Source organism: Canis aureus, chromosome 5, assembly GCF_053574225.1.
Source record: "Canis aureus isolate CA01 chromosome 5, VMU_Caureus_v.1.0, whole genome shotgun sequence".
In the NCBI taxonomy this organism is placed as follows: Eukaryota; Metazoa; Chordata; class Mammalia; order Carnivora; family Canidae; genus Canis; species Canis aureus.
The window spans coordinates 67022216-67094304 of NC_135615.1; the positions used below are offsets into that span (position 1 = coordinate 67022216).

The following is a 72089-nucleotide window of genomic DNA, read 5'->3' on the forward strand; positions in this document are numbered from 1 at the left end:
ACATAAATGGGACAGCAGAAATACCAGCTCATATGTCCAAAAAAATCTTGTCCTGGACCCTTGGAGATCAAAGAGGTTTTATCCCTGGGAATTGGTTGTCTTTCCTGCTCATTCAACAAGCATTTATTGGGCCCTTATGAAGGGTGCTGGGAAATTTTTTGTCTCCAAAGTACTAAGTGTAATTGATGCACTGGTTGTCAGGGGTAATCAGGGAGAGGTATTTGAGGATGTGAGTGTAAGTGAGACCTGAGGAAGTGGGAAAATATACAGTGATCCAGCAGAACAAGAACATGTTGAAAGGCTTGGGTTCTGGTTTCTGGCTCTAGCACTCACAAGCTGCATCTTCTCAGGCAAGCACCTTGAACTCTCTGGTCTTCAATTCTTCTACTTTTACAATGGGCTATTAATATCTGTACCTCTGATGCCACCTGGTTGTTGCCAAAACAAACAAGCAAAGCAAAGCAAACACACACACACACACACACACACACACACACACATAAATGAAAAAAATAATTTTATAAGTTGATATGAGGCCCTTTAGCTTCTGGTCAAGATAGAGGCACAGAAACCAAAATTATCCTCCCTCCCTTAAACAACTAAAACACCAGACAAAATATATGGTAAAATAGTTTCTAGACATGTATTAGAAATGATGCAGGATTCCTGGAAAAAAAGGGGGAACAAATAGAGTGAGCCCTTCAATTCTGTGTGCTTACTGTCTGAATTGATTTTTCAGACTGCAGTACACGAAGGGGCATCCCAGGCAGAGCCTGGTGGTCTCTCTGAGTTGAAGAGATATAATTGGAAGTTTGAAGAGGCCAAAGGAACTAAGTGATGCATAGTATCACATCACTGGAATGGCTCACATTCCTGAAATCCAGAATAGAGAAATCTTGTAATATACAGGTGATCAGATGGAGTACCCAGAAAGGTATTGCTTCAGTAGTGAGGTCAAAGTAGCTCTATACTAAACACTGCTGTGATCCAGTCTAACAAAGCTTAACTCAAGCCTTAACAAGATCAAAATGTTTCCAAATAACTTAAATGAGTCTCAGAATGAAGTTCAAAAACAGTTAAAGGAATACAAAAAATACAGCACAAAAGATAAAATTCACAAAGTCTGATATTCAGCAAAAAATGATCATTCAAGTAAGGAAAATACAACTAATAATAAAAAAGAAAAATCAACCAACAAAAACAGACCAAGAAATGATACAGGTAATAAAAATGGTAGACAAACACATTAAAATATCTGTTATATACATACTCCATATATTCAAGAAGATGGAATAAAGTCCAAACATATTAAGGACAGCTATGAAAAATAGAAAAAGACCCAAACTGAACTTCTAGAGATGAAATATACAATGTTTAAGATGGAAAAAATATATACTAGAGGGAATTAAATTGACATGAAGGTGATGAGGAGTATCCCAATTTTGGTTACTTTTGCAAAAGTGGAATGAAAGCAAACTGGGCAAAGGAAGGTGGAATTATAGATTCAGAGCAGCTGCCAAAACATACTGGGTCTTTGTGAAAATTATATAAAAATACCTTAACTGGAAGGACTATCATTAAAAGGATTATTTTTAAAGATATTCCTTTATTAGGGCTGACACAGCTTTGAGCTAGGGATACACAGTGTGGTGAGCAGAGCATCAGCTACGTTCAGTCCCATGTGCCCATCAACCAAGCATATTGTTCCAGGTCATGATCTGTACAGCCACTCTACACGCAGTAGCCCTGTCTAAATCAGTGCAAATAAAGGAAAAAGAATGCCACAGGCATAATAGACCCGTGCTTCCTTAAAGACCCATAAACTGAACCACAATTCCAGCTTGCTTGAGAGCTCTTAAACCTGCTTCTAAGAACCTGCAGAAACCCTACCAGCTTCCTGCTCCTTCCCCTCTCTCTGCCTTTCTCCATACTATGTTCATTCCCCTCTGCCCACCGCACCCCCCCCCCCAAAAAAAAACTATCCTCTAGGAGTAGATTTCACATTGGCTAATAATTGTATGCATCAACCCTCTGACACACAGATGAGATTAATGAAGGGGGTTTCTCAGTGTCCTGGTTAATCAATAGATGGGATCCCATTCAGAGGCCACTACTAAAATTTAAATGCTGCACATGTCTAGAAAATGTCTTCATGCATATCCCACTTTGACAAGACTTTGTAGTTAAAAAAAGTGTAAGTAGAAAGTTCTTTGCCCTGCTACAGGACCACTCAGCAACAGCAGGAAGGGGTTGCTCAGATCTTCCCTGAGAATTTACTCCATATTTGCCAAGAAGATGCCTTCGTTCTGATTCTATGCAGCCTGAGAACCCCAGGGAATATTCAGAACCCTGGAGACAGAAACAATATAAAGACAGTCATTTCTGTCTGAAACAATTTGTATTTTCATATCTTTGATACACAGTCTAATACTCAAATCAATAGGCCAATGGAGATTCACCCAGTGCAAGTTTAATAAGGAAAATAGTTTTTTAAAAAAATATTTGGAAAGCAAGAGAGATATTACCTGCAGGTGTGTTAGATTGTGGAGGTAGGGTTAGATCAGTTCTTTCTTTTTTTCCCTAGTGTAATGAAACAGAGAAGCTAAACCTCTGAGTTGATTATGATCAGATAGAAATGGGAGCTTCTGGCTGTTTTCTGCTTCCTACCACCCTGCCTACCCTTGCCCCAATCAATACAACAAGTTTTATCTTCTCTGATGAAAACTCAACTTTCTGATTGTTTTTTGCAATTTAGGCTTCCTCATGCTTGGCTTCGGTTTGCAGGTCAGGCATATGAGTTTCCAAATCCAAGTCATGAGTTTTGGAAGCCCCAAGTGAAGGCCTGTTCCAGAAGGTGGGTAGGCAAAATTGATAAGAAATAAAGTCCATAAAATAGGGTTGAGAAGTCTCAGAGAGGCTGGGCAGCAAGTAGAATCTTGCTTTTGCAGACCCCTTTCCTTATCCCATGACTCTGTTCTCCTTGATAAGTTATGATTTCCTGGTTGCTAAGGTCAAGCTCAATTCACAAACAGAATGGCTCCTGGATCCTTTAGGAATAAAAAGTCTGGCCATGAAGCCTTTATATCAGTGTTTTGATTGGAGCCATTATCTTGCAGGCTATCCCTGTTCAGTAAATATTCATTGAATGCCTACTGTGTACCAAGCACTATTCTAGGCCCTGGGGGTATAACAGTAAACAATGTAGACTAGCTCATGGAGTTTATATTCTATTATTTATATAAACACATAAATAAACAAGTACATAAGATAATATCAGATAGTGAACATGCTATAAGGAAAATCTATAAAGGGCTACTAGAAATTGGAAAAGTGTTTTTTAAAAAAGGTAGAGGAAGGGATTTGAGCTGGGATTAGAATGAAATGAAGGAGCCAGTCATGTGACGATCTGGGTGAAGTCTTTTAGACAGAGAAAACTGCAGTGCAAAGGCCCTGAGGTAGAAAGAAGCTTGGTTGGAAGAATAAAGAATTTCTGTATAGCCAGAGTATAGTGAGTACAGGAAAAGTTGTAGAGATAGTTTAAAAAAATTAGTCCAGATGAAGATCATGCAGAAATTTGTGGACTTTTATAATAAGAAGCTTGATGGGAAACAATTGTTCTGATTTATGTTTTGGAAATATCTTTCTGGCTTCCACATGGATAATGGGCTGTTGAAGGATGTGGTGGTGTGGAAGAATAAAAACAGAGAAAACAAAGATTAATGCTGTAGTCTAAGCAAGGGATGATGAACAGTTGGGCCAAGGTAGTAGCAGAGAGAGAGTGAGAAGTAGATGGATGAAAGTGGGGTATATTCTGGAAGTAGAGTTGATGGGACTGAATAATGCACTCCAATGTAGGGAGAAATATAAAGATGACTCAGGTTTTGACTTGAGCAGCTGGTTGATTGGATGTCTGCCCTTACTGAGTTAGGAAGACAGGAAACAATCTGAGTCCTGCCTTAGATGTCCAAGGTTTGGGATCCTTATTTGGCATCCAAGTGGAGAGGTCAGAAAGGCATTTGGGTATAAGAGTCAACAGCTCAGTTGTGTGTTAAATTCTCTGGACCAGCCTTTCTAACCATCAAGCTCTGAATTTCACTCTTCCAATCAGCTCACTGTTCACGTATTCAATAAGCACTCATTGAGTGTCTGCTGTGCTCAAGGATCTCTGCTCAGTGAGTTACAATGAAAAGAATAAGACTTAAGGCATGACCCTGTTTCAAGGATAGGACAGTCAACCCTGGATCCTTGAAATATAATGGGACTCTCTAGATTTTACTTTCCTTGCTGAATGGATCATCTCAGTAAGTATTGGTGCTTTATTAATTTATTCCAGGAATTTCCCAATTTGGTAGCTCATTTCAGAAGGAATCTCAAAGAGTTATTGCTCAAATGTCCCCCAAATGTTTGCCTGCACCAGACTTGAGTACCTCCAGTGATGTCCCATTCACTATCTGTGCTCCTTGAAAAGTTCTGGCAAGTCTTTGAAATTGGGCTTTTTGGGGAGCAACAGAAAGCATGGAATCTGACTACTAAAATTCATAGCTAAATGATAAATCCTTGGACTGTGAGTAGCCAGAGGGCCTCTAGGGGTGCTGTGGAAGGTCTGTAGATGGGTTCTAGGCTTTTCCCAGGAACTTAACATGTTTTCACATCTGACCTGCCTACACTTAGAAACTACTGGGTTATGGTTCCAGCTTCAGTGTTTCTGGAAAATAGCACAGCAGAATGCATGACTTTATATTGGAGATAATTTAGCTCATGTTCCCAGGTATCTGCAGAGATGAGTCTCGGCTAAGATTTATTACCCCCTGAGGCTGACAGAGCCACACACAACACCCACGAGCTTTATTTATGGACTTTCCTCCATGGCCAGAGAGAAAACAGTAAAATCTTGCTCCTCCCAAATAAATAAGGAAAGTCAATCCTTGGGACCTCCATCTTTTGCTCCTTGGAGGCCTGCCACTAACATCTGTGTCCATCCTCCCACCTGCTCCACCCCCACCTGCTGTCACGTCCCAGCTTCCTGAGTCACTTGAGCTTTAATTTGGGTTAATCTCCACTCCTGACTCAGGTAGGTGTGGTGGTGATAAATCAAAATGAGACCGCAAGCTGTCAGTAATAAAACAGGAGAGACTTGTCATTCTAATCAACTTTATTAGCAACGAGTCACAGGAAAGTCTCCGGCAGCTTTTTCTTCTCTTTTCCTTGCTTTCCTTTAGCTTCCATGAAGTTGCCAGCAAAGCAGATGCAACCAAGTTAGAGCTGAATTAGAGAAAAAGGAGGTGGGGAGAAGGGGAGGCTCTTTGTGTTTCCCCAGTGGATGGCCACAAATACTGCTGTGACCAGGGCAGACAGGCGGTGTCCCGACTTTCTCAGGATATTCTGAGGGTCTTCTACCCCTGTGAATGGGGAAAATGGATAGTCTGGTGGTGGGATGGCATGAAAAGTCTCCATACAAATCAACTTTTTGCTTTGGGAATGATCTTTAACAGGCTTTCCCCCGACAAGAGGGAGAGAGCATGTGATAAAGAAAAGTGGTCTTAATACCCGGTGGCTTTGCAGCCCTGGTTCTAGACTTTGCTGAGGTCATGTTTCTTGCCTTGGGGGCTCAGACCTGTGTCCTTAGGATACATCTTCCCTTTTTTGCTCTAGTAGCTCGAACAGGTTTCTGTTTTTTACATCCATGGCAGTCCTAATTAAGAGAATATATTAAAGCACAGCATTTTGAAACATGCATATACCAAACAAGTCTGCAATCTGTGTTTTACCTGAGTTGTACATCCAACTACGTGATGGACTCACCACATGGGGTCATACAGGCCCCTCAACTCAACAGAGGCCCTACTGTAAACATTGGAGGTAGAGCTAAAGTTCCCTGAATGACATTCCCATTCCCCATGATTTCCTTAGAGGTCAAAGCCATTATTGCTTGATTTGTAGTCCATCAGACCTTTTTTGATGCATTTACACATGTACACACAGAAATTTAGATAGACACAGATATATGTGTATTTGTTTTTATTTTCTTAAATTATATTATATTCTACATGTCATTTGACAACCCACTTTTTTTCCTACTCAAGATATCTTGCCTATGTTTCCACATCAGAACATTTGCCTTTTAAATTGCTGTGTAGTATTCCACAGGCTGGCTACACTGTAACTAATTTAGCCGTTCCTTATTGCAGAACATTTAGGATGTATCCCCCTTTTAATTTTTCGATTACACACAACACTTCATAGAAATTCCCTGTGAAGGCTCTTTGGGACACATGCAAGGGTTCCTCTGGGACAGGTGCTGAGGGCTGAGTTTGCCAGCCTCCAGAGAATGGAGGCGCTTCTATCTTCCCTACCTGTCATGGAGCCAAAGGAACTGTAATAAGCTTGCCTTCCCACTGGCACTGGCCAAGGTCCTCCTTTGCAAACTCACCTCCTCTGTCAGTCTTCCTGGCTTTGTCTCCCTCAGATCCACTCCCCTCCTGCCTAGACCATCAGGACCACCTCCTCATTATCCACCTCCTAAGCTCTGACTTAGCCCCTCCTGATCCACCTCTAACCTCTGCTAAAGAGACCCACTGGGAATGGAAACCTGATGGGGTTGTCCGCTGCCTACTCATAGGCTGCCCAATCCCCTAAGGATAAGTGTAAGGCCTTTGTGGTCCTAGCCTGGCTCCCCAGTCCAGGTCATTTCTCTGTCACTTCTGCTTTAACTCTCTCAACACAGAGAACTGGCTGTAGTTCTTCACTCACCTCGAAGTCACTATATTTTGAATCCTTGCTTTGGTTCATGTTGTGCCTTATGTTTGGAACACCCTTGCCCTGTCTCAGATTAACCCCTACTCCTTCTTTAAGATGAGAGCACCACCTCAGGTGCCCTCCTATCTCTCTGGAAATACACACAGCCCCTCTGGTGCTCTCCTTCCCACCTGTGTTCTATTTACACGTGTTCCAGTTCTCCCACGAGATTGTGAGCTTTGTGAGAGGGACACTTGGTTTCAGCCACCTCTGTGCCTGCAGAGCATAGAGACAGCTCTATCCCACTCTTAACCCATCCTTGGAGGGGTCAGGGCCCACTTCCTGTCTCTAAGAGGTTGCCATGGGACCCAGGCTAAAGTCAGTCATTGGAAATGGGAATCAGTCCCAGGACTTTTGTTCAAAATATAGGGGAAGAAAGGCTCTCTTTTCAGCTCTTGGCATTGTAACAATATAAAGCTAGTGAATCTGCAGCCATTTGGCTACCCTTAGGAGTTTACCCATGTAAGAATGGAAGCTAAGAGAAGGAAAGAGGGTCTGCATAGCTTCATTTGAGGTCCTAGATGTTGCTTGAACCCTCTTTTTTCCTCACAACCTACATCCAGTCCAAGTGTTAATCCTGTTAGTTTTGCCTTCAAACTATCTCCTGCATTCCACCATCTCTCTCCATGTCCACCTCCATCACCCCAGCCTACCCACCAAAATCCCTCAGCTTGACCAACATGATGGTCTCCCAACTGATCTCTTGGCTTCACTGCTTTACCTATATAAAGCAGTCTTCTCACAGACCAGAATTATCTAATTAAAATTCATAGCAGATCCTACCATGTGCCTGATTGTTCCAGTGGCTTCTCAGCCCAATTTGAATAAAATCCCTACTCCCTACCTCAGTTCAAAATTGTGCATGTTCCCTTACCAAACCATCTCCTTTTGTCCTCTGCCATCTGCTGTGCCTTCCATTTGCCCCTCACACCAGTCAGGATGGCTGCAGATCAGGGCCCTCTGCCTGGACTACTCCTCTTCACATGGCTGTCCCTCCTCATTGCTCAGGTCTCCAGGAAGTCTTTGCTCTCCTGCTTCAGCAACCTCACCTTCCTTTACCAGTAGTCTCTGCTTAGTATCTTCACCACTTACATTTACCTGCAACAATATTATTTTGTTTTCAAGTATCTTCCTTGTCTCCCCCACAACAAAAATAAGCTCCATGAGGGCAGGGCCTTGTTTCATTATTCATGGCTAAAGTCCTACTTTCCTCGATGAGTGTCTGGCTTATGGTGGGTGTTCAATAAATGTTGTCACCCAAGCAGCTGACTCATGTTCCACGGGACAGACTTAGGGCAATACTGAGCCAAATCATTTGAAAGGTCAGTAGCAGTTTCCAAATGATGCTTACACTTGCTCAAACTGACTTTGCTCTTCCCTTTGCCAAATACTTACCCCATGAAAGGGAGAAAACTTTCCTTGTCTTTGCAACTGGAACTTTCCCATCATAAAGGCAAGGTGGCCATGGCTTAGCTAGGTCTGGTGACTTCCTGAAAGCCATACAACCAGTATGGGTCAGGGCTGGGAATTGAATTCACTCTTCCAAACCTGAGAAGTCTTGAGATAAAGGAGAGGCAGAACAAAAGGACTGGAAGAGTTGGATTTTTAACAGAAGTGGAATCATCAGAAAGCTAATGGAATTCCAGGGTCCTCACAAGCAACAGCTCTCTTCAAAGCCCTAGGAGGGGCACTAACACTGGGTTCACGTGTCCAGATGTTTTTGTAAAGGTCACAAGAGTAAGACTTTTGAACCACATCAGTTAAGACTGCTGTTTCTTTCCCCTGCAATGTGCCCCCCCCCATCAGTCAGTGTTGGTGAGCTGTGGGTATTTGGGGATCTGGCTAAGAAGTTGGGTTAGTGGGGAACCCTCTTGCACTGTTGGTGGGAATGTGAACTGGTGCAGCCACTCTGGGAAACTGTGTGGAGGTTCCTCAAAGAGTTAAAAATAGATCTGCCCTACGACCCAGCAATTGCACTGCTGGGGATTTACCCCAAAGATACAGATGCAGTGAAACGCCGGGACACTTGCACCCCGATGTTTATAGCAGCAATGTGCACAATAGCCGAACTGTGGAAGGAGCCTTGGTGTCCCTCGAAAGATGAATGGATAAAGAAGATGTGGTCTATGTATACAATGGAATATTACTCAGCCATTAGAAATGACAAATACCCACCATTTGCTTCGACATGGGTGGAACTGGCGGGTATCATGAGGAGTGAAATAAGTCAATCGGAGAAAGACAAACATTATATGGTCTCATTCATTTGGGGAATATAAAAAATAGTGAAAGGGAATAAAGGGGAAAGGAGAGACAATGAGTGGGAAATATCAGAAAGGGAGACAGAACATGAGAGACTCCTAACTCTGGGAAACGAACTAGGGGTGGTGGAAGGGGAGGTGGGCGGGGGCTGAGGGTGACTGGGTGATGGGCACTGAGGGGGGCACTTGATGGGATGAGCACTGGTGTTATGCTATATGTTGACAAATTGAACTCCAATAAAAAAAAGTAAACAAACAAAAAAAGAAGTTGGGTTAGTATGACATTTACCATGAGGGTACTAGGCTATAGGTATAGGGCTTTCAATTAATTCTACGTAGAGTAAAGCTATTGCCAGCTGTTCTGGTATGGGAATGGGTTCCAGGGATATTCCAATTCTCACTCTTATTGACTCACCTGGCATCACAACATGAAGATATAAGGCCAGGGGTCATGACATGTTCAGTCATGCTCAACACCAGAAGAAAGTGAGAGAATGGACAGAGCTAGAAGCTAGTGCATAGGACATTGTTCTAAACTTCAGACATGTACCATGGGAAGTGAAGGCATTCATCCTCATTTACACCTCACCAAAATGAAAGTTTCCTTCTGCACAAAGAATATTTCTATTCTCTCTATAGAAAAATCATATTACCTAATCATTGTATATAAAGAAGCGAGCAGAGTATGAAGCCAAAACATGTAGAAAATAAAAAAAATATTCTAGAGGTGCACTCGCAGTTAATTAATACATTGCTATTTTTCTGATATTGGTGGATCTTGTCGGTTTTTAAAATCGTTCTTATTCATTATTAATTCCTTTCTTCATTCTAAATCAATATTCATTTTCACACCTAAATTTGTGCTTTTTTTTTTTTCCCCTTATAGAGGATCCCTACATGGTACAAGCTTCCCTACAGAGCTCATAGCCACATTGATTACCAGCTTGGATCTGGCCTTGAGTGGCTGCAGCTTGGGAGGGACCCAGGCTGTGAGTCCAGGGCATAGGCAGGGAGGTTTGCTCTAGCTGAGAAGAGCTGAGTCCCGGTTTGCACTGACAGGAACAGTGGCTGTCCCCTCCTCCAACACTGAAATCCTCATCCCTCCAGCCCTCGTTTTGGGCTGAAGGCCAAATGATTTCCTGTGTTTTCTCTGTTCATCAGCTCTCTATTATCATGATGGTGAGAGCCACCCACTCAATAAAACAAAGCAAACAAACTCCCACAAACCCACAAACAGCTCTGAGCGCACAGGCCCCGATTTTATTTCCTAATTAACCAGTCATTCTCAGCCAATCCGATGATTTGCTTGTCATCCCATTCGGATTTGTGGGCAAACAAATCATCCCAGGGTCTCAGGCAATAGCTTCTGGGGTGGGGAGGGGGGAGGCCTTGGGAGGGGCCTCATTACTCCTCACTGTGGCTTCCTAAGTCCCTCCTCCCTGCCCCTCTTCTGCCTGTCTGCACTGAGTTAACAGGCTTGCTAAGCTGCCTGTTTTCAGAAGGCCAGGGCCAAGACCATGGACTAGGCATCCAGGAAACCCCTTTCCTCTGAAGTTCCACACTTCTGTACTTTCCTCTTGCTGCACTTGTCAGTGCCCAGGCTCTAATCAGGGAGGTGGACCCACAATGAGTGCTCTTCATGCAAAGAGCATGAGGGCAGCCTCTTCATGGCAAGCAGATCAGGGGCTGTGGCCTGCCCTTTCCAGAGCTTCTTTCCAGCAGGCTGGATAAGGAAGCACAGGGACCCCAGGGAGAGAGGGAAAGGTGTCCTGCCTTCCCAGAAGGCGGAAGGCACAGGGATGCTCCTAAGCACTGCCTTGCCTCTCTCCTCACCACAACCCTCTGCTTATCACCAGCTCTGCCTCCTTTGGCAAGCCACTCCCCATCCCTAGCCTTTCTCTCCTCATCTATGAAAGGAAGAGGTAGTATTTTAAAGTCTCAAAATGGTGGGTCTCACAGATGTGTTTTGAGGGCTCCAAATACTGCTTTGTCCTATTTTTGTATTTGAATTAGTTGCCAAATTTTATAAATACAAGGTCATCATTTTTACAATGTAGATTTCAGGCTCTGCTCAAAATACTCTGAAGATCTGGATTTATTGGGCCCACATTCTCTCCTGGCAACAATTAGCTGAAAATGAGAAACTGCCTCTCAGAGATATGACATGTCCCCTGCAGTTAGCACAATCCCCATGCTTTACTATTGGATTCCACCCAACACACTTCACTCATGAACATTATTTGTATGACCCTTAAAGGCATACAAGTTTGTGACGATGGACCTTCTTTGTTTCATATTCTGTAGTTTTCATTCTGCACATTCTGAACATTCCTTTTTTTTTTTTTTTTTTCATTCTGAACATTCCTAATGCATTTTTACAGGTGTGTATTGACCCTCTCTCGTGTTTCTGGTCCAATGCTAAGCACTGAGAAATGCAGAGTAAAATGTGGCCTCTGCCTGGGAGAGAACCTAAAGTTTAGTTCCAGGAGTGTGGGGACTGGCTAAATAAGAATTCATGCTGATGAAAGAAGCCATCCTCCCTGCTATAGGGATACACGAGACCAGTTTAAACTTTCTCTGATTATCTTTGTATAGACATACAGCTAACATTTATGTGGCACATGTGAGTTTTCTGGGTACTTCCTATTAGATCTTTGAGACTTTACCACAACCTAGAGAGGTAGATATTACCTCCAGGTGCTCACAGGTGCTGCTGTGGTCTGAATATTTGTGTCCTCTCCAAATCCAGACACTGAAAACTTAAGACTCCAGATGATGGTATTAGAAGGTGGGGCCTTTGGGAGGTGATTAGGTCGGGAGAGCAGAGCCCTCATAGATGGAATTACGGCCCTTATAAAAGAGGTTACAACAAGTAACAAGTCTGCAACCCAGAAGACAGCTTTCACCAGAACTCAACCAAGCTTGGGATCCTGATCTTGAACTTTCAGCCTCCAAACTGTGAGAAATAAATTTCTGGTGTTTATAAACTACTCCCTCTCTGGTATTTTGTTATAGCTGCCTCAACAGACTACGATAGATGCCAAGTGACTTGCTATAATCCTCCACAGTTTATGTTTTTCATACTCAGCACAGACTACCACAGACAAAATTTTAAGCCATTCTAAGGACTTGGAGTATTGTGCCCACCACACTCAGTGTCCTGGTCGTTGGTATTTGTGCTCTAGGAAACAGCCCTTGTTCATAGCCTAAAAGGAGATTGGAGAGGTGTCTCAGCCAAAGGCAGAACCAAGACTCCTCTAGTTTTTTTAGGCATGTTCTTGGCCTCTTACTTCCCCATTTTCTCCCAAATCTGCTTATATCACCAACCAGCACTACAAAGGGCAGCAGCCAACCCCGGACTACCCGACTTCCTGTGGCCCAGCAAGCATCCAACCTGACCAGTCCTCCCTGATTGTATACATGTGGAGGGGCAGTTGTATTCCATTCATACTTTAGACTGACCAGAGAATAAATATCTAAGGTCATTTTGAATGACAATCTTCTAGTTCTAGAGAAACCATCAAAGTGATCCCAACAAACTCTAAAAGATGTGGGGATTGGGGTCTATAGATCTAAATGTCCCTCTCCCTTGGAGGACATGATTCTAAATTCTCTTTCTGGGCTTCACGCCAAGGGTCAGAAGCCTGCTCCATGCTTGGCCAGGAACTGCCACAAAGGTGGGCATGAGTGGTAGTGGTGATGGATGACCTCTTGACAAGCTGCCAAGGACACTGTGAGCTAGGCTCCCATCTTTGCGAGCATGTATGATGCTCCTCTTATAACAAGCTTCTCCCTGGTTGAAAGTAATACATCTCCTGCGATTTAAGTGACAGCCTTTGGAATTGTTTCCTTTGGCTTTGGCATAAAGAGGAAATGTGAATTCAACATGATCCGGAGTGGAAGGAACACATTATATCTGAAGACTGGGTTTTTTCATCTGGGCAGGACTTAGGAGACAGACCCCATTAGGGACCTGAGGTTATCCAGCTGGTAGACAATATGGTTAAAATACAGAGGTAAGTCCTCAGACTCCAAATCAGGAGTCATTTTTCTCTGTCTTAATCTTTACTTCTGTCTGCATGTTCCCCTAACTCCACTTAAGTGCCCCGGACCCCATGTTATTAGTACATTTCCCTCACCCAACTAAGCTGCCTTCATTAGTGTCCCAGATAGCACACCTTTTCTTTCCTATCCCCTCATGCAAAAGGATTTGCTCAATCTAAAGGACACATACTGACTTACTCTCTGGTGCTAATAGCTAAAGGTTACCAAAAACCTTTTACTTATCCAGAGAGTCACATTTTCCCAAAATATTTTCTCCTTCTTCCCACAATGAATATACCTAGAATTGGCCAGATTTGGACATCATTCTAAGAGATAAACTGCACTAAGGCAGGAGGTTTCACTGAGCCAAGGAATGGAGGGGACTACAGAGAATGCTAAGATCAGTGGGGGCACAGAGAGGGAGAGATCCTAGGTAGTGTACGACCCCTAGTAGGTATTCAGTGCACTCTTGTTGGATAAGTAAACAAATGGATGACTGAGTAGAGACCTGAGATGAGAACATCAGGAGGAATGTTGGGAAGTGTCAAATCCATGAATGGTACAGCAGAGCAGGGAGGATAGAACAAAGACAGTTACAGAAAATCAGAATCTGTGGTTGAGAGATAATGCTGTGACTGCCTAGCCCCACGTTCCCTTCCTCTGATGACAGACCTTGGTTTTCCCCTTTCTTCACTGTAATGGCATTCTGAGTAGGACTGCCAATCAAGAGGATCCTGGCAATGCCTGGCACATCACCCCAACCAGGCCAATTAGTCCTTCTACCTGATGAGAATTTGAGCCTTGAGCAGAGTGACACAGGGACAGAAAATGCAGGTTGCTGATTCATCCTACCAGTGATGACTTGAACAGACTGCCCATCATATTCTGTTGCCTTGTCCACCAGAACATCATATTCTGTTGCCTTGTCCACCAGAACTTGTCCTGGTTCTGTCTCCTCAAAGCTTTGTAGTCAAGCTCTTCCTATAAGCCACCTCCTATCCTTGTAATGAATTTTTTAAAAATTTAGATTAGCCAGAGTGATTTCTGTCACTGGCAACCAGATAATCCTAAATGATATAAGATCAAAGGTCAAGATAGTTGGAAGTGATAAGGCCTTAGTTTCTGAGATATCTCCCTAGAAATTATGGTTTGCTGTGTGGTCATTGGTGGTCTCATGTGCAAGAGAATCTGCATGGTTTTTGAGACCAGGAAAAATGACACCAGTATGTTCCTCCCTGAGAATTGCTAATAAATAGTGAGTCAGTGGGGTTGGGGCAGTCATTGAGAGCTCTTTCCTGGACATTTGTGTCTCTAGTCTCAAAGCCTCAAGCCCACCTCAGACCCACTGGGCTGGGAAATTACTAAAATGGAGCCTGGGATACTCAGAAACAGAACTGATGGGACATATATCCTTTCAGTGCAATGAGCACAATGAGAGATTTTCCTTCTGCTTCCACCAGAGACTGACAGGCAAGCCAGCGGGATGTGCAGGTTGGTATAAGAAGCTACTTGACAGATTTCTTCAGGAAATTCTCTCTATGGCTCTCTCTTTATCAAGTAAAATCCTCCCACACCTTTGTCAGACAGTGTTTTTAAAGAGCATGGCTGTTTCATTGTCCTACTCCAAGTAGCTCTGAAGTCTCATTTAAGAGAAAGATCAAGAAGAGAAAGAGGGAAGGAGACAGGAAGGGAAAACCAGGAGGGGCAAGGGACAGGGGAAAGAGTGAGACTCTGAGCATCACACATCAGGTCTCCACTGAAAATGGACTGGACAGGAAGGGGACTGGAGAAGTGATTCAGTTGGACAAGGAAGAGCAGCCAGTTCATCTAATGAGCTGAAGTCATTAGCAGGGCACAAGAATCACAAGGTGCATTCACTTGGTTTTCTGGCTCCTAGGGTCAGAGTCATGTTCCAGCCCCTCACACAGGTTACATAGTATTAATGTTAGGATACAGGGGAAACTAGTGGAAAATGGAAACCTAATGGCTCCACTCTAGGACCCAGGATAGACATGGGGAGAAAAGGGCAATACCTGGACTTTGTGTTATTCCCCCACCAGGACCACCCCCATCCTTTACTTACTGGCCCCCACTCCCATCGTGCTGGCTCATCTCTTCTCATCTCTGTCCCCACCATTCCCACCACCACTACTCATTTTCCCTTTGTCTTCTGTCCTCTCATGCCTTTCACTTTTTTCTTTCTGTGGTTCTTTGTCTTGGACCCCACTTTCTACCAACTTCTCAGTTTCTACAGCTCAAGTTCAAAGTCCTCAAAAGGGAGGATATAATAGATTTAGTCAAAGGTCACAAGTCTAGGAAGCTCTGACTGCCAGAACTTGCACACTAAACTTTTCTATGGTTTGCTAGCTTGCCTGGGGACTTACTCCCTGGCTATAAGCCAGGGTAGCAGGGTCATGTGGTATAGGGCAGGTCAGCTCACTGGAAATAACCCTCAGAAGGAGGTGCGGTGGGACCACCCAGGGCTGTGTCAGTGTGCTCCACCTGTCAGGCACTGTCACAGAGGCTCCCACCCGGTGAACATCTCTCAGTGACATTGGGAACCAGAAGGGCCATGTTGTCGGAACAGCAACCACTGAGCAATTAACAAAAGAAGTCTGAACATAAAAAGAGAGCTGATTATCTGAGATGTCAGAAAGGACCAGTAAAAGACCACAAGGACTAGTCATTCAAAATCTCTCCTCTTGATCAAGGGGATATTTGAATCTGCAGACTAGGTAAGAGGGACAGTCAAGGCTGGAGCTTCTCCTCTAAGCAGGCAGATGAAGAGAAACTGCCCATTCCGGTCTCTGGGTCCTTGTCTCTATAATGGGACAATAGCAGTGCCGACCACCTGGGCTTGCAGGAAGAGGAGGTAAGATCATACACAGGTGGCCTGCTCAGTGTCTGTCTGGTCTACACCAAAGGCTCCATGTGATTAGGCTTTTTAAAGTGATTTTCATCCATATTAAAATAATTTTTATTTAAAATTTAAGATTTTACTAAAATGGTGATTAATACTATTAGCCAGACCCATCTCCCAGAAGAACAGACCTGAGCAGAGTGGGAGGCAACTCAGAAAGAGACTGCTGAGAACACAAACCTCAGTTTGCCACTCCATCCTTTCCATTGCTCATACCAACAAATCCCCCCTGTTGGGGCAGATGAAGATGGTTATAAGGGTCACATTGAGAATTATCAGTCCTCTGTTTTCAGCTGTTGCAATGTAACATTCTTCCTACCCAGTTGCCTGAAGCCAAGTTGGCTGACCTCTGGGGCAGGACTTTTCCACTGCAGTGACAATGGCATTCTCCTGGAAAAAGGAGCAGCCTCAAGCTACAGGGATGGGACCAGGGGTCCCTCCCACTGGGCTACATTGCATTTGCATCCTGATCAGATGACAGACACCAACAGGTGCCGGGAGGTAGGAATGGGGTGGGCAGCAGGAATACTGGCTGCAAAACTAGCGGCTCCTGGTAGTGGACCGACCGGTCTCCACTTCTCGACAGCACCAGAGGCTGTTAGAATAGGGGATCTCAGATCCTTTACTGTTAGTCCTAACCCTCTACAAAGAAGATTATCTTCCTCAGGGTGGTCTCACTATGAAGCCTTGTCCCTCTCTTTTCTCTATCTTCTTTCCTTCAATTAGTCTCTCCCCCTCTTTCTGGGGGATACCAGAAGGTATATGAAGATACCTTCATATCTTCTGATTTTCCACTGAGTTGACTGGTCTGTCATCCCAACAGAAGCATAGGATCCAAGAGAAGAACCTCTTCATGCATAAGGGAAGTCTGAGGTCCAGAGAGAGGAAGCAACTTGCCAAGTTTACACAGTAAGTAGTGACAAAGCTGGGGAAAATGGAGGTCTCCAGGTAAGGCCCTAATCACAAGTTCTTCCCTAGCAGGAAAGTACCTTAGGTGAGTTCTACTTAACACTGTTTCTGTCCAGTGCTAATAGGGATAAAGTCCAAGTGAAGAGGTCTGTGGTCAGTTAAGGGTAGTTCTGGGGTTGAACAAGGATTCAAGAACACGGTTGCTTGATGCAGGACTTCTCAGAGTCTTTGATATGTTATGGTACAAAGGACGTTAGGTTGGTGGGAGGGGGGAAGTATGCTGGGATATACATTATTTCCCAAATTTATTTGACCTTTCCTTTTTCCAAGGACCATCTGACAGACCAATATCCAGCAGAACAACACATTGGAAAATAGCATGCGAAATGATGCTACTTCATGATCTAAGCCCCAAGAATGGACACCCCTTTCTAAGCATCTACCCAGGGAAGAAGGAATCCTTCCATACCAAGAGACTGGGCTGTGTTTCTGGAAACATGAGCCTTTAAAAGTGAAGCCGCAGCATAAAACAAGATCAAACATAAAAAGAGCTTTTTCTCTCACCTTATTTTAGTTCCAGAGCTCTATATTTAATGAAATATTTAATGAAATATCAGGATGGAAAAGGCAAAGAGAGATAAGTTGCCCTGCTCCTGAGACTATGCCACACTTCAGCCCAAAGCAAATTAAATCAGGGGCTCCTTAGACTGAAGTCCTGGGATGAGAAGCAGAGAGCAAGCTAACGGGTTCTGGGCTGAGCCCTGGCCAACTGTGGTAATAAAACATAGCGCGTGGACATGGAGACTCTGGAACAAAAATACCTTGTAGCTATTATTTTCATGAGTCTCTCTGCCCATCCACACACCTCCTCTCCCGTTCTTTTAATCTGGAGCTACTGAGAATCAGTATTTTTCTCACCTTTGTAATATGAGAAACAAGTTAATTAAAATCAATCCGAACTCCAGTCTCAGAGCGTTCCTGTTTTGGCTGCAGATCTATCAACAGAGTGTTTTGATAGCACTGCACGAAGGTGGTTATTCGGAGACACTGATAATTGCATTAATTTAGGAGGCATTAGCTAAGCCCTACGATTAATTACACAGGCAGCAGACAGAGCTGTAACCCACCAGATCGCTGGATGAATAAGATAGAAACATCAGTTCCTTTTTATCCATATCCAAACACTCAGAACACTCAAATAACCAACCTGTTTTCACTGCTCACAGATGTTTATAATGGTGACCCTGAGACATACTGAGGCCTTGAAGGTCCTTCTGAATCCCAAACAAGAGATTAGAAGATTATTTGAATAATGCCCATTTTAAGGGAATTTATTGAACTCTATCTTTCTGAAAGCTGGCCATTTATGAGGGATATTTGTGACATATCTCATGGAATCAGAATTTCTAGTTAATTAGTTCTGTTCCTGTTTCTTCATTCAGTTAGTCAATCAGAGATGAATAGAAATTATAAATTCTCTCTCCTTCCCCTCTTTCTATCCCCTCCCCATTTTTCACAATACACACACACACACACACACACACACAGATTAATGTATATCCACATGGTCTGTAATATAAACATTACATACAAGTACAGTTGATTCTTAACTATGTGGGAATTAGGGGATCTGACTCCCGCACAGTCAAAAATCTATAATAACTTTTAAATCCCCAAAACATAACTACTAATAGCCTAATGTTGATCAAAAGAAGCCTTAGAACATAAACAGTAGATTAACAAATATTTTGGATGTAATATGTATTATATACTATATTCTAACAATAAAGTAAGCTAGAGAAAACAAAATGTTATTAAAATAATCAAAAAAGGGAAATACATTTACAATCCTGCTCTGTATTTATCAAAGAAATCTGTATATAAGTTGACTCACACAAAACCTGTGTTGTTCAAGGATCAATGGTATATACATATGTAAATAGTAAAAAATAAAAAAAATGGGAAAGTAAGTGAAGACTTTATCTGAGAAAAAAATACTACTAAATATAAAGAAGGCAGAGGACTATGTGGGGGAGGTGGGAGGAGCGTTTCTACTTTTATCAGAGTCCTGCAGTTCTCCTCTTCCTACCTACTAAGCTCTTCCCATTTCTTAAAGCCCAACTCAAGAGCTTTGCTTTTTCTTGAAGAGTTCACAAATGCCTGATTGGGATGCCAGCATTCTGGGCCAGTGCTCCAGGCAAATTTTAGATATATTCTCTGGTTCATAATGAAATGTGAGCTAATATGAACATAAGCATCTGGCCAGTGGGTAATTTCAGAAGGGGCTCCCTGAGATGGGTGTTAATCTGGTCCTGCAGAGAGAAACCAAGGTTCAGAACTCTGTGCCATAACCTGTGCAGCACTCATAACTGCCTGATTCCAAAGCCTGGTTTCTTGGCCACAGTGCCATCTCGGTCCTCTGAGCATAGACTCTCAAAGACAATGATTTGGTCCTGCTCAGGCTCTCAGAACCACTTTCTCCATGGAGCCATGGAGACCCTCTAGGGACCATATGGTTTAAGAACTACATTGCCTGGGTCCATCTTGACCACTGGGTGTGGAAAAAAAAACACTTTTTATTTGTATTATTCAAATAATATGTGAGTGCATTCTCATTATAAAAGTTTTAGATGATCAGAAGTGTGGCAAGAAATCCCATTTGGCCCTTTATCCACTCTTCTCCCTCTCTTCTCCCCAGAGTCTACCACCTTCAGCAGTTTGGTTCATGCATCCTTCTGATTATCTCAATGGACATCTACATAAATCAGAGTTATGTTCTGTTTTATGAGCACACTCCCTCTTATAAGATGCTTCTTTATTTAATAATATACCTTGGAAATCAGTTTACAGAGGTACATATCAAAAGGATCTATCTCCTTTTTTAAAATGCATAGCATTCCAGTTTTGCTTTTGCCAAACCATCTTATAAAATACCACTTTGTGAATACATGCAAGTAGATTGGAAGGGTAGCTTCCTAGAAGTGAAATTTCTAGGTGGTGTGGATTGAAATATGTCCAATACCCCAGATTCATATGTTAAAGTCCTAACCCCTAGTACCTTAGAATGTCAATCTATTTGGAAATAGGATCATTACAAACATAATTAGTTAAGTTGAGGTCGTTAACATGGGGCCTAATCCAATGTGACTAATGCCCTGATAAAAAGGGGAAATTGGAACACAGACACAAGCCCAGAGAGCTTATGCTGTATGAAGATGAAGTCAGAGATTCAAGCCACACAAAGCCAAAATTTGCTGTACACCACCAGAAGGTAGGAGAGAGGCATGGAGCAAATATCTCTCTCACAGCCTTCAGAGGCAACAAACCCTGTCCACACTTTAATCTTGGACTTTCAACCTCCAGACCTATAAGACAATAAATTTCTTTTGTTTAAACATCCAGTTGTTGGTGCTTTATTATGGCAGTCTTCACAAACTAATACTCTGTGTATGCACATTTAAGTTTGATGTATAGTGCCAAATTGCTCCCTCCACCAAAAAAATTTATCATTTCATTGTTCTGGCTGTAGTGTATAAGAATAGTGAGAGACTTCTGACCTAGCAGGTACCATATGCATATGCATCACCAGCCCTTATCACCTTTGTGATCCCACTTAGTACTGGCACTGAGTCTGTCCTACAACTTGAGCCTTTTTAGTAATATCATCACAACTTTTTTGCTGGGAGGATAAAGAAAAATGCCTCACTACAAATCAGTGTAGGCTAAGACCAAAGGAGGAATAAAGGCAGGGAATGCTTGAGGTTCAGATGACAGAGAACTTGCTCCCTGCTGGCATGATCTGTGGAGAAGTAGGCCTCAGAGCTTGGGAGGATGGAAACATTTTCTGCCCACTAAGCATCAAGAGTCTGTGCCCAGAGGGTTGGGGTGGCACTGTGGCCAAGAACCCAGGCTTTGGAATCAGGCAGTCATGAGTGCTGCACGGGTTATGGCGCAGCTCTGAGCCTCTGTTTCTCACTGTAGGACCAGGTTAACACCCATCTCAAGGGGCCCCTTCTGAGACCACACCTTGGCCATACAAATGTGAATACTTTCCTCCATCATATCCTTGGGTTTATAATTGCCAAAAAAAAAAAAAATGCCATCTATCTGACATAGTCTTAAAAAAAGAAGGAAAAAACAAACAAACAAACAAACAAACAAACAAACAAACAAAAGATGATGATGGTCAGGACCAGACTGACACTGCTCTCTCTCTTCTGGTCCGCAGTGAGATTTAGTGCAGAGGTCACGGGGAGTGGCGAGGCACCTTTCTGATGTGTTTTGAGAGAATAATAGATACTGTAATTAGCTCCAGAATCATGTAAAATATGCTGAAGGTAAAAGGAACCACATGTGCATTAAGCTATGTAGTTATTACATGAAGTTCACTGAGTCCACTCAACCCATAAGGCTCACACTTGCTCCTATATGACAGCTAAGGCCACAGAATTCTCCATGGAAATTGACGTGTATGGTAAATACAGACAATATTGGGAGCAAAGTGTGACAGGGGTCTCATTGGCAAGTTGAGGGGTTTTTCTGCCAAACTATTAGAGAAGCATTGCATAACCAAGGCTCTCTGGTTGAAAGAATGAAGATCAACTCATGTCAGCTCAAGAAGTGGAGGTGATTTATGGTCACTATCATTTGGTCTCTGTCCCCTTCCATCTTCCAGCTCTGCTTACTTTGGTGTCAGTTCTACTCAGGCAGGCTCTTCTGTGATGGGAAAAATCTCACTCAACAAGTGTGGTTTATATGCTCCTCTGACTAATTCCAGTGGAAATCATAGCACTGTAGGGATAGCATCTTGGATCATGTGACCTCTCAGTGTGGCCAAATGAATAGGGAGTGCGCTCTGGAAGCACATGGGAGCCCAGACTTGGGAAGTGGCATTGAGAGCTGGGAAGGGTGTTGGAGGCTCAAGGGGGCTAACAAACAACACTCCCTTTTTTTCTCTGCTTGAGTTCAGAATACTTGAGATGGATTGAGAGATGGATTCAGAGTCAGGCAGACAGAACTGAAAACATCACAGCTATTATTGATAAAGCTAGGTTTATGGAATGTAGCTTCAGTGTTCACCAACAGGCTTCTACATACTAAAATTCCAGAAATAGCCAGCTTAATAGACAGAACCGGATAACCACAGGTGTCCCCCTAGAGCCTTGACTCTGTAGAATCACGGCTTAGAAGAGAAGGGGCTGTGCAGTCCATGAGAGAGAAGTGGGAGTTTCCAACTCCTTCCCTCAAAGCACCTAATACGTAAGTCACTCCCTCTCCCTAGGGAGGGATGAAGGATAGGTAAAGGGAAGGCCAAGAGTGTTACTCTAGTTGCAGCCCTTTCCCTTGGAAACAATAAGAATAGGGATTAAGAGCCCTGCCCCTTGATCCATAACAGACAGGGTTCCTTATCAGGAAAACAGGGTGATGGTACAAAGGAATTAAAATGGTCTCAGAGCCAATAATAACAGCAGTTCTACAATAGACATAAAAGATGAAATGTCTTCACCCATTCTCTTTCTCAAGGATGCTAAATCATCAAGAGTAACATCAAGGTATATAATCAACATATTTAGGTACATAGATGGAGTTACATATTCCAATCTGACTTTGACACAATCAAGATCTCAGATTGCTTATAAAATCTCTCTTTTTTTTTTTTTTTTGGTGAAAAATTCAAAGGCAAAGCCAGAGTTCCAAACATGGGCTCAAAAGAACTGGGTTCTGGCTTAGCACCTGGCCCAGCAGGGTGCTCTAGGACAAAGACCCTCCCCCTCCAGAACTTCAGTTGCCTCCTATAAAGATTCTAACCTTGTTGGCCCATCTGACCTCATAGTGTTGTGAGGGTCACATGGGACAAGAGAAAAAACACTTCTAATAATAACAGTTAACATTGGAAGCATTCACCATGTGCCAGATAATGTTCTGAGAGCTTCCCTTGCGTTAACCCCTCTAATCTTTAAAACAACCCTACAAAGTAGGTGTGCTTAGTACAATCACCATCTTATAGATGAGGACACTGAGGTACAGAGCAGTTGGGAAGCTTGCCCAGGGCCTTGCAGGCTATAAAGGATGCTGAGGCTCCAGTCACAGACAAGGTTATCACTGAAGAGAGAGCTCAGGGGAGTAGCCAAAAGAAGAATGGTCAGGCAGATGGGGTCAGTGACCTTGCTGGCCCTGTGCCTTCTCACAGAGGAGAGTTTTCTAAGCAAGGGAACCTCAAGACCCAGTAATGGGTCCATGCTGGGGCAGGGTATATAGACCTGGGCAGGGGCTTTATTCATGTCTGGTCAGAAGAAGTCAATGCCAGAACCTGGCATGGGTACCCAGCACCCAGCCTGGTTCTGGCAAGATCTTCAGGAAATGTGGTATAAGCATTAGCACCTAGCATAGATCCTTCTAAGCCCTCTGCCCACAAGTTAACCTAACCTAGATACTCCCTCTTCTTGAAGTATGGAGACAAGGCAAGGTGTCCTTATTCTGGCCTTTGAGGATGTGTTCCTAGGCCAGTGATACCCGTCCTACACACAGTCCTCACTTGCCATCTCTTAGAAAGCCTGGCTCTTCTTGTAACCAAACAGATCACTGAGTTTGCTCAGCAAATTTAATACTAGTGCTGAAACAATCGTTAGGTTGTGGTCTGTGCTTTCTAAACATTTTTTTTACGAAGGCATCCCAGTTCCCCAAAGACAGGGGGATATAGATGTTCCCTCTAGCTAAGAGACAGAGTTAGAAGAAAGCATTTTTTTTTAGCACCTGTCTAAATTGTGGTATCCTGTATTAGATGATTTGACTTTGTATTTTAGCCTATGTTTGATTTTGCTTGAAGATTTATGGTAAAGCTGCAAAGTGATGTCACAGTGCTTCCTTTCTGCCCAAATAAGAGTGGCAAATGGCCACCACACACAGCCCTCCCATGTCAGTGGCAGACATTGCTAATCAATCATGATGCTCTGCCCCACCAACCTCAGCTATGGCCTCAGAAGCCTCAGTGTAGCTCTCCAGGCTATCTGACCTGGCACAAGCAATGAAAACCATTTGCTATTCCTGCCAAAGAAAGAGAAGCTGAGAAGAATAAAAACAGTAGACAAGACAGGCATAAAATCAGGTGACCAAGAGAAAAAAAATACCAAGAGGGAGAGCTGAGAGCTTTGCCAAGTGGATGGTTCCGGGAGACAAGTGATAGAAAACAGGCGTGGAGAATTTAAGAGAGCTGTTGATAAGCTGTAACTCTGGTAACCAAAAAGAAAGTGTAAATGTAACACTTAACACATGGACTGAGACTCTTTAAGAGTTGAAAATAAGCGAGGCAAAAAGTCAGAGCTGTACAGGGGGCTAAAGACACTCAGTAGTATTTGTAGGATAGACGCAGCAATTGTTTAACCCTGAACTTTATGGCGGGTAAATGACTGTGGAAATAGATACAGGTACAGATATGCATCTACACAAACAAACCCTGCCTACTAACACTGAAAATAGCTAACATGTGAGTATCTACTGTGTGTCTGGCACTGCGCCAAGAGTTTTTCATACTCTGTGATATAGGGACTATTTTCCCATTTCACAGGTACAGAAACTGAGGCTTGGGCAACTTACAAGATCAAATGGTTAGAATATAATGCAATCAGAATCTGACTCGAGCAGTACTATCCCAGTACCTTCCTAAATACACAAATTCGTATCTATACAAGAACCTACAGAGAGTAGGGGAGAAACTAGTCTAAATTGTTTTTATGTGTGTATTGTTTATTTGTTCACTCACTCACTCATTTACTCTTCCACAAATATTTAGTGTATGCCACTATGTGCCAGACACTGTGTAGGCACTGGAGATGCCAGAGAAAGAAAATAGTTGAGGGACCTGAGCTCACATACTTTTCCTGGGCTTTCTAGTAAAATTACTCACCTTCCTAGTAATTAAAGAACTTGCAGCTGCTACAATAACTTAGACTAAGACCTTCACATGATAGTTGGGGAAATGGAATTGGGATTTGGGGCTAGGAGGGACTAGAGGCAGCCCAGGCTCACCATGTGCAGCTGTGGGCTTCATGGAACCATTTCTTGCCTTGGCCAGGGTCAGTGGGAGTTGTGGCCACTCTAGGCTGGGCTAGGGAATCAAATCCCCTCTCCCTCCTGTTCAGAAGGGTTATTTGCTTCTAGGTGATTCTGATGTAGAGCTGAAATTGAGAACCACTGGGATGGAGGAAGGTCCAACAAATGCATCAGTCTGATGAACAGAAGGTAGGATGGCTGTGCCTTCTTTGGACCTCTGGAAGAAGGAGGCACATGGATATCCAAGGTTCTTGACCTGTGACAGTCCCCAGTGAAGACCAGCTTAGGATTGGTGCCATTGCAATCCAGGACCTTACCATTCCTTGGAAGACCTTGCAAAGCAACACTTGCAAACTGCACAGGCAGCAGGAAAAGGGCACAGGATCAGAAATGGTCCTAGTAAAACAGTGTGGGCAGCCCAGTGGCGATAGTTATTTGGGTTCATTTTGAGACTTTTGAGAACCTAGTCCAAAACCTCCAGATGATTTTAAATTCACTTAAGTTCAAACTGGCTTAGTGGGTATTAGGGTCTTCTCCTGATGTTAGAATAAAATTACCTTGGTTCAGTCCATAAATCTATAAAAAGAAAAAAATATGACTTGGATACTGTTTGGGTTTTTGTAGATAAATGAATCTTTTAAACTCATGGTTTCACAAATTCAAACACCTTAGTATAATCTTAATGGGCAATATCAGTCTGATTATCCTGACCAGGATGGCGATAGGGGTTGGGAGCCCACAGCATCCATTAATCTGGACCCACAGAGAAATATTCTGTGGAGGGTGGAGAAGGTTCTGTAAAGGAAAAATTCACTTCTCCCCTGTGTCTCTTCTTTCCTACTCATACAGAACACTATATTTCTGACACTTCCCGTCACCATTCGTGGAGGGAGCATTTCCCCCACCAAGCACTTCTCACCAGCCAAGTGTCCTACAATTCAATTCAATTCAAATCAGATACTACTAAAGTTAGTGCAGAGCAGACCCTACAGGCTAAGGATTCAGTACCATAAGACAACCCCCAAACCCCATTTCAGATGCAAATCACAAGTAGTAGGTCCCCAGATTACCCACAACTTCTGTCTGACTTGGCTACCAATTAGAAATTCTCATGAACCCCACCTTGGATTCAATCATTTGCTAGAACAGCTCACGGAAGTCAGGAAAACACTTACATTTATCAATTTATTATATAATAAAGAATATGATAAAGGACACAGATGAATAGCCAGATGAAGAGATACTTAGGGCAAGGTCTAGGAGGATCCTGAGCATGAGAGCCTTTATTTTTACAGTGTTGAGGTGCATCACCCTCCTGGCAGGAAGATGGTTCACCAACCTTCAAGCTCTCTGAACCCCATACTATTGGGCTTTTTATGGAGGTTTCACCATGTAGGCATGATCAATCATTAATTCTGTTTCCAGCCCCCATTCTCTCTCTCCTTGCTGGAGAATTAAGCATGGGGTGTGTTGTGGGGAAGCTTGAAAGTTCTTATCATGGCTTGGTCTTTCCTCTAACCAGTCCCATCCAGGAGCTCACCAAAGGTCACCTCGTTAGAACCAGACATATTCCTATCACCCAGGAAATTCCAAAGGGTTTAGGAGCTCTGTGTCAGGAACCAAAGTCAAAGACTAAATGTAAGAATAAATTATTTTCCTAGTACATGAGGGTTTAGGAGCCTTGTGTCAGAAACTAGGGACAGAGGTCAATATATATGCGTATCTTGTTTTATGGGCCTCACTTTATCACTCTTTGCAGGTATTGAATTTTTTTACTAATTGAAGATTTGTGGCAACCCTGCATCAAGCAAGTCTATCAGCACCATTTCTCCAACAGCACATTTGCTGACTTAGTGTCTCTTTGTCACATTTTGGTAATTCCCACAACATTTCAACCTTTTTCATTACTATTTGTTATCATGATCTGTGATTAGTGATCTTTGATATTATTACTATAATTGTTTTGGGGCATAGTGAACCACACCCATGTAAGACAGTGAATTTGATAAATGAATTTTGTGTGTTCTGACTGCTTTACTGATTGACCAGTCCCATCTCTCTATCCTCAGGGCTCTGTGGTCCCAAACACAGCATCATTGAAATCAGACCAATGTGATAATAAGTGAAAGGAAGAGTCCTATATCTCTCACTTTAAGGAAAAGAGTAAAAATTATTAGCTTAGTGAGGGAAGTATGTCTAAAGCTAAGACAAGCTAAACGCTGGGCCTCTTGGGCAAACAGTTAGCCAAGTTGTAAATGCAAAGGAAAAGTTCTTGGAGGAAATGAAAAGTGCTATTCCAATGAACACATGAATGATCAGAAAGAGAAACAGCTGTATTGCTGATATGGAAAAAGTTATCTTGGTCTGGATAGAAGATCAAACCAGTTACATCGTTCCCTGAAGCCAAAGCCTGATCCTGAACAAGGCCCAGACTCTCTTCAATTCTGTGAAGGCTGTGAGAAGTCAGGAAGCTGCAGAAGAAAAGTCTGAAACTACTAGAGCTTGGTCTATGAGTTTAAGGAGAAAAACTATCTTCATAATATCAAAGGACAAGGTGAGGCAGCATGTGCTGATGTAGAAGCTGCGGCAAGTTATCCAGAAGATCTAGCTAAGATAATTAATGGAGGTGGCTACACTAAACAAGAGATATTGAGTGTAGACAAAACAGTCATCTTGGAAGAAAATGCCATCTAAGTCTTTCATAGTTTGAGAGGAGAAGTCAATGCTTGGCTTCAAAGCTTCAAAGGACAGGATGGCTCTCTTATTAGAAGCTAATGCAGCTGGTGACTATAAGTTGAAGCCAATGCTCATTTACCATTTCAAAAATCCTAGGGCTCTAAAGAATTATGCTAAATCTACTCTGCCTGTGCTCAAATAATGAACAACAAAGCCTTGATGACAGCACATCTGTTTACAACACGGTTTATTGAATATTTTAATCCTTCTGTTGAGATCTACTGCTCAGAAAAAAAGATTCCCTTCAAAATTACTGCTCATTGGCAGTACACCTGGTAACCCAAGATGTCTAATGGAAACATATGAGATTAATATTGTTTTTATGCCTGCGCACCCAACATCCATTCTGCAGCCCAAGGATCAAAGAGTAATTTTGACTTCCAAGTCTTATTATTTAAGAAATACATTTCTTAAGGCTATACATGCCATAGATAGTGGCTCCTCTGATGGGTCTGGACAAAGTATATTGAAAAGTTCTGGAAGGGGCAGCCCAGGTGGCTCAACGGTTTAGCCCTGCCTTCAGTCCAGGGCCTGATCCTAGAGACCCAGGATCGAGTCCCATGTAGGGCTCCCTGCATGGAGCCTGCTTCTCCCTCTGCCTGTGTCTCTGCCTCTCTCTCTCTCTCTCTCTCTCTCTCTCTCTCTATCTCTATCTCTCATGAATAAATAAATAAAATATTTAAAAAATATTTTTTGGAAGGGATTCACCATTCTAGATGCCATGACAAAAATTTGTGATTCATGGGAAGAGGTCAAAATATCAACATGAGCAGAAGTTTGGAAGAAGTTGATTACAGATAACTTGGAGGGTTGAAGACTTCAGTAGAGGAAATGCAGATATGGTGAAACAGCAAGGAAACTAGAATTAGAACTAGAGTCTGGAGATGTGACTGAATTGCTGTAATCTCATGACAAAACTTAAATAGATGAGGAGATGCTTCTTATGGATGAACAAAGAAAGTGGTTTTTTTGAAATGAAATCTACTCCTGGTGAAGATGCTGTGAAGGTTGTTCAAATGACAACAAAGGATTTAGAATATTACATAAACTTAATGGATAAAGCACCAGCAGGGTTTTAAAAAAATTAATTCCAATTCTGAAAGAAGTTTTACTAAGGGTAAAATGCTACCAAACAGCATCACATGTTACAGAGAAATCGTTTGTGAAAGGAAGGGTCAATCAATGTAGCAAACTTCACTCTTATTTTAAGAAATTGTCACAGTTACCCCAACCTTCAGCAGCTACCACCCTGTCCAGTCAGCAGCCATCCACATTGAGGCAGAACCTTCTACCAGCAAATGCTGAAAGTTCAGATGAAGGTTAGCATGTTTTAGCAATAAAGTATTTTTAAATTGAAAAAATCTTTTTATTTGAGCATACTTGACATTCAATGTTACATTAATTTCAGGTATACAACATAGTGATTCAACTTCTCTGTACATTATGCTATTCTCACCACAAGTGTAGCTACCATCTGTCACCATATGACCCTATTACAATACCATTGACTGTATTCCTTATGCTGTACCTTTCATCCCCATGACCTATTCTTTCCATAACTCAAAGCCTGTAACTCCCACTCCCCTTAACTCATTTTCCTGCACCTTTCTCTCCTCTAGCAACACCAGTTGTTCTCTGCATTTATATGCTTATTTCTGCCTTTGTTTGTTTTCCAGATACCACATATAAGTTACATTTACCAACAGCAAACAGAGTGTTCCTCTTTCTCTACATTCTTGTCAACACTTGTTATTTCTTCTCTCTTTGATTTTAGTCATCCTAAAATGGGTGTAAGGTGGTATTTCATTGTGGTTTTGATTTACATTTCCCTGGCGATGACTGATATTGAGCATCTTCTTGTGTGTCTGTTGGCAATCTGGATGTCTTCTTTGAAAAATGTCTATTCAAAAAAAAAAAAAAAAGAAAAATGTCTATTCAGACCATTTGCTCATTTTTTTTTAATTTTTATTTATTCATGATAGTCACAGAGAGAGAGAGAGAGAGAGAGAGAGGCAGAGACACAGGCAGAGGGAGGAGCAGGCTCCATGCACCGGGAGCCCGACGTGGGATTCGATCCCGGGTCTCCAGGTCGCGCCCTGGGCCAAAGACAGGCACCAAACCGCTGCGCCACCCAGGGATCCCCATTTGCTCATTTTTTAATCAGATGTTTGATTTTTTGATGTTGAGTTGTATAACTGCTTTATATAAAGTGTTATTGAATTCAAGAATATACATTGTTATTTTAGACATAATGCTATTGAACACTTAGTAGACTCCTATATAGTGTAAACATGACTTTTATTGTGGTGGGAAACAAAAAAAATTCATTTGACTCACTTTATTGTGATATTTGCTTTAATGTAGTATCTAGAACTGGGACCCACAGTATCTTCAAGGTATGCCTATATAGATTTCTAATTATGTCATGGGTTCCCAGAGCAGGGAAAAGAAATAACCACCCCCAGAGAACTCTCTGTGACAGAGCCACTCCAAATGCCTTTGAATGCCAGGGCCCCAGGGGATAAACAAAATGTGTTCACAAATACATCCTAGTAAAAGGTCAGCAGAGATAGTTACAAAATGGGGCCTTGAAATACAAAGATGAGACCCAGGGGAAAGAGAGGTATGAGGCTTGCTTGGATAGGTGACATAATGGAGTTGAAGGCTGATCTTCTTTTTTTTAATTTAATTTAATTTAATTTAATTTAATTTAATTTTTTATTGGTGTTCAATTTGCCATCATATAGAATAACACCCAGTGCTAATCCCATCAAGTGCCCCCCTCAGTCCCCATGACCAAGTCACCCCCATCCCCTGCCCACCTCCCCTTCCACCACCTCTAGTTCGTTTCCCAGAGTTAGGAGTCTCTCATGTTCTGTCTCCCTTTCTGATATTTCCCACTCTTTTTTTCCTCCTTTCCTCTTTATTCCCTTTCACTATTTTTTATATTCCCCAAATGAATGAGACCATATAATGTTTGTCCTTCTCCGATTGACTTATTTCACTCAGCATAATACCCTCCAGTTCCATCCACGTCGAAGCAAATGGTGGGTATTTGTCATTTCTAATGGCTGAGGAATATTCCATTGTATACATAAACCACATCTTCTTTATCCATTCATCTTTCGATGGACACCAAGGCTCCTTCCACAGTTTGGCTATTGTGGACATTGCTGCTATAAACATCGGGGTGCAAGTGTCCTGGCGTTTCATTGCATCTGTATCTTTGGGGTAAATCCCCAGCAGTGCAATTGCTGGGTCGTAGGGCAGATCTATTTTTAACTCTTTGAGGAACCTCCACACTGTTTTCCAGAGTGGCTGCACCAGTTCACATTCCCACCAACAGTGGAAGAGGGTTCCCCTTTCTCCACATCCTCTCCAACATTTGTGGTTTCCTGCCTTGTTAATTTTCCCCATTCTCACTGGTGTGAGGTGGTATCTCATTGTGGTTTTGATTTGTATTTCCCTGATGGCCAGTGATGCGGAGCATTTTCTCATGTGCTTGTTGGCCATGTCTATGTCTTCCTCTGTGAGATTTCTGTTCGTGTCTTTTGCCCATTTCATGATTGGATTGTTCGTTTCTTTGCTGTTGAGTTTAATAAGTTCTTTATAGATCTTGGAAACTAGCCCTTTATCTGATACATCATTTGGAAATATCTTCTCCCATTCTGTAGGTTGTCTTTTAGTTTTGTGGACTGTATCTTTTGCTGTGCAAAAGCTGATCTTCTGCTTCATTAACAAGTAAACTAGCAGGGAGATGACCTAGGACAATTCCTGGAGCCAGGGAGAAATGTCCCCCAGGAAGGGAAGGATGAGCACTCTATTCTGGGCAGGAACAGATGGAGCTAAATTAATAGCCTTTCCCCTTCCACTAGGTTTTACTAAGTCTGGCTGCTAACTCAATCCCTTCTTAAGGATTACTGACTGGCCTAGGGGAGGAGAAGTGTCTGCAGAGAAGAAGCACCCAGAAGACTCACACCCAGTCCTATCTCTTAGGGCTGTGCTAAAGATTTAGAGAGATGGCATGGGTAAGAGCATGGCACAGTGCCTGGAAGGTAGCTGTTTTTCTCATGTCAGAAGCTGCAATTCTAAGCCAGCTTCCCTGGGGCCGTCTGAGGGCCATAAATGTTTCATCCTTACGTTAGGAAGATATTGGGGAAAGAAATTGCTCTAGCACCCTTGGGCTTAGCTTGAGGAGGGAGAATCTGTTCGGGTCCACTTGAATAGTTCACAGGATTGTTCTTGCACAAAGGCAGCCATCAGATGCCAGAGATCCCCTGTCTTCTATATTGGTTTGTAATACTAATGGGCATTTTCAAAATGTATTGACCATAAACCCAAGTAAGTCTTCCAAGCAGGCAAGCCTCTAACATCTTCCAGGGAAAGATGCTGACCTTGCATCCTTCAGAGGAGTAGACTATGAGAAATCTTTTCTCTCTGCCCTTCTGTGTCATGGAAGCCACCTTCCTTCAAGGTCCAGGATCCTTCCAGGATCCTCACAGGTCAGAGGATCAAGTTATGAGAGAGACACAGAGACTTTTTCTTGTGTTGAACAGTGTCCTAGAATGAGTTGCTGATTGGCTACACTCTCAAACTGCCTGGGGGTGGGCCAGCACCATGGATAGCCTACAATACCTCAGATGCAGATTTGGCTAGACTTCCAGCAGATAGTCGGAGAGCTTCCTCTGCCTGGAGGCAGGTGCGAGTCACTGACCATGCTTTGGCTACCAAGGGTATGAGTGGAAGCAAGGCCTTGAATTTTCAAAAACATATTAAGCCTTTGTAAATTTTCATCAAACCAAAATGTCATTGCCAGAAGGATATTTTGAGAGCTGTTTCATGGTCAAAGATCCTTAAACCATTCTATGATCCTCTGTTGAGGAGTTTCCAGCATTCTTGGGCTGCCTTGTTCCCCATCCTCTGGTTGGGTTGTTCCAGCCTTGGGTAAAGAGAAGACACTGTTGACTGCTTCTGAGCAGAGATTTAGGTCATGGAACAATTCAGAGTATGGAAAACAGAGGTGAGAAACAGGCTCATTCATATAAGCTCAGGTAACAGAGACTGGCTAAGGACAGGAAACAAGATAGTTGGGCCACATGGGGTCTGGCACTGGATGTTCAGTTTCCAAAGCTGTGCTACTCTCTTATAGTACTCCTCATACTTCCTGCCCTCCCCAAACACCTGCTCCATCTCTTAGTTACTCATTGCAGACTGCCATTTTCTGCTGGCATGTGACCCCTCTGCTCTTCTAAAATGTCTTGGCTTATCTTTCAGTTTAAGTCCTGTGTCACTATAACAGAGATAATACTGACTCAGAAGTGTGCAGTCTGGTTCAGATTCTAGCTCTATTTTTACTATATGTGTAACTTTGTTATATCTCCGGTTCCTCCTCTGTGAAAGTAGAATAACAATTGTTTCTATCTCATAAAGCTGCTTTGAGTATTAAATGAGTTGATTGATGGAAAACACTCAGAATAGTGCCTGGAAAATAAGTACTTAAAAACATTAGCTACTGTAAACTCCCAAAAGGGATACAAACTCAAGTGCCCACCCAGCCAAGGAGATTCCTGAAGTCTTCTGCAAAGCAAAATTGGCCTATGATTACCAAAAGAAGGAAGGGATAGGGTTGAGAAACAAAAATAGTGATTATCCATTCCATAAAGATCCTTATTTCTAAAGAACACTGCTAGACAGCTCTGTTCAAAACAACAACACAAGTTCTCCCTGATATTCACCCAGTCTCTGCCTGATTTTTAAAAAATATTTTATTTATTCATGGGAGACACACAGAGAGAGGCAGAGACATAGGCAGAGGGAGAAGCAGGCTTCTTGGGGAGCCTGATGCAGGACTTGATCCTGGGACTCCGGGATCACATCCTGAGATGACGGCAGACACTCAACCACTGAGCCACCCAGATGCCCCATGCCTGATTTTTCTATCTGCTCTATCCACTGCACTTAACTCTGTCTTCAAAGAGTACAAAAGAAGCATTCATTATGGGTTTGAGAGTCCAACAAATCTGGGTTTAAACCAGCTTTGCCCTCTTGCAATGTGACTTTGTGCAAACTACTCAATCTTTCTGATTCTCAGTCTCTTCATCAATAAAATGGGGATAATAATCCTACCTCCCTGATACCATTATAAGAAATGAAAAAAAAATGTATATTTTTTTCAAACAACTCTTCAAGAATTTAAAGCTGAATTCCAACACCCGGTCTTCTTACCTCTAGGCTAATGGCCTTCAACTCTTCTGGCCGTTCTTTGGGTGGCTTGGGTCCAGATCCTTCCCAATTTTAGCAGACTTGTGCTGCCCTTTGCCTGCCTACCTAGATGTGTTCCCTTTTCTTTAGACAGTGATACCTTGTTTTCTTTGAGGAAAACCACCTCTCTCAGTGGACACAGTCTGTTGGAACTGTCAATCAGTGTGCTCTGGCTTCTTCCTCTTAGGCTTACCAAACAGATTTTCTCCCCTCCAGTTTCCATGTTGAGCTGAGTGATACAGACAAAGGTTGGTGCCCATTTGCCTTGACTGGATAGATGGTCCAGTTCTCCTGTCACCTCAGTGCCTTCGTTTTTCACTTTTTTAAACCTACATCTTCAGCTTTCCAATGACAATATGAGCCACTAATACAATTTTTTACATGTGTTGTTAGTACATTCCCATTGCTTATAACCAAAGAACACTAATAGAGAACAGTCCAGATGGAAAATTGGGGTTTTTGGAGGAGGTTGTGAGTATTCCGTGGGCAAGCTTAGGATGAACTCTCTGGGTCTGGTGAGATGGAAAACACTAAAAGCAAACATCAGAATGAGAGTGTTTGGGAGAAAGACTTCATTACATTAGGAGGACTTTATACCTGTGTGTGGTCTGAGGAAGCAGTTAGAGATTGTGAAATTTCAAGAGAGATCTGTCCAAGTGAATTAGTTGGGAGACATCACCAGAGCACCCCTGCCCTTTCAGTCTGCTGTCAGTGTAACACCACACCTAGAATTAAGAGGACATGGGAAGGTTTTTCTAACTGGCACAACTCCCAAGCTTTGAGGGAGAATGGGAGAAGTACTAAAATTTGTTTCCTCCAAATGTTCTGGAATGCATCCAGGTGCACCCATAAAAGAAAGTTGGCACCCACCTCACCAGTGAGGAGATATATTTCTCTAAACTGCAGTCATAATTCCTAATTGAATGTCTCTCTCAAAAATTCATGACACGAAAGACTGAATTATTAAGTAAATAAAATCATAAATGAGGATCATAACAGAGCTAATGGCTGCATTACACAGCTTTCCATTGTGCAGGAGCTCGCCAAAAGCTCCCGATGGTCCAGTGTAGCTGTATCCCTGCAAACTTGCACAACTGTCCCTTCACCCAAAGAAAAAATGGTGCTCCCTGCACTTCAAATCTTGATGTTTGTGGATTGAGTTTGTCAACCAATTAATACAACTCAATAGCACAACTTTCTTTTCCCGAAGATGATCTCAAACTTGGAGACAGCCCCAGTTTGCCTGCTTCTCATTGAACTGTCACTCACATTCTCTCGCTTCAACTTCTGCATCCCTAATAGCCTTTGACAGCTATGAGTCAATGTACCATTTAGACCCCCAAATCTGATTTTGATTTCTAGCTAGTTTGATCAATTTTTAGAAAGTTCAGCAGTTTTCTTCTATAACCTGAACATTTAAGCCTGAACTGCAAAAACTATTGGTAGTGATGGAGATTTTTAAATGACTCATGTTCAGCCCATTCTGACCATCTATCATTTATTCAACAAATGTCCGGGGAGCTTTGCTCTGTGCCCAACACTGTGCTGGTGAAGAGCATTCTATGGTGGATAATATCGCTATTCCACTAACCTCCATCACCTCGTGGTTCAGCAGAAGGGAGGAATTCAACAAATTGGCTCACAGATAAAATTAGATTCACAAATTGGGATACATACTATGAAGGAAAAAAAATGAATCTGAGGAGGAAAAGTTAGAAAACATTTATTTGAGCAGGACATGTAAGTTGAGGCCTGAGGATGAGCAGGAGTGGACAGGCAAAGTGGGGGATGTGCAGGATGGGGAAAGCATTCGAGAGGGAGCTGTGTGTATAAAGTCCCTGAGGAAGGACAGAGCTTGGTCTGTTCAGGGTCCTGGGAGCCAGCCAGTGTGGCTGGAGTAGAGGTGAGAAGGAAGGGTGGAAGGAAGGGTGGGCAGCTGCCTCTGATGGACAAGAAATGTTGGATAAGCTGGGGCTCCTGTGAGAGGAGGGCAGCCCCATGCCCTTGAGCAGTGGTTGTTGGGGAGCCACTGAGGTGCAGTATGAACCATCCTGATCTGGTTGTCAAGATGCCAAGTTCTAGAGAAAACCACTTAGCACTGTGGCAGGGGTTAAATGGGAAAAACATGTAGAAAACTGAGTCTTGCATACAGGAACCACTCAATAAATGGTGGCCTCAGCTCTCAGCTCTCTCATGCAGAGTAATGGTAAGTTCTTCCCTTTTCTTGAGCCACAAAGTCTATAAATGAAAGAAATGGAGCAAATGTCTTGAAAGGTCCTTTCCTACAGAATTTGAATGGGGAGGTTTGCACACTTGGGAGAGAAGCAGCCTATCTAGATTTCAGGGTCTCTTCTGAGTAAGAATGGGACATGCTTCAGCCTGCCAACCCCAGGCCATGCTCTGTCTGTCCCATTTCTTCTCCCAAGCACCATTGGCCCACATGCCTGGCTGACTTGCTAGAGGGTGGATAGGCCCTGACTTGATCCTGGTGTTCTGAACAGTCAGCATGGGGTTAGTGAGAGACCCTGTTAGATCAACAAAACTGCCCTGGGCCTTGGTCCTTGGTATCCACCAAAGCATCCTTAAATTAAGAATAAGTAACATGTACTTGAGTTCACATCAACCCCCAACCCCCGCCCTAGTCCTTCACTCCCCACTGCTGGTCTGTCTCCAAATTCCTACCCGAAAATAACTAAGTAGAGTGGCTGAGAACTACCACAGGGTCCAAGAGACTTGGGTTTGGATCACTTGTGTGATCTGGGGCAAGCTTCTTCTCTGAGCCCATTTCCCTATCTGGAAAATGGAGATTACAATATCACAATGGTGTTTTGTGAGAATCACCGGAGATAAGATACACAGACTGTGTAGCATCATGCCCAACTCACTACACATTTTCATTATGAGCAAATTGTTAACATCACTGAATTATTATTTTAAAAATTATTATCATGGATGCCTGGGTGGCTCAGTAGGTTAAGTGTCCAACTCTTGATTTTGGCTCAGGTCATGATCTAAAGGTCATGAGATCAAGCCCTGTGTTAGGTTCCATGCTCAGTGGGGGGTCTGCTTGAAATTCTCTCTCTCCTTCTCTCTCCCCCCCACCCTGCTCTCTGTCTCTCTCTAAAATAAACAAATCTTTTAAAAATTATTATCATAATCAGTAACAGAATGAATTCATAATAAGACCAATGAAACTGAGAGCAAAGTAGGGGCTGAGGCCAGATACTCCACTTGCCATAGGTACCTGAAGGTTAGATCATCATAGTTAGAAAGAAAAGCAGACTCCTAACTCTGGGAAATGAACTAGGGGTGATGGAACGGGAGGAGGGCGGGGGGTGGGGGTGAAAGGGTGACGGGCCCTGAGGGGGGCACTTGACAGGATGAGCACTGGGTGTTATTCTGTATGTTGGTAAAATGAACACCAATAAAAAATAAATTTATTATTAAAAAAAAAAAAGAAAAGAAAAGCAGAAAGACCTGGTGAGCCTCAGGCTGCCTAAGGGGGAGGAAGCAGCAAGGCAAAGGTGTTTGGGAAGTGTCTGGGAAATGTCACAGGTGTCTCCCACAATTTGGGAGAACTATAGCCCTACTGTATCCTCTTTAGTTGCAGACATGGCTCAGGAACTGGAGGACATACTCCAGAAGCCCAGTCTTCTGTGTGAGCTGTGTGGCTGTGAGGCTGTCATTAGTCTGTAGCTTACCTCTGTCCACACTCCTAGCCTTCTCAAACAAAAATGCCCTTACACAATCAAGCTGGACATGTCCACTAAGCATAAGAAATGACTTTTGGTCTGTCCAAAAATTGGAAAGTTAGAGAATTCATAGATTTCCATAGGGTAAACAATGTTGACAAAGGTTTGTGCACTATACTTTGTTCCAAGTACTTGATATGAATAAACTAGTTTAATTTTCACATGGCCCTCTGAGGCAGGGTTCTATTAGTATCCCTCTGTCAGTATCCAGATGAGGGGACTGGGCTTGGAGACACCTGCCCCAGGTCACTAAGGTAGATTTCCTTGACTGAAACTCATGACTTTACCTACCACACTGGAGAAAACAGCTTACTGTAGGGTACTGCCTCTTTGCCAGCCCATTTGGGCTTAGTGCCACCACACTCAGACCCAGGCATGCTCAGCTGGCACAGTCAGGACTTCCATGCAACCAACTTGGCTCTAGACCCCACATATGGTGCCATGCTGCCTCTCAAAGGAGTCCACATTACTAAAAACACATTTTTTCTCAAAGTTCCTTCTGATTCAAAAGTCAGGGAATCTCAGCCAGAACCAAGTTCTCCTGGGGGTATACTTCAGAGCATGTGCTTTGAAAATAGACAGAGATGAGTTCCAATCTTGCCTCCTCCACCTCCTGAGACAAATCACAATCTTGCCTCCTCCACCTCCTGAGACAAATCACTACTTTGCAGTCATAGTATCTACTTCTTATTATTTAACCACTGCCTAACACACAGTAAGTGCTCAGAGCTCTGCCCATTGCCAAGGAAGCCAGAAGCAGCAACCTCCTCACTCAAGCCTGAACCACAGGCAGCTTTACAAAAGTGACCTCCAACAGATTTCCTGGGCAACATGGCCACGCTATTCCAATTCATTAGCCAACCGTGACCTTTCAACTTGTGGCTGGTAAGCTCAGACCTATGTCTTGAAGACATCTACCATTTTTGTTTTGATTGATTGAAATGCATTGATTTGAGCCACATCCAGCCATATCCAGGCCAGGAGTCTCTCCCAACAGCTGAAGGAGAGAAGATTCACCCAAGAGCCACAGCCAGGACCTCAGAGCAAGCAACTTGACCCTAAAGCAAGGTATAAGACCCTCTCCTCCTCTTCTCTCTTCAGAAGTGTTTAAGTGCATCAGTAACTGAAGAAAGGTCAGTGCATGGCTCAGGTAAAAGCAAATTCTGAGCAAATCCCTCAAATTATCCAAGGGGCATGGGGAACTGCTAGCTCAAGTCATGTGTCCCTTTTGTTCTGGGCTCCATATTGTCTTGGGTAGAGGTAGGGGCTGTCCCCTTACACTTAACTTTCGGTTAGCATTAGCTTAGCTATGAAAGACTCTTCCAGAATGTCAGGGTTGTGAACTCCTGACAGTCAGGGGAGTAAGGAAAGCCTCTCTTTATATGAAGAAAGATTGGAAATCATCTTCTTAGGATGGCTCACACAGAACAGTAGGAGAAGCAGAAGGGAACAATGATAATGAGCACCCAGCATTCTTCAGACTGAAAAATTTTCCAAGACATGATGCAGGGATGGTGCCTTATTAAAACTACTTGTTTTAAAAATCAGCTTTATTGAGGTATAATAGTACAAAGAGCTATGCATATTTGATATGTGCAATTGGATGAGTTTGGAAACAGGCAAACATTCATATTACCACCAGCACAGTAAGGTAACAGATATATCCCAACACCTCCAAAGTTTCCTTATGTCCTTCGTGACTTAATTTTTTTTCTTTTTGTTTTGTTTTGTTTTATGGTAAGGACATTAAACATAAGATCTACTCTCTTAACAAATTCTGAAGTGCATCATGCTGTAATGTTAACTATAGACACTGTCCTGTACAGCAGAGCAGACCTCTAGAACTTGTTCATCTTGCTTAATTGAAACTTTATACCCAGTGAACATCTCCCCATTTCTCCTTGTCTGGAGCCTCTGGCAGCCACCATTCTGTTCTCTGCCTCTATGAATTTGACTATGCTACATATCCCTTATATATAAGTAGAACCATGCAGGATTTGTCCTTCTGTGACTGGCCTATTTCACTGCTACTTTTGAAAGGTCCCACAAGATATTGGCAGTCATACAAGTACAATAATATAATAAGCTTTTTATTTTAAGTCTTCTACAGAAGAATACTGAGATTACTTTTCCAAAGTTCTTTGAGGGCTGTCAAAACTCCCACTGACTCCCTCAAGCAATTGCCTTCCTTTGTATTCCTCTGGTCTCTCTGTCCTGCCAATTTCAGCATTTATGGCATCACATCTCAGCTGCTCTCATGTGTCCTTTCTCTCCACTAGAGTAGAGCTAAGAGCAGAAGCCATGTTTTCTTGCAGACAGCACGTCATAAGGGCTCAGAAAATGTGTGGGGGGCCAGCAATAAACTACAACCACCACTTGTATACCACTTCCATGAACATTATCTCCAGCACACAAGAGCCCCACAGTTGGTATTATTGTTAGCCAGTTTATAGGAAAGCAAACAAGGAGGGAGAGACTAAGTGTCTCTGCAGGCTCACAAAACTGAAATGTGGGGTTGGGGCTAGAACACAGATGTGTCTGAGCTCCTGCTTTATATTCCCTCCAGGATACCCATCTGTTCTCATAGTGAAGTCAAAGGAGGCCTGCTATCATCAAGTGTGCACACTTTGCAGGTGAATAAAGAGAGGCTCAGAGAGATGCAAATTAATAGCTAATAAAGAACATGATCAATAAACCAAGACTACAGGCTCCTCCTTTCTTCGTGAGCCTTGCACCTACTCTTGTCTCTGCTCAGACCTCATTCCCTAGCACATGTGCACACACACACTTCACATGGCCCTAGCTGTATCCTTATGGCCTGCTATGAGCTGAATGTTTGTGACCTCCTAAAATCCATATGTTGAAACTTTCATTTCTAGTGTGATGGATTTTGGAGATGAGGTTTTGGTGAATTAATAGGTCATGAGATGGAGTCCTCAAATGAGATAGTGCCTCTATAAGAAGACACATGAGAGATTTTGTTCTCTCTCTCTCTCTCTGCCATGTGAAGACACAAGAAGAGAGACGGCCATCTGCAAACCAGGAAATGGGCCCTTTCCAGGAACCTGAACATGCTGGCACCTTGACCTTAGACTTCCAGCCTCCATTACTGTGAGAAAGAGAGAGATGTTTGTTGTTTAAGAAATGTTTAAGCCACACATGCTATGGTATTCTGCATAGTAGCCTCAATTGACCAAGACATAACCAAGAGTTATCTTAAGCCTTCTGTCCTGTCCCCTACTGGGTCCCTGAGCTCACTTCAATCACATACCTGAATGACTTAGGCCTGCCCTACGATCATTGGAGCACTGTCAGTCTCCCTATCCTGCCAAGAGCAAGAAGGCAGGGCCTATGTTGGACATATCTTTGGAGTCCCACGGATGACCAGACTACTATTGCAGATGACTGACACAGCGCATGTTGGTCCTCCAGTAGGCCTACCCATTCACTCCTACTTGACCCTTAGCTTAACTGAACCAGCATATTCAACTGAACCACTGATTGATTGTTTTTATAGTTCAGGCCAACCTTAAGATAGCCCAGTGTTCTCATCCACCAATGGTAGGAATGAATGCTAACCTGGGTTTTCTGAAGTAGTCTTCAGTGTCAGAAGCCTTGGAAATGTGCTTGCCTTTGACAATGACTCTTCTTCCAAAAATGTATCTGCATATTAACCTGTGCTGTCCCCCAGGATTTGTGTCTGAGGACATACAAGGCAGTATTTTTTCCAATTAAAAAAATTAGATTCACCATAATTATCTAACAATAGTAGAATTAGGCAGAGCAATTGTGGTTCATCAAATAAGGAAACCCTCTATGTACAGCCGTGCATGCTGTGTGTTAGAGGAATACCTATGGATGTGGGAAAATTCTCACTATACAGTGAACTGTATCCTTGGGGCCCTGATTTCTGGGAGTCCACTTGGGGCTATCTGGCATAGATATATGAGAAGTTTCAGTAAACTTCAATTTTCACTGATTTTTTTTTTAAAGTGACTTTTTGATTTCTGATTACAAAAGCTTACTGTAGTCAACAGGGCTTATCTAGGCAGGAGGATCATGGCTGCTCTTATTTCTTTGTGCCATTTTGTATTCTATTAAATGAATCAATTCCATATTTTTATAAACATTATCCAAAAATTTTTCAAAGGAAAACCACTTGTTAGGTAATAAAGTAGAATATAGTTCGCTTCCCTCGCATCCCAAAATATTTCCTCATAGAAAATTTAGAACATACAGAAAAGTAGAAAGAAAAAGAAAACAAAATGCCCAATAGTGCCACAGTTCAGAGATTAACATTGCTACAACCTTGGTATATTTTAAATTCATCTTTTTCTTTATATATACATATGTATTTGTCTTACTGTTGTGAGCTATGTGAACTATGATATGCTTGTAAGAATGGTTCTCAGGGAAAAGTACACCCAGGTCCAATTCTCAAGGGGAAGAGTGTGCCTGAGCCCTGTGATGGCTCATAGCTTTCTGCCTGGGTTCTGCAGACCTTGAGAATTTCTCAGTTCTGCTCCAGATTAATATTTCTTTCTTTCTGTTGTAAATTTGGGGGGCATTTACTCTCCTTTCCCAGAATCTCCTGGACTGAAGTCCTCTCTCTCTCTTTCTCTCTCTCTCTCTGTAAGCAGCACACCACTCCTGCAAAAAGTCTCTAAACCAGCAGTCTCTCTGCTCTGAGAAGATCAGAGCAGTTGGGAGAACATACAATACAGGAAAGGAGGCACCAGGGTCCTGAGGGCGGGGGTCTGTTTACATGCTGCTGCCTGTGGGTATATGGAGGTCCTCTTCATTAACTGTTGCAGTGTAGTATTCTCCAGTTTGGATATGCCACAGTTCACTTGGCTGTTCTTTCTGTTTACCACTCTATTTGTGTCTGTATGTTTGCAGACAGAGCTAAGTTCTATGAGGGTCTAGCACATGGGTCCCTGTGCATTCATAGGTTACCACCATGATGAAGCTTCTTGTACTTCATGTCTCCACATACTCAGCCCCCTGGGCAGGACTGGCCAGCACAGGGCAGGTCCAGTCATCATCCTGTCCTAAATTCCTGCCTTCATGTGGTCAGCTGACCTAGGTAGGTGTTGGTCTGGGTTGTGGCAGAAATGGCCAGTTGCCCACTCAGTATCTATTCTTCCTTCTGCCTCAGTAGGAGACTCCAATTTTATTCTGAAGTCAATGTGCCCAGCTAGCAGATCCTTCATTTACCAGCCTTCCTTGAAGATTGCAATATCCAGTGGGTTGTACACAGACATATCACTGTGGGATGTAGAGGCACCCTTCTTAAGAAGGTGACAGCTGACACATGGCTTTTTGCCATATTCCCCTTCTGCTTCCTAGTGGGAATGTGGCTATGATAGCAGGGGCTCCAGAGACCCTTCTGGATTGAGGGCGACCTTGATTCTGCAAAGGATGGTGGAAGAGGAAGAGCCCAGAGCTTGGCACCCTGGTGATGGCATAGCCCCCATGAGTTCTAGACCGCTCACATCCAGACTCCTTTCATAAGAGTGGATAACAAACTCCTGCCTTGATCTAGAGCTGTTACATCTGTGCCCTGTTACTATTAATAGTTCTCTCTAGTTACAAGTCTCAAAGGGTGACCTTCAGAAGTTTGCTCAGTTGTTAATGAGAGACCACACTGTCAATTCAGTATTGTTCCTGTGTGCACAGCTCCCTCCTGCAGGAACCCCAGCAAGCAGAAGGGTGGTTGTGGGGCAGGGGAGCCTCCAGCTCTCCAGCATTGTCCAGCTAGCATAGTTATAGGAGGCAAAATCTTGTCGGACAGGGAAGAGGGGATGAGAAGACAGCTTCCCAAGGGAGTCAAATATGCATACACATCTTCATATCCTTCTGTGGTCTGCTTGCCATTTTAATATTTTCAAGTGCTAATGTGGTGTAAGTTTTGCTGGAACATACAGCTCACAGTTACCAACCAATTAATCTAGACAGACAGGAGGTTGAGTATTTAAGAGGGGACTTGTTAGACCCTATGAAAGCAACCCCACAGCAACCAGAAGCACCAAAGCACCCCTTCCTCAGAGGCTAAGCCCAGCACAGCTGACAGAGCTGCACCTCTCAGCCAGCAGCCTTTGTAAAGTTCTGGAGCTCTGAATGCAGCCCAGATGGTGGTTTCCAAGGGCTCACAGAACTTTGAAAACTTATCACAGAAATGCTGTCGCAGGATGCACACTGCCTTTCTGAGATCTGGCACCTCATATGTCATGCCCTGTGGTATTTCAAACTTCCGCTCTGTGAGTACCATAGTTCCTTGCACCTGGCTCTGGGGGAATGGGCACACAGACTCACGCAATCCCAGGGTTTGGGAAGTGACCTTCTTGTGTATATTAGTTTGCTAGAGCTGCCACAACAGAGGACCACAGAATGGGCAACTTGCACAACAGAAATATATTGCCTCACAGTTCTGGAGGCTGGAAGTTGAGATCAAGGTGTCAGCAGGTCTGGTTTCTTCTGAGTGCCTTGAGAGAAAGGTCTGCTCCTGGCCCCTCTCCTTGGTTTATCGATCACCTTCCCCCTGTGTCTCTTCATGACGTCTTCCCTCTGTGTGTGTCTATTTCCAGGTTTCCCCTTTTTATAAGGTCACCAGTCATGTTGGATTAGGGCCCACCCTAATGATGTCATTTTAACTTGGTTACCACAATAAAGACCCCATTTCCAAGTAAGGTTACATTCCAAAGGGGTTAAGACATATGAATTTGGGGTGGGGGAAATAATTCCATCTGTAACACCATTAAACAGGTTTGGAGGTCACAACAAGAACCATGGAGGTAACAAATAAGTGATCCCCACATGGGTGGTAACTTGTGTCAAAAAACATCAGACAGGTACAGGCTCAGCCCCAGCCAAAGGTACCTGTTGGGCACCTTCTGTTTGTCCCTCCAGCCCTCTCCCCCATCCTTATCCACTCTATTCTGTGCTCAGCAGGCCAGTTTTTATGGATGGCATCTAAGGGCTCCCTGGCCCTGTAGTTCTCAGATGGTTCAGAACCATCTGAGATGGTCAGCCACTAACCACGTGTTGAATATTAGAGTCCTCCAGAGATAAAGAACCAGATATACATAAGAGAGATGTATTATAGGAATTGGCTCACATACCTATGGAGGCTGGGAAGTCCTATGATCTGCCATCTGCACCTAGAGACCCAGGAAAGGCAGTGGTGTGATTCAGTCCAAGACTGAAGGCCTGAGAACAAAGGGACCCAATGGTGTAAATTCCAGACTGAGTCCAAAATCCAGGCACACCAATATCCAAGGGCAGAAGATGGATGCCCCATCACATGCAGAGAGCAAATTCACTCCTCCTCTGCTTTTTTGTTATATTCAAACCCACAGTGGAATGGATAATGCCCACCTGCACTGGGTGGGAAGTAATATTCTCTGCTTAGTTTTACTGATTCAAATGCTAATCCCTTTGGAAACACTCTCATTGATACACTCAGAAATAATGTTTTACCAGCTATCTGGGGATGTCTTAGCCCAGTCAAGTGGACCCAAAATTAGCCATTGCATGTAGTTATTTAAATTTAATTTTGGGATCCCTTGGGTGGCTCAGTGGTTTAGCACCTCCCTTCAGCCCAAGGCGTGATCCTGGAGTTCCAGGATCGAGTCCCACATCGGGCTTCCTGCATGGAACCTGCTTCTCCCTCTGCCTGTGTTTCTGCCTCTCTTTCTCTCTCGAATAAATAAATAAATAAATAAAGTCTTTTAAAAATTTAATTTCAAATTACTTGAAATTAAATAAAATTTACACTTTAGTTGGTCTATCACACTAGTCACATTTCAAGTGCTTAATAGCCACAAGTGATTGGTTGCTATGGTTTTGAATAGTGCAGATAAATAACGTTTCCATCATTACAGAAAGTTCTATTGGGTGGCAATAGTTCAGTAATGAGAAGTTCCAGGGGCGTATTCAGAAGGTGGGAGGGGAATGGACAAGATGTCTGTTCCCCAGCTTCTTTCCTGCCAGGTTGCTTAGAGTTGGCTATGACTCTGTTGAGGCCACATCCCCTATCAGAGAGCAACTTCCACAACTACTCTCTCTAGCTTGCTGTAACTGCTCCCTCCCTTTGTGCCTTCAGGCTCCCCACTGTTTCCAGCCCTGGAGTGCAGTACCATCTCTTGCTGGTTTCCCTAACACTAGGGAAACATACACCTCATCTGACCAGTTACCTGTTCCTATAACAAGACCTTATCCTGTTGGAATGCCAGGACAGTGTTGCCAGATCTTCTCATTTTTCAAGAAAAGCTGGAAATCTAGATTCTTATATGAAATCTAGAACTTGAACACAGCAACCATCTCAAAAACTATTTTTTTTCAAAAACTATTTTTAAACATTATGTAGGCAACACAAACTCATCTACTGCTGAGTGTGGTCCATAATTGGCAACCTAAGCTGATGGTCACCCACTGTGTTTGAGCAAGCCCCCTCCCCAGTGGCTTTAGAATGCCTCGTGATGTCCTCTGGATAACTACCACTTTCCTATCTCTCCTTTTCCCAGGGTCTTAAAGGAATATCACTTTCCAATTCCCAACTGTGACTTACTCCCTCTGCCTTTCCTTCATGTGGTAGTTACCTATTATCATAGTGGCTTCAAACACAGACATTTCTTACTCCACAGTTTCTGTGTGTCAGGAATCACACACAACTTTGCTAAGTCTGTCTCTCATGAGCTGACATCCAGGTATCAGTCCAGGGCCATGGTCCCTCAAGGTTCTTTTTGGAAAGACTCTTTCAGGCTCTCTCAGGCAGTTGTTGGCAGCATTCTCCAAGGCCATTGGACCAGGAGCTCTGGTTTCTTGCTGGCTGTTGACCAGCATGTGGGCCTCTACACAGGGTGGCTTACAACATAGCAGCTGGTTTTGCCAGAAGAGTGAGCAGGAAGAGAGGGGCAGAACATGAGAGTGTGGCATCAACCCTAATCTTGGAAGTCACACCCAATCATATTTGCTGTATTCTATTCATTAGGAAAAATCCCTAGGTCCAGCCCACACTCTGGAGCCGAGGATGGCAAAATCCAGGAGGTAGGGATCACTAGGCACCCTCCCAGAAGGTGGGACTTTTCAAGTACTTTGCTTGGGGTGTGTCTTCTGAGGGTGAGGAAATAAAACTGGGTTATAATTTAAAAGTGAACTGGGGTGAGATAGGACTGCCAGAAACTGGGAAGCCCCAAGATATCTCTAAGTCAGGCCTGCAAGAAAATAATTTCCAGGATCTTCATAAAATTTCTCTTCTCTCTTGCCAAATATCCCTCTTTGTTTGCTCTATTCTCTGCCTAAAATTAGTCTCTACTTCTCAACATGTTCCTTTTCAAGACACAGCTCAGATGCCTTCTTCTCTGAAAGCTTCTCTTGACCCTCCCTACCAGAAAGGTGGACTCATTTGATCTCCCCTGATATCACTGACATTAAGCATTTTCACATCCATCATTTCATCTTACCTCATCTGAGTCTTACAACAACCTAGTAAATAGCTAATTTGCATCAGGGAAGACTGAGGCACAGAAAGGTCAAGATACAAGATCAAGACCATACAGGTAGTAAGTAGAAGATTTAGGACTTGAACTAAGGTCTTCATACTCAAAGGTATGTTATCTACACTCCTACTGTAACATTTCATATATTATGTTTTTATTCATTTGTTTATTCAAAAATTATTTACTGAGCTGATCCGGGGTACCCTGCACAGAATACTGGCTGGGTCCTCACTCTCCTTCCAATATACCCAGATGCTTTCCTTCCCTTCTTTGGTCTGCTTAGCCAAACTCTGGACATCCTTTAGGCCCAGTTCGTGTCACTCCTCCTCCATGAAGCCTTCTCTGAATCCTTTAGCCCATGCAGTGCTAAACTTGGAAGTAACTTCAGACCACACTTTCATTTTATCTTGGGGAAGCTATGGTCATAAAAGGAACACAGCATGTCACACAGAAGGTCCCTTCTACACTGTAATATACTCTGGGTGCCCAGCCCAGATCCCATCTTTGGGGAAGACACATCTAACCATTGACGACTAAGAATCCCAGCTATGGGATCCCTGGGTGGCGCAGTGGTTTGGCGCCTGCCTTTGGCCCAGGGCACGATCCTGGAGACCCGGGATCAAATCCCACCTCAGGCTCCCGGTGCATGGAGCCTGCTTCTCCCTCTGCCTATGTCTCTGCCTCTCTCTCTCTCTCTCTCTCTCTGTGTGTGACTATCATAAATAAATAAAAGATTAAAAAAAAAAAACCTTTACAGTGTTTAAAAAAAAAAAAAGAATCCCAGCTACTGTAGGCTCCTGTGTACCCTTCTGGGAATCATCTTCAGCTGTAGAGAACTGCCTCATCCAGGGTTAGGCCTTTCCCAGGGCCAATGAGTGGCTGATGCAAGGATACAAAGGCAACTCCTTGTCTCTAATTGGGACAACTCTGAAGGACCACCCTGATGCAGAGCTCCCTATAGGATCAGCTTTATTCCCTGCCCACACCTATCTCCTTCATCTCCTTATAGGCATTGCCTCCTAAAAGCACCACCCAACAAAACTTCCACACACATTTCTCCAACTCTGTAGGAAACCAGTCTAAGACATACAATTATTATAACTAATCTAAATAAGTACAGCAAAAAAGGATAACAGTTACCAAGCAATACTGCAAAAAGAGCTGACATTTGTTGAGTGTATATACTATTTGCTAGGACTTGTGCTTCTTCCTCACATCATACTAAATAAAAGATTTTATTAAATACTCATTTTCTAGATAGAGAGGTGAAGCTTTTTGTTGTAGTTTTCATAGCTCATAAGTGATTGGCGGGGTTGGAATTCTGATTCAGGGCTTCATGGTCTAGAGCCAGGCACTTCACTGTCACTTGGTGATTATTCCATACATATGTCACCTTTCTTAGTCAGCTGCCAGCTGTTTGAAGACACATATCAGAGCTGTGTCACCAGGCAAACAGCAGGTACCCAATAAATGCTGGTTGGTAAGTGTCCACATGGTATATATACAGAATATTACTCAGCCACAAGGAAGAAGGAAATTGTACCATTTACAACAATATGGTTGAACTCGAGGGCATTTTGCTAAATGAAGTAAGTCAGAGAAAGACAAGTACTGTATAATATCACTTATATATGGAATCTAAAAAAAGGAAAAACCAGGGATCCCTGGGTGGCTCAGCGGTTTAGCACCTGCCTTCGGCTCAGAGTGTAATCCTGGAGTCCCGGGATCGAGTCCCACATCGAGCTCCCTGCATGGAGCCTGCTTCTCTCTCTGCCTGTGTCTCTGCCTCTCTCTCTGTGTGTGTCTCTCATGAATAAATAAATAAAATCTTAAAAAAAAAAAAAAGGAAAAACCAAACCCATAGAAAAAGAGATAAAATTTGTGGTTTCCAGAGGTAAGGAGGTAGGGGAGGAGTAGTAGGAGGAATGTGATCAAAATGTACAAGTTTTGTACATTTTTTGTACAAAATGTATTAAAAGATAAATAAGCACCAGGGATGCTGTGTACAACATGATGACTATAGTTATCGTTGCTGTATGGTAAAACGAACACTGTTAAGATAGTAAATCCTAAGAGTAAATCCTAAGAGAATAGAGTTGCTTTTCTTTTTATTGTATCTATATATGAGGTGATAGATGCTAACCAAACTTACTGTGGAATCATTTAACAACATATGTAAGTCAAACCATTATACTGTACACCTCAAATTTATACAGTGATATGTTAATTATATCTCAATAAAACTGGAGAAAATAAAATTTTAAAAGAATTTTTAAAAAACTTCTGAAAATGCTGGTTGGCTAACTGGCTAGTAGATTGCTTCATAGAAGGGCTTTCTGAATATGCTGAAATCAGGTTAGTAGCACAACCTGCAGGGCCGGTCCTCAGGACTTCAAAATTCTGGCTGAGGGTTCCCACTCCCACATCTGGCTCTTTGCTATTTACCTGCAGACATTTAAAGGTCAGGGTGGTAATGTTCAGCCGTGAACTTATCACTTCTACTAGGATTACAGGTATTAAAGAGGCAGGTGTGTGCATGGGCGAGTGTGTGTGTGTGTGTGTACATGTGTGTGGAAGGGGAGGCAGCTGCTATCAGGTCCTCTCCTGGGTTTACTCCAGAGTGTCTCTTCTCTCCCAGCAGGTTTGGCAGGACTTGAATGTATTTGGGAATCTTCTATCAAGGGACCTAGCTGCTTGGTGTCTCTGCAGGAACTCTGAATCATGTCTGCTACATCACCAGGTCTCTGAGCTCCGATAGTTCTTAGCTGCCTACAAGCCATCCAATCTAACAGCGAATTTTGATCTTGCCTTAAATCACTTAACTAATTATTTTAGGAAAGTCTTAACTTCATAACTAAACAAAGCTCCTTCTAAGAAGTGGGCAGAGACTTCATCATCTACTCCTAGATGCTCTCAGCCTCCAGCTGGGTGCTAGACACAGGAGATCTGCTCAAGAAACAGCTGAGGAAGGCACTTGATGGGGTGAGCATTGGGTGTTATACTATATGTTGGCAAATTGAATTTAAATAAAAAGAAAGAAAGAAACAACTAGTGACTGAGGAGGGTGTCAGATTCCTATATCCTCAGGGCAGCTCACAAAACAGGGTCCCATGATCCTGCCTCTGGGCCATGGCATGGGGTAAGGAAAGGAAGGAGCGGGCACAGGGGAAAGGCTGCTCCACAGGAGCATTCTCTATTACTGGTGTATTTTTAACAAATTTAAGGTACTGGCTTGTCATGACTAATTGTTAAGAATGTGACACAAAGACTTTAGAAGAAGCAGCATGAACATCATAGTCTGGCCCATCAGATACGTCAATTTCCTGCCTCCTATCCCTCCAGAGCATTCCCTTCACAGTGCTAGAGTCTGAACTCCTCACTCTGGGCTAAAAAAGGGTGGCATTTCTGGTCTTTTACGTATTACCTACCTCTCCTTCCAAAAATAAAACACTTTGGAAAAAGAGATAAAAATAAGAAAACTCAAAATCAGGTAGAGAAGACAGACTAGTAACCGGATAGTAGTGAACAATGGAGTAAATGCAAGGATAAAATGTTCATGCAACTCTTTGGGCTTTTGAGGAAGGGTACATAACTTGGGTAGAGAGGTCAAGACAATCTACTAGAGGTGGAGATATCTTGCTTGATTCTTAAAAGAAGGGTAGAATTAAGGGCTGCTGTCCTCCACATCATTTAAATGTCCAAAAAGAAGATCCAGAGGCCCTCTGAAAAGTCTTTATAGGTCTACTGGGGGCTTCTTGGAACAGTTAAAGGCTGATGTCAGATGCTCATAACAGAAATGGCACATTCCCATATACCCCCAAAGTGTTTAGTTATCAGGGGAAATAGCAGGATAGTTACCAATGCTAGCCCAAGCTGGGTATAGCTAATGGGGGCATTGCAAAAATCATTTCTTAATTAGCATCATGGCCTTCCTGCCCATTTCAGATCTCCAGCAATGTGCAAAGCTGGGTAAGGCTTCCCTGGCTTTGATTCCTTGGGGTTATCTTTTAAGCCCCTCATTTCTGTTGTGTGAGATGAAATCTCTAAATTCCAACTTCATGGAAACAGACCCACCAATCCCCTCCCCATCCCCATTCCTTAGCAACCTCTCAGAATGAGTGTTCTTTTAAAAGAGACAAGGTCCTTGCTGACATCTCTCTTTAGAGCGCTCCATCAAAATCCTGCACTTGCCCAGTGTCCTTTCCTTGGCCACCGGTAACCAAGGAAACGAGATACTATGGTAACACCAGGAGGAGAGAAAGGGAAACATCCAGAGCCCTTGCTCCCTCTTTCTCTTCTCTCCTGGAATCAAGGCAGCTACCAGGGCAGAGAGAACATCTGTTCTCAGCTTCCAGGGAGAGAACACCAGGACACCTACATGGGTGGCTTAATGGCTGACACCCAGAGCTTCCCATTCCCGAACTTAAAGACTGGTGCCTGAGGGCCTCCCAAAACTATGCACTTTCCCAGGCCCGAGGCCCGGCCCACTCTAGAACTTATAATGCTCAAAATACCAGATGTAAGGGATGCATAGATGTTTATTCAAGTGAGTGAACAAGATAACCCATCAGGATCAATGTATAAGCAAAACCCTAAACATAATTGGAATTATGATGTTTGACAAAATTACCAAGTGTTTGCACAGTCTTCAGCAGTGTCAAATTTATCTCTCATTTTTGCCCTGCTTTTCTGTCTCCAACCTTCTGCCTCCTTGTTCTGCACTCCCTACCCCACCAGCTCTATCTCTGCTTCTCAGATGCCCTACCTCTGTATTTTCCTCTTCTTACCTACCTCTCCCTTTGAGGCTGACCCTGCTTCTTTCTCTCACTTTCCCCTAACTTCCTCCTCCTGACCTGCAGTTCACCTGTCACTCTCAGGATGGAGTGGCTTAAAGAGAAAGACTCCCCCTGTTCTGGTGCTGGCTCACACCCTGCAACTCCACTCCATGTAGAATGCCGTATTTACTGCCAGCAACCTCACCTCGGACAGGCGTGATGCCGGCCACCTTGGGGTGAGGCTTGAAGGAGGTCCAAACATTACAAACCCTGACATGCATGATGATGTCATAAACAATCCCAGTGCAGTACGAGGGGCAATAGAGAAACCTGCCTTGTGGTCTCCAGTCCTTTGTTGGTCGAATCTTCTTTTACAACCTTAAGAATTCTCAATAGAGTTTTAAAAATCTTTTCTTCTGCTTCTTACATTAAATCCTGCTCCACAGGAACTGCCTTTTCTAATTTTTCAGCACTGACTCCCTCCCGTAGAACAGTGGTGTCTGAGTTGCTTTGATCATATATCCCTGTCGATCAAAACATTTTGAACATGGACCTCCCAGTATAAGTGCACATATGTACTTATAAAGCACATGCATGTACTACTATACTAATATTTTGTACATGATAAATACACACAAAATGGGAATTTAAAAGGAAATGATACACTATCTTCTTGACCCACCCTAACAGACTATCTGTGCACCCTCTGTTATCAACTCCGTCCCCTTAAATGTCTGAGAACCTTGCTTTGTCCCTCCTGTCAATGGGTTAGCATTCCCAGAGAACCCAAGGATGATTGCTGGAGGACCAGAATATGATAGAATTTCTTTGTCAGGGAGTGTATTCATTTCCTATGGCTTCCGCGACAGAACCATAGACTGAATGGCTTGAACAACAGAACTGCGTTGTCTCACAGTTCTGGAGGCTGGAAATCTGAGATCAAGGTCTTGGTGGGCTTGGTTCCCTCTGAGGGCTGGGAAGGAGGACCTGTTCCGCATGTTGACACCCTCACTCCCAAAGTGATTGTATTGGAGATATGGCCTTTAAATAGGCAATTAAGGTTAAGTAGGGTTATGACTGGTCTGGTACTCATCCAGTATGACTGGTGTCCTCACAGGAAGAGGAAGAGATGCTAAGAGTGCACAGACAGAGAAAGGCCAGGTGAGGGCACAGTGAGAAGGTGAATACCTGAAAACCAAAGACAGAGACCTCAGAAGGAGCCAACCCTGCTGACACCTTGGTCTTGGACTTCCAGCCTCCAGAAATGTGAGGATAAGTATCTCTCATTCGTTCGACCCTTGGAGTCTGTGGTGTTTTGTTACATCAGACCTAGCAGACTAGCACACCTGCAGTGTGGGGGACACAGTTTAATCCATAACAAGGGGAGGGAGGAAAAGCAGGAAAGAGCCCTCTTTGCCAAGCTGCCTTCTGCCAGTGGATAGAACAGCCTATTTCCAAGGGCTGCGATCACTAGGCCACAGGTCTACCCGTGGGCATGGGGCTCTGGTCAGCTTCTAGTTCTGCCAAAGTGTCTCCATTCACCAAAGCAGTCTCATGCTGTCTTTTATTCCGAAGTTCCCAAAACAGCTTGCAGCTGTTATTTGCAGAAGATACTGTGCTCCGAAAATCTGTAATGTCTGCGTTTGAAACAGCGACACGACCAGGCTACTCCTAGAAGAACAGGGACACACCCTCCCATATCCTGATTGAAAGGAAGCCAGATCATGGTGTTTGTTTCCTAAACAAGAATTGAACGTTTGTCACTTGTGCTATTTAATTATGACCCAAGAGGTTTGCTAACATTGCACATTCTGTCTGCAGTGCCTGTTTAATTTTGGCATTAAAGACACGGTCTCTATTAGTTACCAAGTAACAAGTGTTTAAACCTCAATAAATAACATTTTTAATAATAAGGTTCTGAAATGCATAGATCACATCTCCCTGTTCATTCTCTAAGAAAAACATTTTAATTATCTATTGACACATATTGCACATGAAACAACCTTCTTTTTAAAAGATAAATGGGTTTATAGGCGAGTCGGGTTAATTAAAAGCCAGTGGAGTATTACAAGTGTATTTACTGGGGAATATTCACTGTAGGAGAGGAACAGTTCCTACACAGTTGTCAGAATTCTGTAAATGTATTGTTTAATAACCACTTGGCACTTAATTATAGTGAGTTGGTGAGAGCTTAAATCTAAGCAAAGCTCACATTCCAGTTATCTCTTCTAAATGGCTTCTCCTCGGTGTCATGGATTCTCGAGGTCAGACCACGCCAAGGCATGAGCTGATGATCTGGGCAGTTGCAGACGGGAAGCTTCCCAGGACCACGGGCCGGTCACGAGCAAGTGACTGTTGTGATCCTGGACACCAAGAGGGAAAGTTCAGATTCAGCTCCAGAGGTAAGGCCAATTCTGAGGAAGGTCTAGAAGTTGAAGTACAAAGTCCTTATTATGGCATTCAAGAGCTTTTACTATTGATCCCCTACCAGCTTTAGCCCCCCCACTCCACTCATCTCTAACTGAACCCCAGGATGTGTCTCACCAGCTCCATTTGCCCCTGTTCTCAGCTGTTCTCTCTACTTGATCCCACTGGAAGGATGAGAGGCTGACCTACAATGACCACACAGTGTGAACAAGAAAAATCCTTTGTTGTTTAAGTCATGGAGATTTGTTGTTCCAGCATAACATAGCTCATCTGAATCATACACTCCCCTTCACCACTTCTAGAGCCTGACATGGAGAAGACACTCTAAATGCTGGGCAGTGAATAAATACATAGGTCTGCCAATAGATTTTCCCTTTCTTCTCTGGAATATTCTCTGGTCCTGGGAAATCACTTTCAGTCTTTTGAGGGACTTTAAGGATCTCTGCCTGTGTGACATGAGCAAGAAGACCCAGCACCGAGCTGAAAAGCTTGAGTTCTGGACTGTACTCATAACCTACTAAAATGCACTGATCCATGATTATTACTGTAAGCAAATTGGCAATTGTGAATGGTTTGGGGAAAAAGTCACGGGGAGCAATGCACCACTAAAACAAATGTCTATATGTATGCGTGTGTGTGTGTGCCTGTGCGCGCGCGCATATGTGTTGGCCCTCTGACCATCCATCCTCTTGCCTACAGTAATGACACTTCAATTTTTAATTTGGGGGACCAGCGCCCATCCCCATATCCCCATCTCAGGTGTTGTGGTTTGGGTGGCATCAACCATACCCGAAGTTCCAGGAGTGGCTATAATGGGTCAAGGTCACAACACAAGATGATGGAGCCCATCTGGTATCTGATTCACTCATCTGGTATCTATCAGGTGATTCCTGCTCTGAGCCAGGACTGGGTTCTGAGAATACAGCAATGAGAAAACTAAATGGACACTTTGCTGTCAGAGTACTCGGATGCCATCTGATGCTCTCTCTTCCACAGTGCTTCCCTCTTTCTCCGCCCAGATGCCCCCCTCTTCCCAAAAGCCTCCCCTGACTGCCCCAACCATCACTGTCCCTCCTCTCTGTCCTGGATTCCTTCTGCCACAGACCCTGGAACATGAACAGAGATTGTGCAAGTCACCCATGGGAGTGGCCAGCCAAGGGGTAAAGGCTCCATGGCCCAAAGAGGAGGGACAAAGGGACAACTGGTATGATGCTCCTTCACAGTGCCTCTCAAATCCCACTGAAGCTGAAGCTGCCTGGCCCAGAGTAGTCAATGAACTGTCCCCTTCTCACCCCAGAGTGGGGAGTTCCTAGCTGGCCCCTCCAATCATTCCACCTCTGACCAGATCCTAACATCTGTCTCCCCACCTTCAGTGCAGGAAAACAGAAGATCTAGAAGTGACAGGGCCCTAACCACTCAGATGGAAACAAAGTCATTGGGAGCCACAGGGAGAAGGAATGGGCTCAGAAGTTGATTGCATTGCCCCTGGCAACCACACGTCCCATCAGGTTGAGCCAATACCACAGTGCTCACTGGGATGTGGTTTCCTGAAGCTCACAAAAGAAATCTATATCATTCTCAGGAGCAACCAACCTTCGTGCAGGCAGCACATCCCCTCTGGTCTGTGGGTAGCTTAAAGGGACACAGACACCCAGCCTGGAAACTGGTTAAGTCCCAGTCCCCAGACCATTATCCTAAAAGGAAGTGGCATTTCATCTGCACGCTGTTTCTCTCCCTCACCCCTACCACCAACACCTCTCAGCCGCACAGCTGCAATGGCCTCCCAACTGAGTTGTGGTATTTGTTTTAGTCTCTCTCCTTTTAATCCAGCCTGAGAATAGTAATTTATATTTATGGGGCCCTCATCAAATGCTAGACTACCTACAAGATACAAATGTTAACCCATTTTATCCTCAGCAAACCTAGTCCTATGGGGTAAATATTAGTATCCCTATTTTCAAGCTGAGGCATCTGAAGGACAGAGCAGCTAAGTAACTCGCCCAAAGCCACACAGCTCTTTGGAGGTGGAAGCAGACAGTCCAGCCACTATGTTTACCACCCCTCACAGAGAACCCTTCCCATAGTTCCCATGTTAAAGGTAAGGGCTTCGGAAATGAACCAATAAAGATCAAATTTTCTGTTCTAGCTCTGTGTCTTGGACAAACTACCCAGCCTTTCTGATCCTCGTTTTCCTTACCTATTATATAGCGATAATGAAAATAGTGCCTATTTTATAAGAGAATCAAGGTTTCATTAGAGGATCCATCATGCTTTCAATCCCCAGTGACCATCCCGAGTTCCAGCAATACCAAATCAACCTCAGTTTCCTACGTGTGCTTTGTGCATCTCTGTTCTCTCTGCCTGGCATGTTCTTTGCCTCCCTCCTCAATCTGGCCAGCTCATTCTCACCTCTCAGGTCTCAGCTAAGTGCTGCCTCCTTATCTAAGAAGCCTACCCAGCTTTCCCATTCTGCACTACTCTTTAGTGTTCTCCCATAGCCTGCACCTACCTACCGTGCTCTGCATCATACTCAACTGTAACTGTCCATGGACATGTCCTCAACTGTGCTGGGTGCTCTGCAAGGGCCATTGCAGTGAGTTAATCCCATCCTGAATGCTCAGTATCTAGCAAAGTGCGTGGAATAAATCAGAGATAAGAAATGAACATTTCTTTTTATTGATGCTTATATTCTTGCTTTGTCCCTTCTAATAGATGGCAAGTGTCTTAAAGGCAAAACCCATGCCTTATTATTTGTCTCTGAATTCCCCACTATGCCTGGCCTGTAAAAGCAGACCTGGGGCTAGGGTAAGCAAAGTGAGGTGTCTAGGGTGCAAGATATAAGGAGGCTTCAACTCATCTTGGTGCGAGTGCAGGGTGGGCCCAGAAGGTCCTTCATTCATGATATTAAAATAAATTAATGGATGATCCAGTAGATGGGTTATAAATCTCCATCTCCGCCCTCAAGAAGCTCTCAGACTCATGATGATTTATATTCCTCATCAGGGACTGACAGAGCCATACCTACCAGCTTCCTCTGGGCTCCTCTCTAGAATTCTGCACACACACACCCCCCCCCCCGCTTACCATCTGACACTATGATATCTGGCCCCTAATGGGACAGACTGTGGGAGAAAAGGATGTTCATGAAGACCAAGGAAATGTGATGGGCAACCCATCAGGGGTGGGCTGAAGTTAGATAGGCAGGAAGGGAGACAAGAACATTTCAGGCAGAGAAGTGAATGAAGAAAACCAGAAGAATGCTCGGTTCATAAAATGCCTTACAGAAACTCATCCGACTGGAGCTCAGCCTATATGCCAAAGAGCACAACCAAAGAGGAAACAACCCTTTGCCTTTGTTTTTTTTTTTTTTTTTTTTTTAATTTATTTTTTATTGGTGTTCAATTTACTAACATACAGAATAACACCCAGTGCCCGTCACCCATTCACTCCCACCCCCCGCCCTCCTCCCCTTCTACCACCCCTAGTTCGTTTCCCAGAGTTAGCAGTCTTTACGTTCTGTCTCCCTTTCTGATATTTCCCACACATTTCTTCTCCCTTCCCTTATATTCCCTTTCACTATTATTTATATTCCCCAAATGAATGAGAACATATAATGTTTGTCCTTCTCCAACTGACTTACTTCACTCAGCATAACCCTTTGCCTTTGAATAAGGCCTGCAGAGTATTTTCCTATCCTTGTTTCACTTGGTCCCTACAAGGGAAAAAAAAACACAGTGTATAATTACTCCTATTTTAATAATAAAGGAACTGAGGCTAAGAAATCAAGTGGCTTGCCTAAGGCACACAACCAGGAAGAGTGGATTTGAAGCCTTTCTCAGCTATTTGGCATTTCCCAGCCTCACAACCTAGTAGTGTTATCTGTTGTTCAAGTATCCGCCACCTTGTGTCACATTACACCTCCTATCACATTACACCTCCCAAGGAGTGTTCATGGGACTAGAATTTCTTGCGACCTGTATTTGAGAGTGGCTTAAAACCACTGGGATTGCAATCCTTCTCTCAAGCAACTGGACAGAGGTCTAGGGGCTCCAGGAAGAAAGCGACTTCTTCCATTACTCTTGGCTTCTTGCCCAGCCCAGCAAATAGAATAACTAAGGCCTCCAAGGCAGTGCTTTGGCTTAAGTGAAAACAGCAATTCAAGGACTCTCTGGCAAACAATGCAGCCAGCATGTTACTGATCTCTGATGTGTCATCCAGACCTCCATCCATTCATCCCGGGGAAGACTTGTGCCTGCTGCCTTTGTTGGTGTGGATGGAAGAACAAAACAGGATAGATTAGCTAATCCCCTGCTGGTGGTGAGATGGGAGGCTGAAATTCAGCTCTGTGGACTCCTTGACTCCAGGGGTCAAGAAGTTCGCAGTGTCCAGAGCCAGCCCTGCATGGCTCCCATCACTGACAGCTAGCTGAATGGCCCACATGGGCTGGTGGGAGGCCACAGCAGGGGAGTTTCCATTTTAACCCCATTGTTTAGCCAAATGAAGCCAAGATGTTCCTGCTCCCCACTGGAGAAGTCAGCCCAGCTTCAATAATTTCTGAGTGCTGACAGATAATTCAGAGATATTGGATATTTCACCACCTGGGGACTGCCCTTCTCTACTACAGCAATCAGTTACTGCCTGCCAACCAGGGGCCATGCAGAGGCCCTGGGCCCCCTCACGCCTTTACGATCAGGCTCCAGCGTCTTGGAAAATATTGCTTGAATTTATTTATATAATCATGTTAGGAAGGCGGTGAGTTATTGTGAAGTCAGCATTCTTCCATCTTCCTTCCTGCTAATCCTTTGTTTGAGATTCTGCTCGAAGGACTCCGATTACTAATGCAATTACACGCTACCTGGTAAAGGGTAATCCAAAAAAAATTAAACCCCTTCACATATTGTATTTTTCACTCAGAGCCACCCTTCTCCTAAAACTGAGTGCTGACATAAATCAGTTAGCTACTGATTTTATGACTACCTGCATTTAAGAACACATGGGTTCTTGACACCGCCCTTCCAAGTAGTTAAGTCATCTTAAAGGTAAATGCTGCCTGTCATTTGGAGCACCAGCCTTTCAGCAGTTTCTCAGTAAAAGCAAACACACTGAATAGGGTTGGTCCTAATAACAACAGAACACAAGACTGCCACCAATCTGGGCACTGTGTGTTTTATGCATTGAGTCATTCTGCAATGAGCAATGTTACAAAAATCACCTAAATACTATTTATTGAGTTTCAAATTTCCCATCAATCTATAGGCAAACTGTATAGGCTTAACTATGGTTATAGAACAAAATATAAGTGTTACCCAACTTAATAATATAAAAGTAGATACAACATACCTGGGTGAGTGGAGGGGCTTAGAAGGGAATGAAGAAAAATGGAATATAGCCAAAGTTGCATAGATGACTAGTAAGCAAAGGAAAATAGTGATTTAATTATATGTAGGGAGCTGGTATAGGGAAACTAAGTCTTTTATTGTGGGAGGAAGTCAGAAGACAGTGTCTAGAATGATCAATCAAAAAACACCGTATAATTATATTATTTTGACATGTGGAAGAAACTGCCAGAAGAACTAAAAATAGAAACAATTACAGTGTTTGCTTCAATTTATCCTACAGTGTTAGAAGTCAAGGTTTTGACTAAACTGAGGAGAAGCAGATAGTGGCTTTCGGGGTGCTGGTCATTTTCCACTTCTTTATCTGGATGCCAGTTACAAAATTGTCCACTTCATGAAAATGTCAGCTCCATGCTTATGATATATGTGATTTTTCTGTTTGGAGGGTGTATTTCAACTAAAAGTTTCCTTAATAAAAGTGGCTGCCTCTGGGGAGGGAGACTAAGTGAAATGATGGGAGAGACAGGGTATTATTGGTTCTCATGATCAGGCCAGATGATGGTTTAATTATTTTTAGCCATGCAGATATTGCTTAGGATGAAAATTAATTATTTTTGTGCTGTTTCATTCTGGACCCTCAGGTGACTTCTCACATATAAAAAGTTGCATGGCTCTTAAAGGCAAAACTCTGAGCAATATACGTAAATTCCTGTGAAATGAATATCAGCAGATTTGGGGAAGTACTTTCTAAACATCTGAGCCCCCAATAATTTGGGTAGTGAGGTCTTTGTCACTGGGGTGTTCAAGCCAAACAGATTGAGAAGGAGCTTCTCCCAGGTGGCCGGGAAGGCAGTTTGGTCACTGCTGAGACTCTGGGACACATTCTGGGGGATGGCATATACTTGGGTGTGAGGTGTCTGCATTTTTTTCCTTTTTTTTTAACCTTTTTGTCCCAAATAGAACTCCTAAGATCAAGAATTCCAATGAAAAAAAGTATTTCTTATAAATTGGGACAAGATCAGAACGGGAAAGAGAAGAGTCAAAGAAAGTCCCCTTTTCCCTAATTGACGTTGAAGGTGAGCCGCCAGTGGGGTGACCCTGGGGAAGAGAATACACCAACTGAACAAGGAGAGTATGGATGTTTAGTCACCTGAGGACTGCCCTTTACTGCCATAGCAGTCAGTCTGACCACTGAGCAGGGGCCATGTGAATGGTCAATGGCGTCAGCTTCAAGGGCTGAAAATTTAGGATAACTTCTGCTCTGAGACTTCTACACCAAGGATCAGTTTGGCCAACTGTGGCCCACAGGCCAAATCTGGCTCACTGTCTGTTTTTGTACATCCTGCAAACTAAGAATGGTGTGACATTTTTAAATGGCTGAAAAATATAAAAAGAAAAGTAAAACACATCATGACACAGAAAAATTATCTGAAATTTAAATTTCAGTGTCTATAAAGTTTAATAAAACCATAGTAACACAGCGTTGCTTATCACTTATATATTACCTGTGTCTGCTTTTGCTACAACAGCAGAATTGAGTGGTTTCAACACAAAACCTAAAATATTTATTATCTGGCCCTTTACAGAAAAAAGTTTGTCAAGCCCTGCTCTATACCATGGCTAATATAAATAGCATGGGTTTACCCAGTGCTTTTAGCTCCCAAAATACTTGTCTCACTTTGTAATTGTTTTCTTGCTTAACATGCTGTAGAAGGAATTTGGAGACACAGAATTGGAATCAAAGAATTAATAATCATAGTATGCAAACAGGCTGTCATTTATAGGACTTCTCCCTTCCCCAATTTTACAACTGAAAAAGCCCCTACAACTACCCTGAACTCAGGCCATTGCTTTGGGACTCATGCTTTTCGAGACAAAATCCCTCTCAAACTCCCTCCCAGAGGGGGGTTCAGAAGAGTAACTCCTAGTCCAAAGCTCAAGCACAAGAACTTTGGGCCACACTGCAGGTAAGACAAAATGGTCTACCTCAACTCATCAAATTGGCAATTTAGTAATTCATTGAGGTTTGGTTGAGGGAAGATTATAATTAGCTCCTAATGCTTCTATAAAAGCCCCGTTTTAATTTTTGGTGGGAAAACAGTAAAAGAGTCCTCAGGCCTGTCCATCACTGGAGCCCTGAGGGATGCTGATGATGAACCAGAGGGGCCAGCAGGCAAATTATTTGTTTGGTCAGTCCAAATGACTTATTATACCAGCCCCTGGCAAGGGAGTAGAAAGGAAGAAGATAAAAAATCATAGCATCGATTTTTCCAGCACGTGAAACCAGCAATGTTATTTCCAGATCTATCCTTTCTGAAATTAAATTAAATAAAGTTTAGCTCAGTTTGTCAATTTATTGAAAACCGTCTCCATCTGACTTTCTGTTTTGTAGTGAAGGGGCTCATGGAGGATGTTTTATCCAGGGAAGCATTATTGCATTAGGAGAAGTGAGAGCTTTTGATGACGTTCCAGAATTTTAAGAGCTTTTCAACCCAATGAGGCGTCAATTTGCGAGTGCGTTTTCCATAACCATTAGGTGGACATTTTAACAGACAGGGGCTGTGGTGTGAGTTTTCTAGGAGTGAGTTATGGCTGCAGGACTCAACATTTTCATTCAGAAATATAGTCCCTGAGATGAGAGAATCATCTCCCTGCCTTATAGATACACTTTTAAAAAAATCAAACATATTCCTCTTTTACTTCAATTATGAGATTTTTCTTTCCTTCAAAAACAATAACTGTGCCAGTTATTTCAGGTGAGAAAACATAATCTTAAGACTGCCTCAAGGAGAGGTATTTTCCAAGCCCAAACTCACCTAGGTAGGGGGCTAATAAAAGCCTCCAGAAGGGCCAGGCAGGGGCAGACAGGAGTAATAAATGGCCTGTCAGTCATCCTAACCAGCCAGAACCAATCAGATGGACTAGGGGGTGAGATTACACACAGTTAACAGGCTAGGAGTGCGGAGGGGGTGAATAAAAACCTGTTCTATATCCCACGGTTCACTGTGAGGAAGGTTCTGTAATTACCTCCATGCTGCTTGTGGCTTCAATTTCCCCCAAGATCCCTGTTCACTGAAAGGTCAGGATCATGGTTTCCAGAAAGAGGTAAAGATGGCCAAGGGACCAACCTTTTATCAAAAGTCATGGTCCAAGCACTTGAGTCCTTCCACATAGTATAACTTGCTCAAGTGTTTGTTGTGGATTTGGTCGGATGTCCAGAGTGGCTTCAACAGGGCCAACAGCTGAATTCAGTCTTCCAAAAATGGGTTCTCACTTATTCTTCAAAGCCTGAATTGAGTGACCCTGCCTGTGGGGAGCCATCCTCAACCTTTTTGAGACAGAATTAGCCAGTATTCCCTCCATCCTCCCAGAACATTTCACACATACTTCAGTGAATACCCTCCAGGACCCAGTGCTATAAATTACTAGTGTATCTACAACAGTGCCTGGTACCAAGAGAGATGCTCAGTAAATGTTAGTCAATCGCATGAAGAAAGGGATCCCAGGGAAACCACTTCAGGAGATAATGACAATGCTATGTCAGAAATTTTGGCTTGAGTTCATTATAATGTGGTTTGTAGTTGGGGACATTTTGGAAAATCCTAAAGGACTGCTTAAGTAAATCATGGCATATCCATTCACTAGCCATTAGCAATGATACAGCAGATGTACATTTATTGCTTTGAAAAGATGCTTGTGACCGGAGGAATCATGATTCTGGACTTAAAACTATATTATAAAGCTGTGGCTCAAGATAGTAGGCTATTGGCACAAAAACAGACACATACATCAATGGACCCACAACCAAATGGACAACTAATCTTCAAAAAAGCAGGAAAGATTATCCAACGGAAAAAAGATAGTCTCTTCAACAAATGGTTTTGGGAAAACTGGACAGCAACATGCAAAGAATGAAACTGGCCACTTTCTTACACCATACACAAAAATAAATTCAAAATGTAGGGGCACCTGAATGGCTCAGTTGGTTAAATAGCCGACTCTTGGTTTCAGTTTAGTTCATGATCTCAGGGTCCTGGGACTGAGCCCCACATCAGATTCCACACTCAGCAGGGAGTCTACTTGTGGATTCTTTCTCCCTCTCCGTTTATTGCTCTGTTCATTCTCTCTCTCTCTCTCTAAAACAAACAAATAAATAAATGAATAAATCTCTTTTAAAAATAAATAAATAAATTCAAAATGGATGAAAGACCTAAAAGTGAGACAGGAAACTGTCAAAATCCTAGAGGAGAACATAGGCAGCAACCTCTTTGACCTTGGCCATAGCAACTTCTTACTAGACATGTTGCTGGAGATAAGGGAAACGAAAGCAAAAATGAACTATTGAAACTTCATCAAGATAAAAAGCTTTTGCACAGTGAAGGAAACAATCAACAAAACTAAAAGGCTTTCTACTGAATAGAAGAAGATATTTACAAATGAATATCTGATAAAGGGTTAGTATCCAATATCTATAAAGAACTTATCAAATTCAACATCCAAAAAACATATAACCTAATCCAATCAAGAAATGGGCAGAAGACATGAATAGACACTTATCCAAAAAAGACATCCAGATGGCTAATAGACCCATGAAAAGATGCTCAACATCTCTCATTAGTGGAGAAATAAAAATCAAAACCATGATGAGATACCACCTCACATCTATCAGAATGGCTAAAATTAACAACACAGGTTATTTTTAAATTAATTAATTTAATTTTTATTAGTTGATTTTAATTTTATTAGTTAATTTTAAAGAAACAACAGGTATTGATAATGATTTGGGAAAAGAGGAACCTTCTTGCACTATTGGTGGGAATGCAAACTGGTGCAGCTACTCTGGAAAACTGTGAAGTTTTCTTAAAAAGCTAAAAATAGAACTACCCTACAATCGAGCAATAGCACTATTACTGGGTATCACCCAAAGGATACAAAAATAGAGATTTGAAGGACTACATGATTTTGAAGGATTATACAGTATTATCAACACCAGCCAAACTATGGAAGCAGCCCAAGTGTCCATCAACTAATGAATGGATAAAGAAGATGTAGTGTTGTGTATATACATATATTACATAATGTATATATATGTGTGTGTATATGAATATTCTTCAGCCATCAAAAAGAATGAAATCTTGTCATTTGCAATGACATGGATTGAGCTAGAGTGTATTATCCCAAGTGAAATAAGTCAGTCAGAGAAAGACAAATATATTATTTCACTTATATGTGGAATTTAAGGAAGAAAATAGATGAACACATGGGAAGGGGGAAAAGAAAAAAAGGAGAGACGGAAACAAACCATAAGAGATTCTTAACAATAGAGAACAAACTAAGGGTTGATGGAAGGAGGTGGGCAGGGGATGGACTAAGTGGTTGATGGGGATTAAGGAGGGCACATGTGATGAGCACTGGGTATTGTATGTAAGGGATGGATCACTGAATTTTACTCCAGAAATGAATATTGCACTGTATGTTAACTAACTAGAATTTAAATTAAAAAAAAAGATGCTTGTGATGTGACAAAAGTAGGTTATAAATTAGTTTATATAGCATGATCTCATTTTTATTGGGGAAAAATGTTTGTATCTCACATACACACACACATACACATCAATGCACAATGCACACATTTACATTAATAGAAGTAAGGTACCAGATCACCAGATCTACATTAAAAGATCAGATTTCAGAAGAACATGAATAAATAATCTTCATCCAGAAGAGGGTGACTAGAATGGGGAAAGACTCAAGACCATGTCATTTGAACTGCCAGAACTGAGAGTTTTCCTAAGTGGAATTAAAAAAGAAAAAATATCTCTGATTTGGGCTGAAGGATATAGAGCCAGTGATAACACTCACAGTGTGAACTAAATGTTCTTAAGGCACAGAGAGAGAGGTGGCTAATGCTTCAGGGAAAGATATCAGGGAAAGTTTCATAAATGAGGTGCCTTTGAACTTAGCTCTAAACTCTAAAGCCGAAGGCAGCACTTCCCCATTTTCAGCTATCAGCTTCCCAAGCTCATAATTATGGTGTTTCTTTCGTCTACCTGTGTGTTCATCTACTTAATATTTTTCTATTAAGTGTCCTTTATTTTAAAAATTTTGCTTCCAAGTGTACCTTTATCTCACCAATTATATAAAAAAAAATGTTGCAGGCCACAAACAAAAGAGGGAAATCATAAAAATGCATTTTTAAACACTCCCAAGCTGTTAAATTCCAGTTAAATGTTGGTGGCTGAAAGCTCTGCACCTGAGATCTGTTTCTTTGTTGTAATAAAGGAGAGATTTACAAATATTAGAAAGGTGTTAAAGATAAGATCATTCCCCAAGGAACTTTGTCCTAACCAGAGAAGCATGAGAAGGAGTGAGCTTTTCTTCCCACTGGGACTTGAGGCCTCCAGGACTGGGAGACAGCATAGGAAAGGGGGTCCAGGGGCCCAGGCTTGCCAGAGGCTACAGGGAATCAGTGGGGATGGAGTTGGAGAGGCTGATTGGTCAGCCTCACTAATACAGGCATGTCCAGAAACAATACAGACGTTTCTCATTGCAATCTTGCTAGACTGTTTTGATAGTTGTGCGATCTGAATATATTACCCATTCAAACAAAAGATTATATAGTTAATTATCATGCACATTCATATACACACAATCTCTTGGACAATAATATTCAAAACAAGCAAGTGGTCCAGACACAGAGAGAGCAAAGGCCTTGGAGTTGAGCTTCCTAGGGTTAGATCACAGCCCTCCCATTTCCTAACACTGTGGTCTTTATTTTTTAAAAGATTTTATTTATTTATTCATGAGAGACACACAGAGAGAGGCAGAGATATAGGCAGAGAGAGAAGCAGGCTCCATGCAGGGCGCCCGATGTGGGACTTCATCCCAGGACTCTAGGATCATGTCCTGGGCTGAAGGCAGATGCTCAACCGCGGAGGCACCCAGGCGTCCCATATACTGTGATCTTGAGTAGATGTATTGACCTTTCCAACCCTCATTGTCCCAATCTGTACAAGGGGGCATATGAACAATGCCTGCCCCTAGGTCAGGGGACACATTAACAATGTTATAGGTGTAAAGCTGTTTGCCCTCCACAAGCATTTGATGAATAATTGTGTTACTACAGCCACACCTGTCCCTGGGGTTCTTTGCTTATTTTAAGTGCATCTCTACGTGTATCTGTTCCTATCTGTCTCTGTCACCCTTATTTGCTTCAGTTTTAAAATAAAACTGAAGCATATTTTGTGTCATTTATTATGTGTAGTTAATAGACTGTTCTTTTCCCTGCTCTTAATTTTAATAAGCTAACAAGGAGAATGTTCCTATCTCTAAAAGCAAATACACTGGATACATTAAATTTCTTTTTACTTCCTTGGGCTTCCAGTTGATTTCAGAAGTGCAGGTCAGTGACTTTTGATAGCAAAACTGTTCAGCAGTCCTGGTATAGACTGTAGGTCTGTCTATTCGTGTGTGGGTACCAAAGATTTGGGCACATACACACACACAAAATGTGCACTTGGCAAGAATGGGCCTTTCCCATCAAGCATCCTCCAAACCACAATAGCAGGTGAAGAGCCCCGGAGAGATTGAAATGTTTCTGTTGAGTTCCGTTTCTTTGAATATTGCTGCTGCAACTCTTTATAGAAGTCAGTAAATCTCAGTTTAACTGCCGCTATTGATTGGGGAGGGCACAAACAAAGGTGCAAACGAGTTTTGGCTGGCTCCTGAAGTGTCCATTACAGACAGCGTTGAAGACATGATGTATTTGTTTTCTAGTTTGCAGACAGGCTCACAGCTCCATCACCTTCCACCCTCCATCATCCAGGGCTGCTTTCTAAAGATAGACAGAAGGTTCCTGCAGGACCCTCATTCCTTACTCATTAACAGTGATCAGTAAACCCTGTGGTATTCATTAAAATGTTTCTCTGCTGCTCAGCAACAACATTTTTTTTCTTTGAAAGCCAACTTTAGCTGCTGTGAGGTCAAAGAAATATATAACAATTATGATGAAGGTAATGTCCACCGTACTTTTTTATTTTGAGTACATCCTGGGGGTGGGCAAGCAGTTGTGATTTATTTCCACTAATATCCATAAGCTTCATCTGAATATTTCTGGGGTTGTGTTCACCTCCAATGGGACCATGCAAATGTGCAGCAGGGTGAAGAGCCAAAAAGTGATGGTCCTCTACCCAGAGGAGCCAGTGACTTCTGACCCTACCTGGGCTTGCTTTTATGACTTTCATATCCTTGAAGTTATTTAAAAGAAGATGAAATATGACAGGTGCTGGGGTTAGCAAAAGCAGCACGTTGATTGCATTCCGGGCTGCCAGTGGGAACCCCCTCCCGGAACGTCGTCAGCACATTTAAAAGTGAGCAGTTCGTTGCTATCCTTTGCACTTCTCCCCTGACCTGCAGAGCAAACCTGGCAGGTAGACAGGTAGAGCTAAACATTTGTTTTTTTCTGGCCAAGTTCTCTTTTAGGTATGTCTCCACCACCCAATCTCAAGGTATGAGGTTCAGGTGAGCCTGACTCCTCCTCACTCCTCAGCATCCAGAGATAGGGACATGGCAAAGTCTAGCCAATCAGAGCCATCTCCTGGCCAGAGTGATTTCTTCAGGGATAATTATGTGACTTACACTGGGCCAGCAAGAGTCTTCTTTAGGGCTTCTGAAGGAACTATGAGAAAAAGCTTCTCTCTTTCCTCTGTAGTTATAATCTGGCATGATGTAAGCCTGGAGCCAAAATGTAGGGAGAGCCTGTTTCATGGGAAAATCTGACATGACCACAGCTGCGATAAGAGATGGAAACAGAACTCTGAGGACATTGTTTGATGACTGGATGCAGCCTTGCCTGAAGCTACTCTTGGTATTTTTCTTTAAACAGAGTCAATAAATTCCTGTGGATTAAGTCATATTGACTTGGGTGTCTGACACAATCAAAAGATGCCTGACTAATGGAGATGTCTTTTTACTATAACCTGAGAAGCATCAAGAATATTGTCTGCCTATAATACATTCCCCACCAGCTCCTAAAGCCAAATTATACCCCAGATTTTACCACTGCCTTGCTACCTCTCCTGAAAGCAGTTTCTTAAAGTATTGTTTGCACATGAATCCTCCTCTTAGCATCTGCTTCTTGGGACCCCAAACTAAGAGTGTGAAGCTTAAATGAAATGATTTGAAGAAAGTATTTAACACAATGCTTGAATCATTATATATCCTTGATAAATGTTGAATATTATTCTTACTGTTGTTTTGTTATGTTGATAGAGGAGCTTGAGCCAGGATAGAATTTTCTGACATCCAATCCTGTACTTTTCCAACTATGCCAGTGTTCCCTAAAATGCCAGACACCCCAGTTGTCCACAAAACGATTGTAATTATTAAGCATTTTAATAAATCTTCAAGTTAGGTAGCTAATGGCAAGTGAGTGCTGTTTTCTATTTATGGTAGTGGTGATAAAGTTTCTTTATAAAGTGAATATCTTTAGGTTCTAAATAGCAATCCATTTTTAAGTAAATAAAGGATACCCCCAAGTTTTTTGAAGGTGTGGCAAAAATTGTGGAGTTCGTATACTAACAAAACTCTAGGTCACCCCTTACCACCCACTAGCCCAAACCTTCCATGCCAATGGCTTTACAGTCATCGCTAAGGTCTTGGAGGGCCCTGGCGGAAATGAGCAGTGAGCCAGAGATCCCACTGTAGCCATTATCATGCACCTTACATGCTGACACTGGGCTCTGCAGTTGCTGGAGGGAGGGAGGGGGATGAGCAATGGGCTGAGAAGAGAAATGTGGCATCTGTGGGAGCTGGAAAGAAATGTAATTTGGGTGCCTGAGCCTGAGAGGAAGATGAATAAGAACACAGTAAGTGAGAAACTGCAGCCTAAAATGTTTTCCAGGTTGGATGGAGGTGCCCCAACACGAAGCTGGCCCCAGAGAACCTCACTAAATGAGACTGCTTTTCCTTCTAACCTTTCCCCAGCCCCACTCCTATAGACACAGTCATTGTCCAGATCCATCAAATCCAAGTTCTGGTTTTCCCACTGACCAACTGATTGTATGACTTGAAGCCAGCCACATGACCTCTCTGAGCCTGTATTACCCCACCTATGAAATGAGGATAATGATCCTCAGATTATAGCAGGCTGGTCAGCAACACAAATGAAGTTACTTGTGGCCTTTAGCACAGGTCATGGCCCAGAATAGGCACCTTCAGGCAGCCCATTTTCTTCATTCCAGTGCTATAACCAGGGCAGAAAGCCCAGTGTCACCAAGAGCTCACCAACTGGTGGAGTCCAGGGATTGGCTGGTCTCTGCAGCCAGGGCCTGGACTGTCTCTTCCATATCAACCTGGGTCTTTGGCCCAGCCTCAAGCTTCTCTCTGGGGAAATATGCCATGCCCTTTATATAAGATGCTGTTAATGCTCCTTCCAAATCCTCATCACCGGACCAGTTACAAATCATGTACATTGCATGTTTGGGTGGCTAAGAACTCACAGCTGCACCCTTATCCAGAGAATTGCCCTTGACTAATGAGAACCAACTTGCCCAGAGAAGCCCAGAGGCCTGCAGGCAGGAACTGGCACAGGGGTATGAGTATAAAAGCCTGATAACCTTGCCTGAAGAAGACTCAACTCTATGGAGCCATTCATGCATGCTCTGAGAACTTCTGAGAAATCTGGCTGAGGCTATATGTCAACTAAAACATCTGTGCTTCTTGCTCCACCCTCCATTGCCTTCTTCATTCCATTTCAAGTTTCTTTGGAGCATACTCCCTCAGTAGATTGCTTGAACAAAAATTCTCTTCCCAGTCTCTGGTTTTAGGGAAGCTAACCAAAGATACCCTTATACTTTTGACAGGATGCTTTGAGCAGAAGGAAGGATAAGCAGACTCCAGCAGAAGCCAGCTTTGGCTGACATATTTCCTAAATGAAGATTGTGTGACAGAGGATGTTGAGAGGCAGGTGAGGGGCCTGGTTCACTCCAACAGGCAGGGCTGAGGAGCAAATCTCTGGGAGGGCAGAACCATGGCCAGCTCCAGGGATTGCAGCACAGAGAGAACCCTTCTCTGCAGGTCTCTGGCTTCAAAGGCAACATGGCATATTAATTATACCTCAATTAAAAAGGAGGGAGGAGCACCTGGGTGGCTCAGTCAGCTAAGCCTCTAACTTAATTTCAGTTTGGGTCGTGATCTTTCGGTCCTGGGATCAAGCCCACATCAGGCTCCATATTCAGAACAGAGTCTACTTGGGATTCTCTCCCCCTGCTCCTCCCCCTGCTCATGCTCACTCTCTCTAAAATAAAACAAATCTTTAACAACATGAGGGGGGGTACTCAGCTCTAACTGTTTAGAGCATATAAGATAAAAGCCAATCCCTTTTCTGTGACTACTAGGGCCTCACATGACTCAGCCCCTGTCTATCCTCCAGACATTTCATTACACTCTCCTCCTCACTCACCATCCTCTAAGCCACACTGGGCTTCTTTCTGACCCTACATAATGCCTAATTTTCCTATCTCAGGGTATTTTCTATTCTTCCCTCTAGGAATCCTCCTCCCCATCTCTTCCCATGAATAAATTTTCATTTAGGACTTAGCTTCAGTGACCCTTCTCAGAGAAGCTTTCCCTGATTACTTGGTCATTATTTGTCATATTTCTGTTTAGTTTATTTATAACAGTTATCATTTGAAATTATATATGTGTGTGTATATATATATATATATATATATATATATATATATATTTGTGTGCTTATAAATCTATGTTGACATAGAATGATCTGAATCCTCAGTATTTAGGACATAAAAGGCATTTAGTAGATCCTCAATAAAATCTTACAAGTAAAAGAATGGTCATGCCCAAGCTTCTGAATCTCTGTCCCAAGTGTTGTATTACCAAAAGAGAAAAACTGACTATCTTAGCTTGACTCACATATCTCCCTCTCCAGATCAATTAGGGTCATATCACACAGACATGCCCACTGAAGGCTCCCCCATAAAGAGTGAGTACCAGTTCTGGAGAAGGAAGATCCTAATCCAAGGAGCTCCCCAATTGGTGTTTGCTATACCAAGGAGGCATGACACAAACTCACAGCTGCTGCCACACCCTCACTGCGATGCCTCCTGCTGCTATAAGCTCGCTCCATGAGTGCTGGTTCCTGCCTCTCTGATTGGAATGAAATAGTCCTTTTGGGTTTTGTGTGCTGGAACCTCAACTCTGATTTCTGCAGCTGGGACTTTCCTCAGTGTCATTAATCCTTCCTCCCTCCAATGAAAGGGGAAGCATTTAAAATCTCATCAGCTAACATGACCACTTAAAACA

General features: G+C 43.0%; 2 long non-coding RNA genes across 2 annotated transcripts; one reads left to right on the forward strand and one right to left on the reverse strand.

Moving 5' to 3' along the window:
• Positions 1 to 5161: 5161 nt before the first annotated feature.
• On the reverse strand, positions 5162 to 18307 carry LOC144314437 (uncharacterized). Its single transcript, XR_013380315.1, has 4 exons — positions 18137 to 18307; positions 7670 to 7893; positions 5548 to 5692; positions 5162 to 5399 (listed from the first exon to the last, which is right to left on the reverse strand). It is a non-coding gene; the product is annotated as an uncharacterized LOC144314437 (long non-coding RNA).
• On the forward strand, positions 12784 to 17893 carry LOC144314436 (uncharacterized). Its single transcript, XR_013380314.1, has 3 exons — positions 12784 to 13072; positions 16844 to 16929; positions 17260 to 17893. It is a non-coding gene; the product is annotated as an uncharacterized LOC144314436 (long non-coding RNA).
• Positions 18308 to 72089: the final 53782 nt, after the last annotated feature.